Below are 69362 nucleotides of genomic sequence, written 5' to 3' on the forward strand. Positions count from 1 at the left end.
CACAATCAAATTTTTGAAGCTACGTAATGCTTGAATCTCTTTCTCACAACAAACGATCATGGCTTTGAGTTCTCCAATCTCCTTCTCACATCCTTGTGCAACAGCTTTTATGCCTTCTATTTCACTTCCATTGCTATTCATTGCTAGACTCTTCATCTCAGCTTCCACATCATGTAAGCCTTTCTCTAAGCTTCCCACATCTACTTGTATCTTCTCAACAACACTCTCAACCTCTTCAATCTCTTCCACCATAGATAAATCAGTCCATTTGAACAAATGACCACAATTCTCCTTTGAGCCATAAGGACAACAATAGAATAACCTCCCTGGATTCTTCAATGTTTCTGAAGTTTTGATTACAGACACTACACCACATCTACATTTTCTAGGTATCCCTCTTTCTTGTCCACGACGATTGTAGCTCGCTTTCAACCCTTAACCAAATTTCCAAATCAAAATTCGCATATATATTATCGAAATTGAATAATTAAAATCAACCAAAACAATAATTATTACTTACCAGAACTAGATGATGAATACATTGGATAACCTACTTCAGATCGACTCGAAATTGAAAACACCCAAATTCTAGGGTTCCTCCGCCGCGAGAGAGAGTTTCGGGAGAGAAGAAGAAAGATTTTGGATAGAAATAAAAAACGACGTCGTTTTGGACAAAATTTTAGATTCTCTGTTTTGCCAAAACAACGTCGTTTGGATCGTCGCGCACACGTGGAATCCACGTCATTTTGATTAAGCGGAAGCTTAACAGAGTTAGTCGATAAACACGTTTTTGTATGTTATGGCACAACAATTATACTTAGGGTATTGATTTTGAAGTTAGGGTACAAAATTCAAATATCTATCAACATAATGTATGTTTACGCCAGATCAATAGTCAAATGTATAAATTCAATACAAGACTATTGTAGAGGTATGAAAAAGCCGTTTTTCCACGATAACACCTTCGAAGGGAAGGGAATCCAATGAAAGAACTCGTGCGGCTTTTCTCATCATTTTCTCTTTTCTTTTTTCCTCACACTTCCTTTTAAGAGCAAAATTAATAAATTATAAGTTATAAAAAAATGTATGAATCCAAAACTATATCTATAAATAGAGTAGGTAAGAAGACGACACAACATCTGTGCTATTATCTATGCAATTTGGCACCCAAAAAAATATATATTCTACGTAATTTAATTATTCGTTTGGCCATCATTTATTTTTTCGAATTATTGCTATATAATCTTCAGAACTCAATAATGTGGATAAATCATAACATGACGTACGAATCTCATGAGTGAAAATAGAAAACTTATACTTCTCCGTGCATAATCTACTCGTTTCCTACGTCAATGGATATGTCACTTGAGAATGTATGTACAACATCGATGGGAGAATCTTCAGTTGAAAAAGCAATCATAAACACGGTTTGAAAAACGGTTTGCCAATATAATTTAAAACAATTTTGCATTGTACAATATTTATTAAGTTTTATAAAAAGTAAATCTATTTAATACTATATACGATATATGATTTAGTTTATTTTTTCAACCCGTTCTATTAGACTTTTTTTTTTTTTTTTTCATTCATTCCATTAGACTCTCTCTCTAAATATAGTATATTTCTGTTAATTTATATTTCAATTATTCATTATAGTTTACTTTTCTTTGTTTATGAATTAATAATCTTTTACCCAAAATAATACTTTCACAAAATAAAAGTAAAACTTTCAAACATACTATTTTAACTGCGTATTTGGGACTGCGTGTACACTCCCAAGTCCCGAGTGGCTATTATGTAGAGGCTCATATGGCTAAACTACTACTTAACGAAGTTCTTCCATTCGTTACAACTTACAATATTATATTACTTAATGTCATAAAGTAATTAATTAAGGTAAACCTACGTATAGGTTAATTAGTGGGTATAATATAAACTCGCACGTGTGGTGGGCAGGATATCAATATCACACACACTTGCAAACAAAAAACGAATTAGGTAAAGTGGAGGAAAAATTAAACACATTGGAATGAGGATTTGATTTTACGTCCATCAATTTCTTTTGGTTTTCTCTCTTTTTGTCTTTGTATTATTTAATTATACAGTACGTCGTCCCCAAAAAAAGTAAACTTTAACTAAATACGAAAAATAATAATCATTTAAAAACGAAATAATACTTCCTTTGCTTAGATATATCAAATCAACTAATCAAATAAAGTATCTAAAGCTAATCGTACGGTTCATGTCAAAAAAAGCTGAAATAAAAACTTTTCAAGAATCCAAGGTTCCATTCTCACTCACAACCAAACACACATTATGGGTTTTTTTTGAGAAGATACCCATTAAGGCCCAATAAAGATAAGTCTCCCTTAGAAAAATCACAAATACGAAACCGAATGCAAATCCCATCTCCGTGGTTTGTGGCCATGTCTTCTTCGATCGTCGAGCACGTCGTCCTCTTCAAGCTCAAGAACGACGATGACGTTGACTCCAACAAAATCAACTCCATGGTCAACGGAATCAACGAACTCATCAATATCGACCAGGTGTTTCACCTCTCCTGCGGTTCAATCCACCGCCTTAACTCCACCTCCGCTTCCGCCGCCTTCACTCACGTCCTTCATAGCCGTTACAGATCTAAAGATGACCTCGACGCTTACGCAATACATCCCGATCACGTCCGCGTCGTCAAGGAATCGGAATCGATCCGTGAAGACGTCTTGGCCGTTGATTGGATCGCCGAGCAAGTTCCCGGAATCCTAGCTCCGCCTCCCGGTTCAATTGGTAAAATCACGCTTGTGAAGGTGAAAGAGAACGTCACGGGAGAGGCGAAATCGGAGATTATGGAAGTGATTAAGCAGAAATTTAAAGGAGTTGATCAGATGATCACTGTTGGAGAAAACTTCTCTCCCGGTAGAGCTAAAGGTTTCTCAATCGGATCGATTTCGTATTTTAGGGATTTGGGCGAAATCGAGGCTTCCATGAAGTTGGAAAATGAAAAGATTTGTGATTATCTTGATGATACCATTGTTGTTGAGTTCGTAGTGCCTCCAAAACTTGCTTCTGTGTGAATTGTGATTAAGATGATGACGGCTTTAGTCTCCGGTTCTATTACAGTGGTTGGTTCGTCGCCGTATGCATTATATGAATATTGTAAAAAAAAAAACACATTATTGGGCTTTTTCCTGAAAACCATTATTGGCCCATTACTGAGATTGTTACATGTAATTTTACCCTGTTTAATACTTTTGAAGTCTTTAATTTGTTGGTTTTATCAGTTGGACTAGGTCTTTAACATGCTCATGCCCGAATTTCTTTGACGATTGTTTTAACTAGGCCTGCGAATTTGGGTCGGGTCGGATACTTCGGATCGGATAATTAGAATAGTCGGGTAGTTCGGATAATTAGAATAGTCGGGTAGTTCGAAATCTGAGAAGTGTTACCGAAAATAACCGAATTAATTAACGAGTCGGGTCGATTCGAGTATCGGGTTTTTTGGTTACTCAAACTAACTGAAGTTTTTAGTTTTTTGGTTAGTTTGGTTATTTAAGTTAAATCCGGTCAAAAATCTTGGTTATTTTTAGGTAATTTCAGGTAATTTCGGTTATTTTTGGGTACTTTGGGTAATTTGGATAATTCGGATCGATTACTTTCGTGTAATACAGGTAATTCGGTTGAATTTGGGAAACCGATCGGTTAAGGTGAACCGAACCGATAACCGACTACATATTACAACTCCTTCTGATCGGTTTTCTTCTAGTCACCGAACCGAAAACCAAAAATCTCGGTTTCGGAATTTTCTGATCGGGTAATATTCCCAGGCCGAGTTTTAACACATTGGCATAAAGTAACAATGCTTTGTTGTTGATTCTTTTGGACATAACATTTATTTTATTTTTATTTTTGATTTTATTTATGTTATTTAGAATTTGTTTTAATAAGAAAGAAAATAATATTTTGGATAAAATTTTAAATGTATAAAACTTATGATTTTATTTTCCTTACTAATTTGCTATTTGTCAAGCAATTCGTATAATATATATATATATATATATATTGACAATAATTGAGAGATTAAATTAACAAAATACATAACCATTTGGACATATTCATTTTTTTTAAAGCATTTCCATAATTTAACAGATTGCTTATTTGGCAATGTATCGACAAATGATTGTCAAAATTATTAGGATGTATATACTACATTCTTTCGCTTCATCCATGGTTGCACATCATTCACAATTATAATCTAGTAACACTATTAAATCACATGTTAATATGAAATTTAATTCTATTTTAAATGTATTTAGAAAATTTATTTGCTTATTTGCAATTTATAAAAAAAATTCGATAAAATATATATATTAAAATATATTTTTGAAAAACTAATAAATTTATTTAAAATTTAACAAAATACTTACACATTTGGATATTTGTGTTTTTCATAAACCATTTTCATAATTTAAGCAGATAGTTGTCCACTTCAAATTGTATCAACGGTAAGACAAATGGTTTTTGAAGTAGCTAGGGTGTAACCATTTCTATATATTTATTTAAACAATATTGTTAGAGTTAACCCTTCTATCATGTGGCATATTACAAAAAATATCATTACATTTTAATTAATCAAATAACTAACAAAACAAAAAAATTTATTTTACAAAATAATAAAACAGTATTTTCGTAATTATATAATAAAATTATTTTAAAAAAAATATTTATTGTTTTAGAAATCTTAGACAACAATAACAAACAATGTAATTGACGAAAACTTATTTTTTTATACATAATATTCACTATATAAACAATACTAATTGTATAATGTTGACAATATCATATACGTATACATAATCTAATTGTAATTTTCACATATAAAGTTAATATATACTAAAATGTTATACCAATAACCGCAATGGTGTTAATATTAACACCAATCACTATTGTAAATTTGGTATATTAAGATCTCTAAACAGATCACATCAATTTATAATACCAGATCACGTATCAATACATGTTTTGTTGGGGTTTTATTATAGATTTTACCAAATTTATAATTAACGAATTTGATATTGCACCCAAACCAAAATAGTAGTATCAGCTACGGGTCGAAAGCAGAATATGAAGTAAATTAGATATATAATTTTATAAAGTTTATAAGATAAATAAATATTTTATTATTATTTTGTAACAAACAAATCTAAATTTTTATTAATACGCGAAAAACTTCTTTGTTTTGTTTGTAACTTCAATGATTATATATATATATATTTATATATATAAAAATCTTGTTTTTATTCCCTTTTTTTTTATAGAAAAATTATTAAATTTCAAAAGTATTATCAATTAATAACATGATGAATCAAGATTAGTTGCTTAAATTATACGTGAGCCGCGTCAGAAACTTATCACTCTGGCTTTTATTCAAAATTTTAATCATAGTAATAGGCCAATAGCGAGGTGCTTATTTTGGGCGTTAATTATTCTCACATGACCAGCTTAGAAGAGTAATTGTAAATGTAATACTGATTTCGAATTAGTTCATTTGCTTACTTCAACTTTTTAAACCTTTATTAATTAGTCAATCCTTAATTCCAGATTGGTACGTGAGTTACAAACTCTAAACCCGATTATTAAAAAAGGGCCGGTTTAGTTTGATGAATTGAATTGAACCATAAAAATATACAATAACCAAACAACCCCTACCTAAAACCCTTTCTTCTCATTCCAGACACATTTCGTCAGTTCTTCTCCCGACAATTTCGTCTTCAAACTCCAAAACTTGCAACAAGGAAAAAATCTATTTCACTTCTCTTAATTCCAGGAGCAAGAAGAGAGATTTAGGAGTTAAGAATCATGGTGGCAGCGAAAGGAATAGATCGGAAAAGCGAAGGAGCTTTGGATGATGAGAATCTGGTCTTCGAAACGACTAAAGGGATCAAAGCAATCAAGAGTTTCGATGACATGGGGATGAACGATAAAGTTCTCCGAGGGGTTTACGACTACGGTTACAAGAAACCATCTGAGATTCAACAGAGAGCTTTTGTGCCTATTCTCAAAGGAAGAGATGTTATAGCTCAGGCTCAGTCTGGTACTGGCAAAACCTCCATGATTGCTATCTCCGTCTGTCAAATCGTCAACACTTCTTCTAGAAAGTACGATCTCTTCTCTTATTTTCCACCTGAGATTGTTAACAAATTGAAACCCTTTTTTTTTCTTCATATTTCCCAATTTAGGTCACTCTCTCCTCTATATTAGCATGATTAATAATGGTCTTGCCCTGTGATTAGCATTATTAGTAACACTTGCTTATGGCTGCAATATTTGTTCTGTGATTAATGCCCTTGCTCTGTAATTAAGAAGTGGAACTGCGTTAGCTGTTTTGCATTTGGTATTTACATGGTTGATGATGGTTCTACTTTGCAATTTCTGATTTGTTACTACACATAGTTAATGGTTCTGCTTTGTGATTGTTGAGGAACACTTACTTTTTAGGCTGCAAGATTTTTTTTTAAAGCTTTTTACTAATCAACATGGTTGATGGTTTTGCTTTGTAATTAGGATGAGGAAGGCTTACTTTCATATTTACTAATAAATTTGGTGTTTTTTTTCCTTTGGTTTCAAGGGTTCAGGCATTGGTGTTGTCTCCATCAAGAGAGCTGGCTTCACAGACAGAGAAGACTATACAGGCTATTGGGACGCATACTAATATTCAGGCGCATGCCTGCATCGGTGGTAAGAGCATTGGAGAAGACATCAAGAAGCTGGAGCGTGGTGTCCATGCTGTGTCTGGGACACCTGGTCGAGTCTATGATATGATAAAGAGAGGAAGTTTACAGACTAAAGCTGTTAAACTTTTGGTTCTTGATGAATCAGATGAAATGTTGAGTAAAGGTTTGAAAGACCAGATTTACGACGTTTACAGATCTCTTCCACATGATATTCAGGTTTCAATGAATATTAGTTATTTGATTAACTCCTGTTTCTGTTGATAATTTGAATCTAATAAAAGTTGGATTTATAATAGGTTTGCTTGATTTCTGCTACTCTTCCTCAAGAGATTTTGGAGATGCAAGAAAAGTTTATGACAGATCCTGTTAGGATACTTGTGAAACCTGATGAATTGACTCTGGAAGTGAGTTTTTTATCTTCTGACATTTTCATGCTTTTAAGTTTTAGTTTCATCATGCAAAGCATAAATTACAACTTTTTAAGTTTTCAGGGAATCAAACAATACTATGTTGATGTTGATAAAGAAGAGTGGAAGTTCGATACTCTTTGCGATCTTTATGGAAGGCTTGTTATTAATCAGGCTATTATCTTCTGCAACACAAGACAAAAGGTATTTAAAAATCATTTACTCGTAGTCGTAAGCTTTGGTTCCTATAATCTTTTGTTGATAAATGTGAAAGCTTTGATCTGAAATTTATGTATATATAAAAGGTGGATTGGCTTACTGAGAAGATGAGGAGTAGCAATTTCGTAGTTTCATCAATGCATGGAGACAAACGTCAAAAGGAGAGAGATGAAATCATGAACCAGTTTCGGTCATTTAAAAGCCGCGTTTTAATTGCCTCAGATGTATGGGCACGAGGGATCGATGTTCAAACAGTATGATACCTCTCTTTCTCTGTCTTTTAACTATCAGTGTCAAACTTGAAGTTGACATTAGTAATCTTTATTTACTAGGTTTCACATGTCATCAATTATGATATACCCAACAACCCGGAGCTTTACATTCATCGTATTGGACGAGCTGGTCGTTTTGGTCGTGAAGGTGTGGCCATTAACTTTGTGAAATCTTCGGACAAGAAGGATCTCAAGGATATTGAGAAGCATTACGGTACTAAAATCCGCGAGATGCCAGCTGATCTTGTCTAAAAGATTTCGTTTCATTGAAGCTGAGGTTGAAGATTCAGTTTTAAAGAGAAGTTTTGTTCTTTGTTCTGAACTCCATTGTTTTAGATATAGGCATAGAGAAGCTTTATTAAGACAAATGTGCATCTAAAAATGTAATACTTCACTTGGTTCTTGTAGAATTGCAGCAACCAAATTAATATTCATTGTGGCTCAAGGCTTGTCTCAAAGATTTTTGTTCTCGTTCATAAATTATGATTCTTTGGTTTGGTAGAATTTGTAGAAATTATGGTTCGGTTTAATCCGGTTTAAGTAATTGACGTTAACGGTAACGGGCAATTCACGGTAGATATTACACGCCATTTCCCACGTCGTACGAAGCTTCTCTTTCGCCGTCCTCCGTTTTGCGATTTTTTTTTCTCCGGCGAAACCTTAATTTGGTGAAGCTTAGGCAACGAAGAAGAAGAAGATCATGAAAGGGATTACGAGGCTGCTCAATTCTCTTGCGCGGCGTACAGCTTCTGTAACTTGTGCTCCTTCTTGTTCTTCTCTTCTGATATCACATCGTCCTCTGTTTATCTCGGCGGCGGCGACGCACTTGCCGACGAGTTTATTGGATTCCAGAACTACAAATACTTCTCGCAACTCTTTGAGATCTTCTTCCCTTCCCCTGAATTGGATCGGTATGATGTTTTTAGCTTTATCTGAGATTTGAGTTTTATTAGCTTATCAAAAATGTTAAAAAGGAGTAATCTTTGTCTCCTGATTCTTGAAATGACATGACTTTGAAACTCTTATGGGAACAGTGCAAAGGAGGACAATGTTTATACAAACGCAATCAACGCCAAACCCTTCATCTCTCATGTTTAATCCTGGTAAACCAGTTATGGAGGTTGGAAGTGCTGATTTCCCTAATTCTCGTTCTGCTATGGGTTCACCTTTGGCCAAAGACATTTTCGCCATTGATGGTATTCTTAGCCTTCTTTTGCTACAAACAAACATGTACGTTTGTTAGTTCCTTACCTGATCTTTGTTTAGTGACTAAAGACTTCTCTGATGATGCAGGTGTAGTTAGAGTTTTCTTTGGGTCAGATTTTGTTACTGTAACAAAGTCAGATGATGTGACATGGGATGTTCTCAAGCCTGAGATCTTTGCAGTGATAATGGACTTTTACTCATCTGGTCAGCCTTTGTTTCTGGACTCGCAAGCTACAGCTGCCAAGGATACCGCTATTCACGAGGTAGGCTTCCATATGTTCTTCAAATATTTTTGTGGATAACACTTTTGAATGCCAAATGATTAAAATTGTTTTTCTCCCACATTGGCAAAACATGCGATTAGGATGACTCTGAAACTGTGGCAATGATCAAGGAACTCTTGGAGACGCGTATCCGACCATCAGTTCAAGATGATGGAGGGGACATCGAGTATTGTGGATTCGATACGTAAGTTTTTTCTATGATTTTGAGAAATTGTTTAAGATGATCTGATTCTATATCCTTATCAGAGGTTTATGTTTTGATCAGGGAAACTGGTATAGTTAAGCTTAGAATGCAAGGAGCTTGTAGCGGTTGTCCAAGTTCATCTGTTACTTTGAAATCAGGAATTGAGAATATGCTGATGCATTATGTATCTGAGGTAATACTGATAAACAGTGGTCTTACCATTCATCAGATCTGTTATGTTTTCCGTTATTCATTATGATCTTGTTATAGTCTCTTGTTTTGTTTTTAAATCATCAAGTATGACTCACCGAAGCGCTTGTACAAAATACAGGTCAAAGGCGTTGAGCAAGAATTTGATGGTGAAGAGGAGGGAACATCATCTGGCCCAATGGAGTAGAGATAGCAGAATGCAGAAATGCATCAGAAAGAAACTTGAGATTTGTTGTTGCTCTTCAATATACAGAAGAAGATAAATAAACCAGAGGTACGTTAGTGTTGTCTTCTCCTCAACCTGGCAGCCTCAGAAAACTATAGACTACTGGGAAATCACTGGGACTCCTGATATAACCCCAGCAACTGATTTTTTTTAATGGATTATACTGCTTTTATTGTGCGTTCGGTTGTAAAGATTTGTTGCCCAAGCTTAAATATTTTTTGCTGATTTGAAGTTATTTAAGGTTTGTGATCGCATCAGTGGATGATTCAACTACATAAACAAAAGGGTTTCTATAGATTTGATCAATATATCATCATTACAAACCACACTGAGAACAGTTTTCACTGACATATATTCAGAGGCATATGAATTGTTACTGGTTATATAGCGAATTCAGTTACGGCATATCCTGGCCGTAGGCATTGTGACACAGACAGGAGCATACTTCTTCTTTGCAGCCTCTGTTCCTCTCTTTGGCTCATCGTCCGCCATTGCCACCTTGGCTAAGGAACACACAGCCGCAGCTGCAGCTGTGAACACCAGATCCCTTCTCATCTTCATGCTCTGTTCTTGCTTCTTGTTCTCCAAGCTTGTTGTGTTCTCGCTGGTGGAGGCTTTGACGACGGTGAGGCTTCTTCTGCTGTTGCCGGAGATGTTTGCCGGAAGCTTAGAGACGGTAGGGAGAAATGGAGATGTCATGGTCATTGACGCCATTGCAAACTGGTAAGTTAATTTCCCACGTGTGATCTTCTTGATCTCTCTGTTATCTGATGGGTTGGTGACTTGTGTTTAAAAAGTTGGGGAACACAAAACGAATTGATATTTTTGAGAGATTACGATCCATTTCCTTATCCAAAATATGAATTTATTTTAAATGGGTTGTTGCCAGTTTGCCACGTATCTTTGTGCTATCCTCTTTTTGCATACATAACGATGAGCTTTGTGGTCGTTTGATCAAAAGCTTAAGCCCCTTTCTAAAGAGAGTGCTAGAAGCTTTTTTATGTAGTGTCCAGAAGAATTAGGTTCATTCTTGTTTTGTGAAATAAATCTTGATTTTTTTCAACAATACAATCTTTCAAAAAAGAAGCAAAAAAGGTCCAGAGCTCAATTCACTTCTTCGTACACCAACCAATACGGATGAGAGTAGTCTCAGGTGGAATTAAATTCGGAGGTGCTTTTATTCCATTTTTGAAAGTAATTAGATTTAACAGGTGGAAGAAGTTATTTGTGATTAAAAAAATGAAATTTTAAGTTGTATTTGTTTTTGTTTTTTTGCTTAGGTTGAAAATATAACTGATAAAATGAAAAAGACTAATACAATTTACTTCTAGCTTTTTGACAGTATTGAACTCATAGAATTATCCTAAATGTCTTTAACTGCTATATATTTTTACTTGGTACATATCTTAATGCTGTCCTTGTGGCATCTAGACATCAACTACTTGACCATGCACAGATGACGCTGATCTTCACCCACCCAAATGAGTTTCAAGCCATCAATGTTAATGCCATACCTTTTAAGTTGTATTTGTTTGTTACTTTTGTTTAGTGTTTATGATTATATAATTGTATTTTGGTTGTTAATTTTATGATTTAACCTGCAACATATTGCGAGATAATCTCATTTTGTATATCATTAATTTAATTAACTTTATTAGATATGTCTATTACTCTAATATTGAAAATGTTAACAAAATAATTAAATGATGTTTTACCCAACCGAGTTAATGATATTTTAATTTTTTTTTTAATTTAATTCTTTAAAATAAAGAATCGGAATAAATCATATAAAAATTATATATTTGAATACATGATAAATCAAGCTTCCAGCTGATTCGTATTCAAAATCATTTTGGTTTATTTTATAATATGACTTTGAACCATTACTCTATTTCTCCAAGCAATGTGGGACGTTGTATACAAATTTTGTAAATTCATCGATTGAGTAATATATGTCCGTTAAAAAAATTGAATCACATAATATGCAGAAAAATCACAAAATTTTATCAAGTAAATGTATTATATATTAATTCAAAATAATTTAAATATAAATAAAATAAAAGTTGTGAAAAGAGAATCATATATTTATGTTTGAATTAGGTAGAGAAATTTATGGAAACAAGACACAATTTGGAAATACTTTTTTCAAAGACATTTCATGTAATTAAGTATAACTAAAATGGTAGATTAATAAATGCACTTTTAAAAATGTTAATATAGATATAACAATAATATTTTCCTTCTTTTAAATATAGTTAGAATTTGTTATCATTTTAAAAATTTCTAGGAGTCTCCATGACTACATATTGATTTGTTTTGGATTGGATTTATTTTGGAAGTTCAAAATACAAAACTCAAACATATTTTGTACAATAAGAAAAATAAATTTTAGGTAATTGATAATTTGCGTGCCGAACCGATCGCTAGTGTAAAACATTTCTAGAAATAATATATATAAAGAGTGAACACCACGTGAAAACTTGAAAATGAATAAAACAATCGCTTAGAATTTTTTTTTTACGTATAATTACTCAAGCAAAAAGAAGTGCTCAACTAGATTAATCAGGTTCATGTTATTGGAGCGACCTCCAAGGTTATTCTTAGCAAAATATTCATAAGTATCTCAAATATACTTGGGCTCATGAGTATCTATGTTAATTTCTAGAAAAACATATCTCAATTTTGTAAATTCTATGCTATGTCCAATCACTATGTTTCCTACATATAAACTAAAGGGTTAGTTTAGTTTTAGGGATTACATCAAAATGAAAAGAGAGACATAGACAAACCAGTGAGATATTCATATAAATACATTTATTTAAGTTACATTAACAACATATGAATGTTTATAATTACGTATACATATACAAAATTTAATAATTTAAATATATGTAGTTAAAAATCAAAAATAAACATGAAAATAAAATTTATGCAATTTTAGGCAGTTTAGGCGGTTATCAAAGCATATGTTGAGCGCCTAGTACCTAAGCAGCCGCCTAAACCGCTTTCTTGAATAATGCAAATTAATAAACTACATATTTCTAATATATATTTTTTTAATAATTTTGTCTGTTATTTTGTAATTTCTTTTTGTTTGTTGGAATGGTAAATTTTAATAAGTTTTACTCAAATTTTTTGTAGATTCATTTTAAACAAAATTTAAACACTAAAATACATATTTTTTTGTTTATTATATATATTATTGATATATTAAACCATATTTTTTGCCTATCACATTAAAATTCCTTGACTCAACTTTGTTTAGAACACCCCGATAAAGTGAGAGAAAATTAGAATACTTATTATGTTTTTTAATAGAAATAATTTTCAGTTACTATATAACTATGGATTCAACCACTAAGTTCAAAGGTGAAAAATGATATTTAAACAGCAAGTATAATACAACAATACATATTAAAAATACTTATTAATTTTAAAGGAAATTTGAGTTATTTTTTAATCTTGAATAACAAACAAGTATATTTTTTGTTTGAATGATTTCTTTAAACTGTAAATATCAGAATTTGACACTAAAACAAGGGATAGTAATTAATCAAAAACTAGGAAAAAGAAGTTTTTGTTCGCTTCGAAAACCGCCAGTAACCAAAAGAGGTAGTTTTGAGCTACATAAGTATATATTTGAATTTTTTTTTTAAAACATGACTTGGAGTAAAACAACCACTGAGTTTAGAGGTGAAAGATAGTTGATATTCAACATATTAAACAAAAAACTTTTAACTTTGAATTGAATTTGAGTTATTTTTGAACCTTAAATAAACAAATAAGTAATACAGTATATTTGAATAAACTCTATTTAAAAAGTAGAAAACAACCACTGGTAGTCGTTGACAAAAAAAAGAAAAAGAAAAAAAAAACACCCACTAGTCACTATGTATTTAATTAATGAGATATCCAATGAGGTTCTTTGGTAATAAGAAAGAGGAAGCAGCGGTTTCATCACGAACTTTGACACACACACACTTAAAACACTTACACACAAAGAACACAAACACAACAACACAGCTTTTATTTGAAAATGGCTCCACTTCACGAGGCTTCTCTCTCCCTTTCCTCCTTATCTTTCTCGCCGTAGGCTTTACTCGAGAACCAGACCCCCAAAGATCGCATTATATATATACTACACAACACAACACACACACTGGTTTTTAAAAAACAAAAGACACAATTTTTTAAATTACCAATCTTTGATGATTTCTCCAATGTCGTTGTCTCTTCTCTTCTCTGCTTTCGAGTGATTCTATTTTTGCAACGGTAACATAGACTTTATTTTTCAAAATCCGACAGAGAAAGACCAGACCTTTCTTCTTCCTTCTTCTGACAATAACCATCAGACAAGAGACAAAAAGACAGATACTTTCGCTTCTTTTTTTGTTGCTAAAGTCGGCGGTGCATAAAAATGGAGAGACGAAACGAAGCGATGGTGATGAGGAAATCGAAGTGGCAGTATTCTCCGACGCCGAGGGTTCTTCAGTTGCCACGTAGGCATAGTGTTCGACGAAGTGCCGCAAAGGGCTTAAAGACTACACCTTTTTCTTTGTCTCAGAAGGATCGGGGAGTGAAACTGGAGGTTCTGTTTCACCAAGAGAGGACTTTTGATCGAGGGACATCGTTTGCGATGGTGAATTATAATGGTGGTGAGGAGAAGGAGGAAGAAGGAAGGAGAAGAGGGAAAGTTGCAGACGGGAGAGAGATTGGTGGGACTAGGTTGTCTTCTTCTTCTTCTACTGCGGTTGATGAAAAAGTTGAGGAAGCTAAGTGGAGGTTTCAAGCGGAGATGTTGAGATCAGAGTGTAATTTGTTAAGAATAGAGAAAGAGATTGCTTTGAAGAAGATGGAGAGGAGGAAGAAACGGATGGAGAAGACGCTTAGATCTGCTGTTCTTACTCTTCTCTCTGTAAGTCAAATCTGATGTTTTGGGTTGTGTGTGTTGTGTTTTGCGAATGTTTTTGAGACTGAAGCTGTGTTTTATGTTGATTTAGGGGAAACAGAGAATCTCAGAAGGGACGAAAGAGAGCAAACCTTTGGAAGATGAGATTAGTTATTTGGTAGAGAAACTGAATGAGTTAAAGTCTCCAAAAGTTAAGGACGTGGAAGCTAGAAACTGCAGACATAATTTTGACAAGAAAGCTTCTGTTTTAAGGAAAGAGCTAGAGAGGTTCGATGAATCAGTTTCCGAAGAGGTTTGTGTCAAAGGGATTCAGAAAATGGCAGAAGCTAGCTTCTCTGTCCATTCTGATCAAATCTCTCTCAGGAACAATAATGGCAATGTGAGTGAGACATAATTCACTGCAAATGGCCTAATTAGTCTTTTTAGCATGGTTTTGAATTATGATGTTTTTTTTTGGGTGCAGATAGATACATTGAGTAGTAAAATGGAGGCCTTGTCGAAAGGGGTATTGTTAGAAAGAATGGAGAAAGAATATGGATCAAGTCTCTTTGCACCAAGCTCTGTATCCAAATGTATTGATCGTCAAGATGCATCTTTACAAGACATGTATAGTAAGGTAGATTTGTGAAAGCAAACTCTCTACTCTCTACTACATGTATAGTATGTGACGATGAATATTTTGTTCCAGGCAATTAAAGCGCACGAGGAAAAGAAAGACTGCTCTAGACAATGCAAAGCAGTTATGAGGAAGATCGCAGATGAAGTAAGAGCTGAAGCAGAGCAATGGTCACAAATGCAAGAGATGTTGAATCAAGTGAGAAAAGAAATGGAGGAACTTCAATCTTGTCGCGATTTCTGGCAAAACCGCGCTCTCGAATCAGATTCTCAGTTACAAAATCTACATTCCTCGGTAAGATATAGTTCTCACTTCTCATATATAGCATAAGTCGGCCGTGACTTAACAAACGTCCAAATGTTTTTAGGTTGAAGGATGGCGAAGAAAGGCGTTATCATCAGAGACAAAGTTGAAAAACCTACAAGCAGAGGTTTGTGGTTTACAAGAAGAGATCAAGAGACTGAGGAAAGAAGATAAGTTAGAACCGGAGAAGAACAAATTGCCATCAGAGTCAGAGAAGAGGGTATTGATTTGTCGGTTGAAAGAAAACCGGCATAGCAACAACGGAGATTGGTCTAAGCACAGCGAAGGAAGAACAATGAAACCATCGAGCTCGAGACCGCCTTTGAGGGAAGTTAAGAACAACAGTTCAGTCACATCAAGGCATAGAAACTCCAGTGTCATGAAAATGTAGCTTTCTATATCTTACGAAAACTGGAATTTTCCCGGTTTTTCTTCAATACCAATGAAGTATTAGTCTATGAATAAACGTACGGAGGAGATTAAGAGAGTCACACACTTGGTAGAGAAAAATCCCGAGGAAAACTCTAACCAACTCTTTCCTAAAAATGGCGCGCTTTGAAACCCAAAAAAACAAAACAGGAAATTAAAAAGGCAGAAACGCTAAGAATATCTCAGTTTCGAAGAATTCAAAACACAGAAAGAAAAACAAAAAAGAGAAAAATAGTTTGAGAAGAAGATCGGAAAGAAGAAGAATGAGCAGCGAAGAAGAGAAGACAGAGTGTGTGAAAGAAGAGAAGACAGTTTGTGTGACAGGAGCTTCAGGTTACATTGCTTCATGGATTGTTAAGCTTCTCCTTCTCCGCGGCTACACCGTTAAAGCCTCCGTTCGTGATCCAAGTCCGTCTCTTTTCTCTATTCCAATCTCTTCCAAATTTATGTATCGAATATAGTTTCTCTTAGGTTTAGATAGAAGGCTCATTTTCATGATTTGAGTCTNTTTTTTTTTTTTTTTTTTTTTTTTTTTTTTTTTTTTTTTGTAATGAAATTTGAAGAGACGAGAAAGAATTAGAGATCTTGTAATTGTCGGATGATTCAAGATTCATAGATTTGTTTACTATGTATATATGTTTAAATGGAACAGGTGATCCAAGGAAAACAGAGCATTTGCTTGCATTGGAAGGAGCAGAGGAAAGGCTTAAATTGTTCAAAGCAAACTTGTTAGAAGAAGGCTCTTTCGATTCAGCAATCGATGGTTGTGAAGGAGTTTTCCACACCGCATCACCATTCTATCACGATGTCAAGGACCCTCAGGTCTCTCTCCCTCTCTCATTTGGTGCATTCGCTTGTTATTAAATCTTCCATTTTTAATTGATTGTGATTTGGTTTTCACAGGCTGAGTTACTTGATCCAGCAGTGAAAGGAACAATCAATGTTCTAAGCTCATGTTTGAAGACTTCCTCTGTTAAGAGAGTCGTATTAACCTCATCTATAGCAGCTGTTGCTTTCAATGGAATGCCTCGAACACCCGAAACCATAGTTGACGAGTCTTGGTTTGCCGATCCTGAATACTGCAGAGCTTCCAAGGTTAAATCAGTATGAATTCTGGTTGCGTGATGTTGAAGTTATCACTCTGTTTTGGCTAAATCAATGTTTTCTGTTTCTTATCAAAAGCTATGGTATGTACTCTCCAAGACATTAGCTGAAAACGCAGCGTGGAAATTCGCGGAAGAGAACGAGTTACAGCTGGTTTCGATAAATCCAGCTATGGTGATTGGTCCTCTCTTACAGCCAACGCTAAACACTAGTGCTGCTGCAGTACTAAGCTTGATCAAAGGTAAAGAAACTACAGAAGCAATTGGTTTGGTTCACACACTTACTAAGCTTTGAACATTGCTTTTTACATTTTCAGGAGCACAGACGTTTCCTAATGCGACATTCGGGTGGGTTAACGTTAAAGATGTAGCGAACGCTCACATTCAAGCGTTTGAGAATCCAACTGCTAATGGAAGATACTGTTTAGTGGAGAGAGTTGCTCATTACTCTGAAGTTGTTAACATTTTGAATGATCTTTACCCTGAATTCCAACTCCCTGAGAAGTAAGTGTTTCCGTTTTTAATGTCAAATAGAAATTGTTAAATTATAAGAGAAGATCTTTGACAAGAATCAATTGAAACCTGATTGCTGCAGGTGTGCAGATGAAAAGATATATATTCCAACATATAAAGTGTCTAAAGAGAAAGCAGAGTCTCTTGGGGTTGAGTTTGTGCCATTGGAGGTTAGCATTAAAGAAACTGTAGAGAGTTTGAGAGACAAAGGGTTCATCAGACTCTAAGTTTCATCCCCCAAAAAGGATTCAAACCAGAACCAGACTTGGATATGTTTATTTCCGAGTCCCATGTTTCTTTCTTTTTTTTGTTGTTGTTTATGTTTCTTTTTTCCTCGATTCAAATTTGGTGTGTGTTGTTGCCTATGATATTGTGGACATATTTTCATCATTCTTGAGTGATGGAATGGAACTAAACTATTTTTCTCATTGGAAATTGTATTTGCTTGAAGTTTCCTTTTAGAAGTGGCTACAGTCTAAATATAATATAGCCCATAGTCAAATTTATTACCTTTTATCTTTTGCTTTAGTCTTGGCAAATTTATTACTTAAACATTTCTTTTGAAGTAGTAGTTGACATTTCTCACACTAGTACCACTCACCATATTTTTTTACTGTTAACAATTCATTCGCTCAAATGGAAACTGACACATGTTTGCTAAATTATAATCTACGTAATTAGTATAGTTTTTGAGATATATATATATATATATATATATATATATATATATAATATACATATAATAGAAATCCTTTTATAAAATCCGAAATCTCTTATATTATACTCCCTCCGTTTTTTATTAGTTGTCGTGCTAGAGTTAAAATTTTGTATCATCTACATTATTATTTTCACAACATTTTTGAGAATAAGGCTTGAAGTTGGGCAATATTTACATCATATGCCATTGTAATTAAAACATTTAATACAAATTTTTTTTTAAAAAAATAAATAAATTAGGAAAATCGAGTGTGGAAATATATATATTTCCCTAAATATCTAAACAACATCAATTTCTATTTTCCTTTTTAATTACAAGTTTTAAAATGTTTTAACGAAAAAGAAACTATAGTATCTTACCTTATTCAATTTCGATTTTCCATAATTGGTTTGACATTATACATGTTTTCTATGTTAAAATGGATAGAGCAATTGATGTCAAAGTGGGTAGAAAAAATAAAAAAATAAACTAATAATGTATGATTTTATTATATTACATATATATATATATCTATTGTTTTAAAATCCACAAAATGATATATGTCTTTTGACTAAAAAAGATGTGTCATTTATAGAGTTATGATGTCAAATACAAATATATATATCCTGTTGCACAATTTAAATAGTGAATACATCAAATTTAGTCATATGAGTAATATCAATAATATTATCTGTGTAAATATCAATACAATACTAAAAAAGCAACAATAATTTATAGAAAATTTTATTTATCCACGGGTCCAAACCTAAACTAAAAATAATCATAAGAATGTGATGGGAATTAGGTTAATATTAGTACACTTATATATTTTTGCAGGTTGGTTTAAGAACACAAACAAAATATTTTAAAACTTAATTTTATATGAAAGGAGTTAAAAACCAACACTAACCCGCTCCATCATACTCAGATACAAAACTAACTATTTTTTTAATAACTATTTTTTTTATATCCACGGGTCCAAACCTAGACTAAAAATAATCATATGTATGTGATGGGAATTAGGTTAATATTAGTACACTTATATATTTTTGCGGGTTGGTCTAAAAACACAAACAAAATATTTTAAAACTTAATTTTATATGAAACAATTTAAAAACCAACACTAACCCGCTCCATCATACTCATAGACAAAACTAACTAATTTCAAATTGGTGAATAAAATTTAAATAATTTTATACTAACTACAAAGTATTATACATATTAACAGATGTTTACTTTCACAACAACTAATTTTGATTAATTAAATTCCAAAATAAAAGAATTTTGATTAATTAAATTTCAAATGAAAATAATTTTTTTAAAATAGATAAAGAAAATAAAATTACAAATATCTAAATATTATTGTAAAAAAGTTTAAAACAAATATTTGATCCAACATAATGTTTTTTTAGTAAGTTATATAAAATATACAAAAATACATAACCCCGCGGTGTACCGCGGGTTAAAATCTAGTTATACTTATCGTTTTAGATTTAATGCAAATGTTTGGTGAATATTCTAATTTTATTCAACTATTTTAATGTTTTGACCAATAAAAAGATTAGAAAATATATTAAAAATGAATAAAACAAAAAAATTAAATGGTTTTCTTAATTTTTGTGAAACAATCTTATATCAAGAGACACACATTACTTATTTAGATACAAATCATACAATCAACCAACCTTACCAAAAAAAGAAAAAACTTATTTAGATACAATCAATAACATACCTAGTTACATACAATATTTGCTACTCAATGAAGTCAGCGGGAGAAGGGTTTTCAGAAGCTGAATAGAGTTTTTTGATAATAAGATTAATCTTTTCGAATCAAGATTAATCTTTTCGATTCAAGATTTTGATCATATGGATACAAGACTGACATCTCTGAAAGATTATGTGAATTGCATAAAGGACCCTAGAGATTCTAGGGAACTTGAGTTGCAAGATTATGAGGATGTGAGTTTTATTCAACCAAAAATAAGATTTCTTTGTGTGTTGCAATGTTTTAATGGATAATTCCAAAAAAAAAGATTTAGATGATCCAGTTGTTATCATCCTTTATCTCTGTTTCTTCCGACCATATTTGCTGCACATGTTCCCACACAAACCCTTCTCCTTCCTGAAAAATTTAATATCAGTTTCAATCCTCAAGAAACAGAACCTATAACTTCATATACCAGTAGTGTATGATGCCTTCTTAATCATCTCTTACCTTTGAGGTGAACTTGACAGTTGTTGTGCAGCATTTCCTCTCATCCCCTGCAGTATCCATAATTTGAATATTCAACGACTATGGAAGATATAATATGGGATGTATGTGTGTGAGTGTAACATATTAAGATTTTCTTTTTAAGTACCAGTCTGCTCCCACTTATCAAACTTTACTATCCAAGTCCCTGGCATAGTATCTGTTGCTAAGACCTGATCTGTCCAAACCCGAAACTTCTTCCCTTTTTTGTCTCCATAGTACTTGCCAAGCTCATCAATGGTGTCTCTGAGAGATGTTTCAGCGCCAGATGGATGAACAAAGACACCCACAGGATGCTGAAGTGGTTTGACAAAGGATAAATTAATCTCTTCAATGGATGCAGTAAGATTTACAAATAGATAAAGAGAAAAACAAGGTTATGATACTCACACATGAAGCTTTGAGGCTTGCTGTGTATGTCTCACAGTTCTCAACTTCACCTCGTCTACATCTCTCGTAGAACAAGAAAAACTTGACAACCTCATGACCCGGGTTCACATTATCCACCTTACACTCTAAGAAGTCAGAAACATCTCTCGGAGAAAGATTTGGACCGAGCTTAAAATGACCAATGGCTTGTATAATCCCACCCGCACACCTCTCAGACGCATGGATTATATTTGAATTGTCTTTGGCGTTTTCAGCGTACCACTCCAACAACTCTTCTTGAGCATTGCTTACCTATGAAAAAAAAAACAAAAGACAAGATTAGAAAACATGAAAACTCAATTGCGCAATACAGAAGATTAGACCTCACGTAAAACCAACCATGACACCATAAACATTGGGAATAGTAAATAGTTCAGTATCGTTTCCAGAGTCCCCACAAACAAGAGTGTTAACAGGGAGCTTTCCTTCAGTCTTGAGCTTCTTTAGCAGATAAGCAAGAGCTTGTCCTTTTCCTCCACTTTGTGGTAAAACATCGAAAGCGTTTCCTCCACTGAAGATTATTTTGATATCCAACTGAAAATAACACAACAAAGTTGTTAAAGCAACAAAGATAGATCACAAGAGATCAGACAAAGTTCTGTAGCAATCTTACCCCACGTTTCTCCAACCGCTGAGATAGCTCTTTCGTCACTGCCTGAACCTTACTCTTATCAATATGAAAGCTAAGCTTGTGTGGCCTCTGTTCAGTTTCACTCTGCATCCAATGATCACACTCTCTGGTCACTATATGGACAAGTAAGTAACATCAAGTATATGGTGAGATCATATAGAGTAGAGTACCTGAAGAGTTAACTCAGGGAACTTGCTGGTTTCTTCTTCGACGATTCCTCTGTCCCATTTATTGTTCAAGATTTCAATCCAGTCATCATCACGAACCATGGAGTTACCATAAGCAATCTCAGTTCCTACAGATGTAATGATAACATCAGGTGTTAACAAAGGTCTCTGTGTCCTCAGTTTCTTGTACATTGTTGGTGCTCTTCCCGTTGAGAAGACAAGAAGAGAGTCGTGGCGATAAGCGTCTTCCCACAATGAATTGAACCTCAGTAAAGATAGATTCTCAGGATCATTATGATGATCAACCTGCAGAAATGAAAACCAAAAACATGTTCACATCAATCAATCAACCAATCAAAGAATCAAGATTTAGAGAGAAACAGAGTCGTTAAGGGCGTTTTGTACCATTGTTTCATCAAGATCTGAGACTATCATTAGACGAGGAGGAGATGTTAACCGCTCCATGATTACAAGAAGAGTCCTGAAGATTGATAAAGATTAGATGCACGAATCTTTAGAATCTTAACGAAAAGAGTCCATAAACCTAAAGATCACAATACAATTACGATTCTTGAAAGCTAAAACTTTGACGATCAGATCTTTGATTCATCTATTGGTAAAAAGGTTCTGACTTTAGGGTGATCTGAGATCGAGAAAAACCTGAGGAACGTGAAAGCACGATTTGGTGTAACCGTGTAAGAGGAGAAAGCGAAGAAGATTTGGGTTTGAGATGAAGAAAGAGTGAGAGAGTGCAAGCGCAGCGAAGAGCGGGGGAAGAACAAGTCAACCTTACTCCTCAAAAATTGTATATTTAATTCATTTTTTTTTTTTTTTTTACAATCGACAGGTATTTAAATTTGTTTTTATTTCCACGAAATATTATTTTGTTTATGACCTAACTTACGTGTTAACCTACTTATTTTATTGATAAAATAAATATTATATAATATGAGAAAGTTTTCTCCTAACTTTGCATAATACAACGACATTTGGCAGCATATATTTTTGACATATATCCTCATTTCTCAATTATTAAAATTTTTAATTTATTTTTCTTTTTTTTGGTGAGACAAAGGGAGACAATTCCCTTCTTATTAAAACATAAAACAAAATTAAAGACAAACCTATCACGATGTCGCAGATCCTCTAGTATCCTCCATCAAAACAGAAAGAAGACATTCCGGACAAGAATCAAACAGCTGCAAACCCGAAGGATGAGTGAAAGCATAGTTCGATAACTCGTCCGCAAGACGGTTAGCCTCCCTATACACATGTGTAACCCGGACTGGCCAGTCCCTAGAAAGAAAGCCATAGCACAAACGTACTAGGAAGGACAAGGGATGAGTGTCCACTATCCCTGTCGTGAGGAAACCCACTACCAACTCTGAATCAACCTCCAACTCCACATGAGTGAGCCGTCTCTCCCATGCGATGTGCAAACCATAATAGACCCCACAAAGTTCTGCTAATGAAGTCGTACAATGTCCTATGTTTAGCGCAAAACCTTGAATCCACACCCCCATACAATCTCGAATAACACCCCCTGCCGTAGCACAACCAGGGTTCCCATGAGAAGCACCATCATTATTAAGTTTAAACTAACTCTCCCGAGGCGGAACCCACGCAATCTACCTCTGCACTCGACTTGCTGCATTGGACACTCCTCGACAAGTCAAATTTGCATGATGCACCTCCTTTGTCAAGTCTTAACAAACCTGACCCTATCCCTGCATTTACAAAGACCACCAAAAACGTTTGCACACCTCCACTTCCATCCCCACCATACAGTTATACCAAACAAAGTAGCCCAAGGAACATCATGCTTAACTGACGTGTCTCCCAGGTTCCCTGACACCCACTCCAGCAGAGCCTGGCCAAAAAACTGACCTCTTCTATCCGGACCAACAATTCGACTCCATAACTCTGACATCGCTGAACAATCTCTGAGGACATGGATAATTGTCTCCTCACCCCCTTTGCACACCTGACAAACCCCTGACAAACCTGATGCACAACCAACCAAAAGAAAACCCTCACCCTTTCTGGAACCTTCAGACTCCATATCTTGCCAAATAACACACCCATATCAGCTCGCGGTGTCCAGTCAAGGGTTAAGAAATAATGTGCAGATTTCACCGTGAACTTCCCATTCGGACTTGGTCCCCATGATGGTCTATCACTTGCTCCCGTCACCATATCCACCACCATTGTCACAAGGCATGACAGCGTGAAGTGAGAAACAAACAGGGCAATGCGTGACATGTCCTAACCTGAACCTGCAATCCATAGATCACTAACTCGCAGATCAACAAGCTCACCCGGTATGTCCACCAACGCAGCCTCCAACAGGGGTTTGTCAGAAATCCACTTATCCCACCAAAAACGGATTGATCTCCCATCCCCAAGCACCCAGCTCATATCTGGGAACACAACTTCCCGCAACCCGGTCACCACACTACGCCAAGTGGAGGATCAATTACCCTGGACGGCTGACCAGGAAGTATCTTGAACATTGCCCACTTTATATTTGCGACGCAGAACTCGCGCCCAGAGACTCTCCCCATCATGAATCAATCTCCATCCTATCTTAGCTAACAGAAATTTATTCATAGTAACCGCTGATCTAATACTAAGACCACCCTCCCGTTTTGGGGAACAGACTCTGTCCCATGCAATTAAATGTTGTTTCATCTTCTCAGGTGTGCTTCCCCAAATAAAGTTCCTCGAAATCTTATCCAGTTGAGCCAAAGTGGACTTAGGTAATGCAATGACACTCATCGAATGAATTGGAATGGCTGATATAACTGCTTTAGTTAGAGTGATCCGACCTGCCATACTCAACGCACGTCCCTTCCATCCCGACAAACGAGACGCTACTCTCTCCACCATATCACCAAATGTATGCTTATTAATCCGCTTGTGTAGAACTGGCATGCCAAGATACTTCCCCAGATCCCTAGTCGAGCCAATACCACTCTCATGACTGATCATTCGAGCCAACTCTCGACTCACATTATCGGAGAAAAAGATTTTGGACTTCTCCAAGCTCACCTTTTGTCCTGAAGCTACACAAAAGCACTCCAAAACTCGTCTAATGATTCGAACTTGTGCCACAGAGGCCTCCGCGAACAGGATAAGGTCATCTGCAAAGCATATATGCGAGAGCCTTGGACCCCCTCTCGACAAACAGATTGGTTTCCATTCCTCCAGCCCAACAGAGCGTTCAATCAAGTGACACAACCTCTCCAAGCAGAGGACAAACAGATATGACAAAAGCGGGTCTCCTTGTCTAAGACCACGAGCCGGTTGGAAAGCTTCTGACTTCTCCCCATTCCATAATATATTCATTGAAGGACCTGTGACACATGTCATAATCCATCTAATCCAATTATCGGGTAGACGTGCTGCCTTCAAAGTGTCCTCAAGAAAGTCCCATCGGATACGGTCGTACGCTTTTTCAAGGTCCATCTTGAGTAACATCCAACCCTTCCTCCCTTTCTTCCTTCTCATTGAATGAACAACCTCCTGAACAATCACTATGTTATCGGTGCTCAACCTCCCAGGTATGAAACTTGCTTGCGCCGGACCGATCAAACATGGCATAAACGCTTTCAACCGCAAGACCATCACCTTCGTAATTACCTTAAAAAGGACATTACAGAGACTGATAGGTCTGAACTGAGTTACCCTCTCCGTTTTGACTACTTTGGCAATCAAAACAACCAGTGCATCATTCATCTCCGCAGGTAACACCCCAATAGTAAAGAAATTCAAAACAAACTTGATCACAGATTCTCCCACAACAGTCCAACAACCTTGGTAAAACACCTGCTGGAACCCATCAGGTCCCGGAGCTTTGTATTTTCCCATACTCTATAATGAAGACTCCACCTCCGTAGCTACAACCTCCTTCCCCAAATCTCTCAAGTCAGATGCAGAAAGGAGTGGAAACCCTTCAATCGGTAGTTTCTCCACAACCTCTGGCACATCCTCCATTGAATAAAGGCGCTTGTAGTAACCAACCGCCAGCGACTCCAATTCCTGAGGATCAGAGATCCACTCATCATTCTCCCCTCTCAACATCTCAATCTGATTCCGCCTCCGTCGAATTATTGTTGAGGTGTGAAAATATCGTGTATTACGATCTCCAAGCGCAATGAACTTCTCCCTAGATTTCTGAAACCAAACCATCTCCTCCTGCTCCAAAATTACCTCCAACTCCTTATGTAAATCTGCCTCCTTTGTTAACAGAGCATCCATCGGATTTAAATCAATCAAAACTTGAATCTCATGTAACTCCTTCATTAACTTATCCTTACGCCTATTAATGTCCCAAAGAATTCTATGTTCCATTGCTTAAGCTTTACTTGACGATTCTTCAAAGCCAAGGGAGTGGACAACTCTCGGTTCCAAGATGCCTCCAACATATCCTTGAATTCCTCATGCTTTAACCAGGCAGCCTCGAACCAGAATGGTCGTCGGGTTGGATCCCCTCGAACCTCAGGTTGTAACTGCAAATACAACGGGGTGTGATCTGATGATAAGAAAGACAACGGGTGTGTCTGCCTCCGAGATTTAGGCCCAGAAGCCCCACCAGATTTAAAACCACGAGTTCCTTTTGCTATTGGGCCGGCAGGAGAAATCTCTTTTGCTTGGAACACCAGCCCTTTACTCACCCCCGTCTTAACTTGAACACCACTCTTAAAAGTACATACATTTTATATTCACTAAAATTTAATGATATTTCTGCACTAAAAAATATATTGACATTTATACAATGTCTTTTTAGTAATTATATATAGATATCATTTATCAATATTTAATATAACTAACATAACATTATAATTTCACATAGGTATCATTTATCAATATTAATTTTGCATATAAGAAAGAATTAAAAATTAATATCATAAATTTGGAAAAAATGAATTTCCGATTATTAAAGATTTAAATATTAATATCATAATTTTGGAAAAATATAATGTGATGGTTATGAAATTATTTACTAATGTTGACAAAAAAGTATAATATTGTTATTAAATTCTTTACTAATGTTGACAAAAAAGTATAATATTTGTTTCACAGATTTTGTGCCAAAATATTAAATCAATTTATTCTAAAATAATTTCAAAATATAAAACAATATGATATTTTTCATTTCTTTAATAGTAATCTTTAATACAATTTATGGCATATTAATTCTTTAAAATGTAACTCTCATGATGTTTGACAAAAAATTAAAAACAAATCTTTCATCATTTGAAAACACTTTAATGTATTAATTACAATTAGTGTTTTACAAAAAAAGAACAGACAAAACCTATGCTATATTTATTCTTTAAAATGTAATTGTAACTCTCATGATGTTTGACCAAAAAAAATGAAAAACCTCTCATACTACTACAAATTTATCTATAAATAGGTTGACAAAGTCTATCAAACATCATATTCTACCTCTAACATAATTTTCTAAATTTTGTAATGTTTAACTTTATCCTTTATGTGACTTTGTAGGTTTTGAAATAAATAAGTTGAGTCGAAATTTTGGTGTATATATAGAAGTGAACATGTGAAATGTGGTTATTTATTAGAAAGAGTTAGTTGGAGAAGGTCTTAGGCACATAACACAATCACACTTGTAAATGTTGGTAAATGTTGTTTCGAATGCCTATTTTGTATATCAATGTTGTAATTTTTTTTTCTTTTGATCCATTTGATAAATTTTTAATATAAAAAATTTAGTTTTTGATCATAATTCATAAATCCTAATAGATTTAATATCTTAGTCACAAAATTTTTGCTACTTATTACCCATGCTATATTTTATACAAGTGTGTTTGTATGTATTACACATGAAAATGAGTTTAAACAAATATTAACTATTTCGAATAATATTACTTTAAATTTGTTCCTTAATGTTACAATTGTGTTTGTATGTGTTTATCAACTTTGTTTCCGATAACCATTTCCATAGTCTTTTATTTTATTTATAGGTTATGACTTCTTATGAGAAGGTTTTGCAATGGTTTAGGGTTTAGAGTTGAGGAAGATTTGGACGTCTAGGTAATATATAACTCATGATATGGGTTTCCAAAGCCATGTGATTCTTCCAAATTCAGTTTTTATTTCCTTACACAATTTAGTCTTAATTATTTTCTTAAAATATAATTAACATCTAATTTCTTTTCACAACATTATTGTTTGGGTTATACTAAGTATGCACTTTTTTTTCTCTTCTCAAATGTTCCATTATTTTTCCTAGCCATTATCGATTGTTGATGATGTGATGATAGTGCTTACCCGCAAGCAGAGCAAGACAATGGGATTTGACCATGTGTGCAAGTTTCATCAATACGCACTTAACGAGACTCACTTTTACCACGTGTTTATCAAGTCGAAAGATCCAAACTAAACCCTAAGCTAATCCCATTTACATTCTAGAGAGAGAGAGAGACGAAGGGAACAAGAGAGAAAAACAATGTTTTGGAGAAGTAGGAAGATTTTAGTTATCTCTTCTTCCATCCATTACACGATTTTTAGAAATAAGAACATAGAAGAAAAAAAAGAATATCTGGTGAACAATTATTTTATGTTCTCTTAGGTTATGCAGATAACACTAAAAAAAGTTACTCGATAATACAATGGTTTGTTTTTACTCTTTTTTGTTGGTCATTTTGAGTATAATACAACATATATATATATATATATTTAAACAGAAAAGTATAACACAAAACAAAAAACAATTTTTATATGATATAATAATATATCAATATATATTAATAACATTTTTTACTCAATTATAAACTATAATTCAGTTTGCATATAGTATGTTCAATAGATATAAAGTACGTGATAAAAATATAAAAATATTTAACAGAGAACTTTCTTTTCCAAATGCAATGAATAAAAGAACATAATTAATTCTACTTCTAGAACACAAATGCATTTGAATTCATTTGTATAATTCATTAAGATCAAAATATTTTATTGCTAAAACATTCAAATTATAATAATAAAAGTTTTAAGCATGTGTGAAGCATGCTCGTAATATATAAATATCAAAATTATTTATGCTACCTTTAGTTGTCTAATTAATGAAATTAATTATACAGAGAATGAATGAAGAGCATGAGTTTCGGCTCAAGAACAAGTTGTTTGAGAAATTCAAGCTACTGTCTCGCCTTTTTTGGAGGTGTCTGATTTTAAAAGATATTGATGTTTTATAGATTATATTAAAAGCAGACAAACTAACACATAATGTCCATGATCAGCCGCATTTTATTTTATACGTATCAATGTTCTTTTTCCTACGTAAAAAATGTTTGTACGTTTTCATTGTGCATCAAAACCTAAAGAGCTCTATATATTATGGGATACAGACTCAATATTTTGAAATAGCCTTTTATATTAACAAAAAAAATCAGTTTAATGCTTAACTAATCAATAGTCGTCTATTTTAAGTGACTGACAATACTTATTTAAAAACAAAACAAATAACAAACATAAAATAATTTATCGAAACATAAAATATAAAATTTTAAATATTTTAATAAATTTAAGATATATTAATATTGTTATAAATTTATCTCGCGTGATGCGCGAGTCTACTTTTAGTTTTATATATATTTAGAGTGAATTGGTGGAATGGAAAATGACACACTGTATAACTAAAAACAAATAAATATGAAAAGAAATTTAACTTTGTTTTTCTGGTCATGAGAAAAGAAGTATTACGCATACGTTATGATTTAGAATATTTTATACAAGCATCAAAATGGAATAAAAGATATGCGATTTCAAATAAAAATGCGTTATTATTATTGAAAACGATAAAAACAAAGTACTTTAATTTCTTTCTTCTTCTATTTATAATTTAAAGGAAACATATAATTGAGTTTTGGATCTCTTCTACTCGCACGATTAACTCCATATCAGTCACCAAATTAAGTTTGTAGGCTCACACAATGCTCTCTCTGACGTAGATTTCCGGTTGTTACTTCGGTTTTCTAGCTAAAAGTAATGGACTGCGTAAACCAAAAAGAAAAAATTGTCCCAAAAGGATTTTAAAGATAAGTTGCTAAAAAGATTTGCGCATACACAACTTCAGAACCATGTAAAGCTGCACTAAATGAAACTTTCATGATTTTGATGCTTTCAAAACTGTAATACTATAATTTTTGATGTCTAAATCTCTTATTTGTTGCACTTATATATAGTGTTTTGTACTTTTGTTCATTTAGTGGTCAAGATCTATAGGGCTTTGCCAAAAGTAAGATAGTTTATGATGGGCTTGTAATGCTCAAGTTCTCATTTTCATTAAGAATTTCATGTTATATTGGTTATATGAATCAATGGAACCCACTTGTAAACCTTTACATTAGGCTACTATTGAAAGAGTAAACTAAATTTCACGGCGCTCTCAGAGTGTGTGAGTCTGAGGTCAAAGTCAAACTATAGTAACTAAAATATGTTATTTCAGAAGCAAAAAAATAACTTTGTTTGGCTGTTAGAAAAAGTATCAACAAAAGAAAACAACAATATCAACCATTGATAATTTGACTATCATTGCATAGAAAGTTAGCACTATTGTTCTAATTATTCCCTTCCACGATCCCTAAATAAATTTTTGTACCTTGAGCAAAGAAATATCATTACATTCTCCAACTCATCATCATTATGATGTACCACTAGCTAATTAATTTAAAGCTTCAAATCCCAACCATAAGAGTATTTTTTCCCTTTTAGACTCTACAATCACTTGAAATGAACCAAGAAACGAAAAAAAAAATCACTTGAAATGGAAGTATCTCCAATCTCAAAACAAAGTGGATGACTTCTTTGTTTCTTGAGTGGATCTATTTACATATTTAATAGACATATACATACACGTGTTACACGATGTGTGGCCATTTTGTACAAGACTGAAAGAAACCTCCATTAGTTGCACGTCTCTCTCTTCTTCACCGACCCCATTAAAATACACAACAATAAGGAGAGACACTCATACCAAATTCATCATCAATCTTTTGTAACCCAACCAAATCATGATCATCCACCAAAAAAAACCAAAACCAAATTTAATTAATTGAAACGATCATATACATATTTATACTCTCACTTGCGCTCTCTAGTAGTTGTAACTCTCAAGCCACAAAATCTAAATGGCTTCTCCATCATCACCAATAACTGTCAAGAACCCAAGATTCTTCGTTTCTTCTCCTAACAACATCTTCAAAACCCAAGCTCAAACCCTAATATTGACAACAAAGTTTAAGACTTCTTCCATCATTTGCTCGTCTTCATGTACAAGCACAAGCTCTTCAACGACTCAAGAGAATCTGCCAAAGAAACAAACTCATGTGTTAGACGAGAAACGAGATGAAAAGGAAGAAGAAGAAGAAGAAGAAGAGGAAGAAGTTGGTCTTCGAGATATTTGGAGAGAAGTTCAAGGTTGCAATAATTGGGAAGGACTACTAGATCCTATGAACAATCATCTTCGAAGAGAAATCATACGTTATGGCGAATTTGCTCAAGGTTGCTATGACTCATTCGACTTCGATCCTCACTCTAAATATTGCGGCTCTTGCAAATACCATCCTTCTGATTTCTTTTCAAACCTTGACTTACATCTCCACAAAGGCTACACCATAACATGTTACCTCTACGCAACATCCAACATCAACCTCCCAAACTTCTTTCAGAAATCCAAACTCAGCTCCATTTGGAGCCAACATGCGAACTGGATGGGTTATGTAGCTGTAGCTACGGACGAAGAAGAGGTAAGTCGACTTGGAAGACGTGACATAGTCATCGCTTGGAGAGGCACAGTCACTTATCTCGAATGGATTTATGACTTAAAAGATATTCTTTGTTCAGCTAACTTCGGTGACGACCCATTGATCAAGATTGAACTAGGTTTTTATGACTTGTACACCAAGAAAGAAGTTTCTTGCAAATTCTCTTCGTTTTCGGCTCGGGAACAGGTTCTGGCCGAAGTCAAACGGCTTCTCGAGTACTACGGCACCGGAGAAGAAGGTCATGAGATAAGCATCACCGTGACAGGGCACAGCCTCGGTGCATCTCTTGCCTTGGTCAGTGCTTATGATATCGCGGAGCTTAACCTGAATTATTTACCCGAAAACAATAATAAAGTCCCAATTACTGTATTCTCCTTCTCAGGACCTCGAGTTGGTAACTTGAGGTTCAAGGAACGATGCGACGAACTAGGGCTTAAGGTTCTGAGAGTGGTTAATATACACGACAAGGTACCTTCTGTTCCAGGGATATTCGCAAACGAGAAGTTTCACTTTCAGAAGTATGTAGAAGAAAAAACATCATTCCCATGGAGCTACGCGCATGTGGGTGTCGAGCTTGCCTTGGACCACAAGAAAAGCCCATTTCTTAAACAGACTAGGGATTTGGGTTGTGCACATAACCTAGAAGCTTTGCTTCATTTGGTGGATGGATATCATGGAAAAGAAGAAGCAGAGACTATGTTTTGTTCAGCGACAAATAGAGACATAGCTTTAGTGAATAAGAGTTGTGATTTCTTGAGAAGTGAGTACCACGTGCCGCCTTGTTGGAGACAAGACGAGAACAAAGGGATGGTCAAGAGCAGCGACGGACGGTGGGTTCTACCGGAACGACCACAGCTCGAACCTCACTGGCCGGAGGATATCGCTCATCATCTTCAACAAGTACTTGGGAATGTTAATGATTATGATTTCAAACCCACAGTGACTTAATAAGTATAAAATGATTATTAGTCTAAATTAATAAGTATAAAAAGATTTAATAATGTGTGGGTCAAGTGTAGTAAATTCTGTGTGTTAGTGTTTTATTACGCGGCTTTAATTACACTTCCATAGTTGTAGTTGCCATCACCATGCCTAATTCAAGAATTTAATTCTGTCATTTAAAAGCTATGATTAGCTAGAATATACCAATGAATTTACAAGTAACGGGGACATCATTTCCCGGATCCGCGATGTTATTTCTCATTATTAAAGAGCTATGTATGATATGTAGAAAATATCCGAATTTCAACTTTCATCGGTTAGGAGTTAACCCGTAAATTCGTACAAATAATGTGGAAGAAAAGTGGACCACAACAACAAAATGCATGCTTATTAGAGGGTATTATTGAGTGGCTGGATCACTCAACAAAAATAATAATGATGATGAAATCTCTGTTTTCCCCACAGAGAACATAACAAAGACAAAACAATAACGAGGTGCGCACGATATAAATTAAAGGATTCAGAGTTGTCATCATGCGTACACAAACCAGAGAGCCCCCCCCTAATTTTTTTAGCTACCTAGATTTGATTTTAAGCCTTCTTCTTTCTGTTGAAAAATTGAGAACGCATTAGAAATATATAACAAAGATATTTTTCGAGCCATAAAGCTTTCATGTTACGATCATATATATAAGCCACTAAAGCCTCAGTGGATCTGAGCACATAACAACTCATGGCACTACAAGTGACATAAATTTTGCTTCCCTTTAGTAGATGGATCATGTATGAAGAATAATTTACATGTGTGTGTGGGCGCGTGCGCATCAATTGAAAATCTCTATGTTATAGGGTTAAAAATAAAATAAAATAAAAAATAAACGAACAAAGTTACGAATCGTAAAGGCAATAACAGTTCATGAAAAAGAAAAAGAAAAAATGAGGTAAAAAATAAGAAACGGAAAAAAACAACTCGGACAACAACAAGAAATATGTATGTGAACAAAAATTATGTAATTTGTTTTTGTTTGGGTAATAATATCAGGTTTCTATTAATAGAAAGAAATTACAGACTTCAGATTTAAAGAGAGGGGTAAGTAAACTAAACTCCAGGCCAATACATTCTTTGTCCAAGAAATCACTACAAGGAAATGACTAGAGGACGTCACTTCCGCTTGTAGATCGACCGGTCCAAATGGGAACGATCGCTCTTCTGATTTTATGCACTCGGGTTTCAGCTTTACGCAGGTGAGACCGACCATTCGTCCGCGGAGATCGATCGGTCCTCAGTTTTTGGAAAATCTTTGACATGTACTTAGTTAGTATATTCGGTATATATCATCTTAGATTCGTAGATATCCTTTCTAGATTCTCTATACAGTATCTTATTAGATGCAACAAATATAAGATTTTTTTTTATTGTTAGTTGCTTTTCATGAAACTACATATATTTCTTGTTCGGCTTTGGTTGCCGATTTGATTTTGTAATGATCACATCTTCTGCCTTGTCTTCCTTTCTCTTGCTCATCTTAGCCCCTTCTTCCTTTCTCTTGCTCATCTTAGTCTTGCTCATCAAATACTACTCCTAACTGATCATAGCTTCTATGATGAAGGGCTTTGTTGAAATTTTTGGCATAGATGTCAGCCCAAACTTGGTTCAACTCACATCTACACCTTGTCCATTATTCATGCTTCTGTTCCAAACGTTTCAAGACAAACAACAAAGCAAGAGATGGATTGTTCTTGATCATGTTAATCACTTCTAGTCCACTATCTCCATACAGCCTCTCTATGCACCTTATGTCTTGAACTACAAAGTTATAACAAATAACTTCATTAGACCATCTCCAACAAAAGTTTCTTACATTAAAAAGGTAAAAAAATAAATGAAAATGTGAATTAAGCTAAGAAATAATCCTTAGACCTTCTCCATCGGGGGACGTTAGTGGGGTTGTTAGTAGGGTTTTTAGTGTTTAGTAGAAAAAAATTAAATCAGAAGAAAATAAAAAATTGAAGGGAGCCTCTTATTTAACAGCCTCAACTCAGTTTTAAGGGATGCTACGTGTCCTAATTTGGTTGGTTGGGATGAAAAATACAAAAGGCTAAAAAAAAAATTAAGACGCAGAACAACAATTTTCCGTCTTTCACTTTCTATCTTTCTCCCTTTCTCTCCTTCACTTGCGATCAAAGTCTTGAACCGACAAAGATGTCTGCTTTAATCAGAGGTTATAGAATCAGTCTCGTGTTTGGTCGCAGGCGATTTGACACGGCTGAGATCTTGGTGGAGGCGACTGTAGCGGAGATGTCTGCTTTAAGGTTTCTGACTCTGTTCCTGCTCCATCTGAAGATGCTGAGCAATTGAGAACTGCTTTCGAAGGTATAGTTTTATGCTTCTTCGTGTTCTCTGTTTTTGTTGCTCTTTTTTCTCTTCTTATGTACCTTATCATCAATATATGTTGTTTTTGGTTTGGTCGATGATTGTATTATAATTTGTTTAGATGGTTTTTGATGTGAATCGAACTTGGTTTTGGTCCGACCTTATCATCAATATATATTACAGAAAATAACACAACTACTCTAAACCCAAAAACCCAACTCATACTAGAACCATAAGTTTAAGGATTACTTAAAGTAGCTTCTACGGATCGATGAAGATGGAGATTGAGGTTGAAGTTCTACGGATTGATGGAGATGATAGAAGTTCTATGGATCGATGCGTACATGGATCGATGGAGATGAGATGGAAGTTTGAAGTTCTATGGATCGGTGGGAAGATGAGAGAAGAGAGATGAGGTGAGATGAGAAGAGAAAAAGATTAGGGTTTTTTTTTGTTATTTTTTTAAAAAGACGAGGACATTTTAGTAATTGTAGGTTTCAGTCGCCGTGTTTTTAAAATCAATCGCTGAAAAAAGTAGCGATCGAAAATTGAGTCGCTGGTCGCTAAATCCTGTCATTGCGACTGATCGCTAAACCAGCGACAGGAAAACGAACGATATTTGGTCGCTGTCGTTGGTTATTGTCGCCAGCGACAGGGAAACGAACAGGGCCTACACCTCACCATGCTTGGTCCTTAAAAAGTATGAAACCATTATTGAATCCCTTAAAATATCAAAATGCTATTACCATTTCAGATTTACACATGAAGATCTGAGCCAAATTTCACAACTATATGTAAAATTTATAGATCAAAAGGCAGAAACGAAGAAGAATTTGATAAAGTAACAACGAGAGAACATAAATTGCACACCAAAAAGAGAAGCATTTCAAATTTCATGAAATATATTTTTTTTGAAAAAAAGAAAAGAAGATAAAATACGTAACAAAAAATGAATTCAGTTAATAATTAATTAGAATATTTTTCCAATTCTAAATTAGTAGTCTTAATAGAAAGAAATATTTTGAAATTTAGAATGAAAGGTAGACAAAAAAAAACTTTTATGACTAATAATAAAAATTGACCCTATTTGATGCTAAGACGATCGAGTAATAAAATTAGTGTCGAATATAACTATATGAGCATCCAAACTTGTAATTTCTCTTCTTGATGAATCAACCAAGCATCAACATCAGAACTACAGTGGAAATCCTCACCAATAACCAATGCGTCATTGTTAAATCGAACGCTTGGTTCCAATAAAGAAACTGGTACCTGTGGAATTGGCAAAATCGCGTTTGTAACTGCGTTTACATCGAAAACAATGTCCAACAATTATGATTTGACTTGTGGTTGCGACTAATAATAAAAATTGACCCTATTTGATGCTAAGACGATCGAGTAATAAAATTAGTGTCGAATATTATATGAGCATCCAAGCTCTCAAACTCATAATTTATTTTTGTTACAATAAAACAGTCAATCCAATATCAGCATCAAGAGAGCAAACAAAAGAACAAAAATTATTCAAAATAATGATTAAAAAAACAAATCAAATTGACTTAATATTGGAATTACAAACATTTCTTATTACTAAGTATTTGGATTACAAAAAAAAAAAAAAAAAGAATAGAAATGCACTCTCATATAAAACTTATCGATGCTTTTATGTTTGCTAAGTTGCCCTTTCTATAATAATATCTTTCTCTGCCGGTACCATCAGTTGCATATACTTGGCCCGAATAACTATTCTATTCTAAGACAGACACCAGAATAGACACCACCTAAGAGGCTAAGATTAGTTTAAAACCAATTTTTTTGGATAGGCAAATTTCTAATGCTTAATAGATCAGTTGAAATAGATGTCTAAACCGCTTTTAAATGAGGTAAAAAAACGATCCAATAAAAAACCGTTTTAAAATTAAAATGGACACCCCTAGCCAAACCCTAGTTTCTTATTGGACCTCAGAAAGCCCATTAAGTCTCCAAGTTTTTAAAAACAAAAAAAAAAACTTCACTGTTCTTTATGCCAAATCTGCCGAGTCCCTAAAATTACTGTCAAATCTTTGCTGCGGAGTCCCAAAAATCTCTGCGGTGGTGGCACCAGAAGAAAGCTTTTCGTTCCAATGGAGGAGTCTCTTCAATCAAATCCCAAAGGCGACGAAGAAGTAGAAGTTTCAATTTCTCTTCCCGACGAACCTACCGGAACCGCTCTTCTTCCTCCATCTGAACTCAATGATTCAGCACCACCGGAATCATCCGCTCCAGTCGAAGAATCAACCTATTCTGATCTAAAAGCGCAAGTCTCAATTTCGCTTCCCGAAGAACCTACCGGAACAGCTCTTCTTCCTCCCTCTGAACTGAATGATTCAGCGCCATTGGAATCATCCGTTGTAGTAATCGATACTGAATTAGAGAAAGCAGATGTAGCAGCTATGGATGTTGATGATGCACCCGGATCCGATGCGAAAATTGAATCCGATTCCTTCTCTGAAGAAGCCCCGACTCCTTCTTCCGATGATAACCCTAAATCTCCGAAACCGGAATCTGTGGCTAATCAGAACGGTAGTGCGATGGAGGAAGAGGAAGGAGATGAAGAGGAAGATGATCCACCGCATAAGAAGCTGAAGCAGTTAGATTCTATTACTTCGGTTGCTGTTAAGGAAGAGGTCGAGCCAGAGCAAGTGCAGCAATCGGAAGCAATGGTTGTGGAGGAAGCGGCGGCAACTCTGGTTGTGGCTAAGAAGTCGAAATCGAAGAAGAAGAACAACAATGTTTGGGTGACGAAGAGTACACGTAAAGGAAAGAAGAAGAGCAAAGCCAACACGCCTAGTTCAGCAGCTGTAGAAGATAAAGTATTGATCACTCCGGTTCCGAGGTTTCCCGATAAGAGTGACGATACGCCTGACTTGGAAATTTGCCTTTCTAAAGTTTACAAAGCTGAGAAAGTTGAGATTAGCGAAGATAGACTTACTGCAGGAAGTAGTAAAGGTTATAGGATGGTGAGAGCTACAAGAGGAGTTGTTGAAGGAGCTTGGTACTTTGAGATTAAAGTTTTGAATTTGGGTGAGACTGGTCATACACGACTCGGGTGGTCGACTGATAAAGGGGATTTGCAGGCTCCCGTAGGGTACGATGGGAATAGTTTTGGGTTTCGGGACATTGATGGGTGTAAGATACACAAGGCTTTAAGGGAGAAGTATGCTGAAGAAGGGTATAAGGAAGGTGATGTTATTGGATTCTACATTAATCTGCCCGATGGCGAATCGTTCGCTCCAAAGCCTCCTCATTATGTGTGGTATAAAGGGCAGAGATATATTTGTGCACCTGATGCTAAAGAGGAGCCTCCTAAAGTTGTACCAGGTATGCTCAATCTATGTTACCTGTTCTTTCATGTTAGTGTTCCTGTGGTGACTTTTCTGCTTTTAGTTAGTCACATATGTTTAAGTGGACCAACAAATGTGTATGAATGCTGTTGCTTGTGATGGTAGAGGGTTTATCTTGATTTTGTAGAGAGAATGGATATTTGGTTAACATTCTTATAGATTCTTCATCAATATTTACATAGCCAAATGCCTTAATTTCGTATTTGCTACCCTCTAAATCTATTATGTAGATGGGTTCTGTGCAATTCTGGATGATTTATAATCAAACTATTGTCAACGAATGCCTTCTTTCTAATGCAGGCAGTGAAATATCGTTCTTCAAAAATGGTGTATGTCAGGGAGTAGCCTTCAAAGATTTTTTTGGCGGTCGTTACTACCCTGCTGCTTCGATGTACACTCTCCCTGACCAGTCAAATTGTCTTGTGAAGTTCAATTTTGGCCCTGATTTTGAATTCTTCCCCGAGGATTTTGGTGGGCGTGCAATCCCGAGGCCAATGTTGGAGGTTCCATATCATGGATTTAATGGTAGACTTGAAAACAATGGTTCTGATGATATGAAGAGTTAGACCAAACCGGCAGGCGTATTCTTGACAATTTAACACAGTTTTCCAAAACTAGTTACTGGTTCAGATTCGATTGAGTTTAGTTGTTACAGTGATAGGGTAGCAAATGAACAAATGAGTTATGTACATGTCTACTCTGAAAAAAACAGGATGGTTTTTCTAATTTCAGAACTGGATTTTCTTCTTACTGGATTAGCCATATTTGTTAAAGTTATTGATTGTTGTTTTTTCCTTACTATGTAACTGTTCTGGTAGCCTATATTTGATTTTTCTAAGGTTGAACCTAAACCATTTTTGCATGGTATTACACTTTTAAAAGTTTGAAGCATCTTGTCGATTGTTCTCTATCTGTTCAATCTTTCTTCAACAGACGCTTTTGGGAGGTACTTTTGTTATCTTTGATTCTCTATTTCCTGTCAAGTACTTTACGCCACAAGAGGAGGTAACATGGGCATTCAAATAAATTAGACATTCATAGCTCAAGGCTCTAGCATATCTGAATCTGAAAGTTGAATATGCCTGGTAGAAAGTTTTCCTCCTGTTCTTGGGCTGCATAGATTATAGGATTTGTTTCTGCTAGCTGGTGCTATCAAGAAAGGACCACTGTTCTACTGTCAGGTAACAAATTTCCATACCATCTCCTGTTTATCTTCTGCTAGCTGATATACTCTCTCTAAAAGTTTCATACATGCCATGGTCGCTTGTAATCTGAGAATGTTGCCATTTTTATCTCTAGCCATTCTTAGCTCTTTTAGGCAATTTATTTATTTCTGATGGATTCCATCCGCATGCTAAACAAATCTCATCACTCAGAATTTATAGTATCTCTTGTTTCCTTACACAACTGGCTACAAACAGGTTACCAAGTTTGAAGAGAGTAACATCTGACATATTGAAATATATGGGCATCTGGCATAAGGATAGCGAGCACTATATCTATCTTCCACTTATGGATATTGCATCTTGCTGTATATGCTTCTAATGCAGTGGAGAGCTAAGTCCTTCTTGAGAAGAGAGTGCGTGGTTAACGTGGTATCGCTTGGAGGGGAATGGTGCCATTCTCCTGAAAGAAGGCCTTTTCCGGATATGGCTCAGAGTTCTCTTTGTGTATAACATGTGAATGATTGGGAAAACCTTTTCCCTAAACTTGAGGATGGCGAAGAAGAGAATCCTATACCCAATGAGAATCATCACCACAACAGCTAGATCCAACCACTTTGAAATTGCTGGATTTACGCCTAGAACAGTTTGAAGAATGAGCTCCCCTTTCATTTTTGGTACCAATGGTAATGGAGAATCATACTCAACCTCGATCATCTCATTCTTGAATGCTCCCTGCAATTTATCAGGTGTGCACATTTAGGATATCCATTTGCCAATATTGTCTGCATGACTGCATCTAATGTTGAGTTAACCTGGTTACCTGTAGTGCCCATGCACCATAGTTTATGTAGGACACCGGATATCGCCAGAACACCACAGGTAAGTCGGGGAAGAATCGGAAAAACCCCGCACTTAACACCATAATTCCCTATGAGGTGAAGAATATAGTGGTTTTCAGTTTAGAATAGTCTTTGGAGATATATAGGAAAGCTGTTCGGTAAGAGAGTGAGAGACAGAGGCCGTTCTTACAATGTAACCAGCTCCTAACATGACTCCCATCAAGAAGTTAGGAACTACTGAAGCTATCATCATCATGCAACTCTCCACAGTTACAATTGCACAGATGAGGTCGAGACAGTTGTAGAAGAAATGAGAACCTCCGGATTGGAACTTCACCATATAGATAGTGATTGAGCTGGTGGAGAGGCACATAAGGATTATGAAAGGTAATGAGGAGAGTAAATTAGACACTGTATATACTGCAACCCCATAGTATCCATTGAGCCTTTCCCGAGTAAACACCTGGTTTTAGGAAAAAGATGCAAAAGACATAAGATAAGTTGTAAGGTTAAGAAAGAGAATTTTTATTTGCTTAACTCTCTTCACCTTCATTTCTTCAATGAAGGATTGGAAACCTCCTATTGACATAAATGTCATAAAGCCTGCCATAAATCCGCCGCAAGCTGCAGTATTCATGACATTTGAGTGGTTTCTCCCGACGTTGAAAAAGATTGAACCGACACAAATGGATAACACTATGTATACTGCAATCCTCATCCAGTAGTATCCCAAGTCTCTACACATGTTGATGAAAGATCGCTGAGTAAGTATTCTGAGTTGTTTTAACCAGTTTGTTTGACTCCCATTGTTCCTTTCAGTGAGAATCCCCTCCTGTTGCATGAGGTTTAAATTTGCTTAAGAGGCTCTCATTGTATGATACATTGCAGTTTGAAGCGAAGTAATAATCATATCTTACTATTGATGCTATTTCTTGAATCCTTGCTCTTGAAGCTGCTGCGTATTCTGAACACTTGAATTTTCTGACAAGTGTTGTTTTGATTTCTGCTGATGGTATATCATTTAGGGGATCTAATGTGTTTGCAGTTTCATGTAGTTGGTAAAGAGAGAAAGAAGAATCCTGCCGATAATCAAACGGTCTAGTTCAAGAGTTTTGAGTGTACTGTAAGCTCATGGAAACAAAAAAGGGCAGAAGATGACAAACTTGGATTCGGCGAGATTCAACCAAAGTCGCTGTGACATCGTCGAAATCTGAATTGACACAGCGAAGGAAGTGGTCAGATGGATTCCGTCTGCTAGGACAAGGAAACCCCGCTTCACCAAAGAACTGCAAAAGTCGAAGCAGGAACGACACAAATGAGCATTGATGGTTTTTTCTTTCTATGAGCATTGATGGTTAGACACTACAATATATAGTGCTGTGCTGCCAATGCTCTGTCTTATTACCTTCGTTGCTGATTCTGCTTCTCCAAAGTAAACGGTTTCTCCTCCAGAAAGCAGTAGCAGGTCATCAAAGAGAGCAAAAACCTCACCACTCGGCTGATGGATTGAAGAAATCACGGTTTTGCCACTGCTTGCTATGTTTCTGAGAATCTGAACCACGAAGAAAGCTGAAGCACTGTCCAGTCCACTGGTGGGCTCGTCTAGGAAGAGGAGACTTGGTTTGGTTAAGACCTCGAGCGCAATACTGAGCCGTTTCTTCTCTCCTCCGCTTATTCCACGCAAATGCCAGTTTCCAATGGTCCTGTCTGAACATTCTTGCAGACCCATTTCAGTGATTGTAGCTTCCACAATGTCACTGATCTCTCCTCTGGTAAGCTTTGATGGGAGTCTGAGATGAGCTGAGTAAGATATTGATTCTCTCACTGTCAAAGTTCCTAGCAACACATCTTCCTGTGTCACATAAGCCTGAGAGTTTCTCGACAGTTTCAAAAGAAAAACATACATGATTCAGGGTTTATAACATTCATGAATAAGAGTTTGATTGCGTAAAGCTAAAGCTAAAGGATAGGTTTGCTTACGACAGCACCAAAGTCAAGTCTTCTCTTCTTGCCATTAACTAGAACTTTCCCACTCATTACAACGTTCCCTGCTAATCTTCCTGTACCATCATTACCAAATTAGTTAATTTTCCAATATCAGTCTAGTAAGCAGGGCTTTATTAAATTAAATGACAAGACCAAATTGTGTGCTATTTCTTTAAACTATGTGTTACGCGCGACCCATGACATGATTAATGTAGTAACTTTACGATCATAAGATGTTTAACCTTTGACAAGAAAATCGATTAGGACTACTTTTTTGGATTGAACATCCCTCAGTGAGATGATAGTGGTAGATTTGGAGTTCTGGCCAGTAACCAAACCGGGTTTAACTTCAAGTCGGTACGAAGATCCGATCGTGCAGTTCTAAATTTTTGTGTCAGGATGTTTGGTGTTTGGTAGTTGGTTAACATTTAAAATCGTAATTTAATTAGAAAAGTTACTGCGAAACTTCTGAATATAGTATAGGTTAGAAAAATGTAGCTATCAATTTATTCAATACTAGTCTAAATGTACGACGATGTAAATTTAATAAGGACGAACAAGAAAATTGCAACAATTTTTCACTTTTATTTAGTACTCCGATGATAAACAGCTACAATGAAAAGAACAAAAATTGGTAGCTAGAATCCATAAATATAAAGTTAGAAATATCTATTTATGTATCTTAGTGTATATGGAACTTAGATATAAATATAGCATTGTTTTTCTATATATCTATATACGTATATATGGATATGTAAATCTCTCATAAAGAACCAAATTAAATGGGTTTGTTGCAAAGTTACACAAGAGTTCATAACTTCACTTAATGTTTTAAATTCACCAAAATGGGATTATAGTGTGTACATAGTTTGTAGCTTACAAATTTAGAAGTTACATATTTATTTTTGAATAATGTATATTTTCTTCCGTTAGTCGAGAAACAAATCTAGTATTGCTTCTGATTGCATATGGAGTCTACCGACTGGTTAATAATCAAATATTTTAGGTCGAGTAGGACACACACCCCACCCACACAAACACACACCTTTATATATCTAACAAATTAATACTTATTTACAGTATTTTCAAGTTTAACTACCGAATGATAGAAATCGTTATCTATCAAATAAAAGCTAAAAGGTTAGTGGACATTTTTAAAATGTAAAATTCAGTTTATGCTTTACTAAAAGTAACAACATTTTCACATAAACATGAGAAAATTACCTAGGACAAATGGTGTTATTATCTTTATAAAAAAAATACCGTCATGTATAATTCAGTATTGTTATAGTAAACTATAGACTATCACTATCNTAACTAGAACTTTCCCACTCATTACAACGTTCCCTGCTAATCTTCCTGTACCATCATTACCAAATTAGTTAATTTTCCAATATCAGTCTAGTAAGCAGGGCTTTATTAAATTAAATGACAAGACCAAATTGTGTGCTATTTCTTTAAACTATGTGTTACGCGCGACCCATGACATGATTAATGTAGTAACTTTACGATCATAAGATGTTTAACCTTTGACAAGAAAATCGATTAGGACTACTTTTTTGGATTGAACATCCCTCAGTGAGATNGTTCTAATTTATTTACCATTTAACAGATTCAAACCCTTTTAACGAAAAACAAGATTTTTTGAGAAAAGGAATTAAGAAACAACGAGCTAATCTTCTCACGTGAGGGTATGTGTGTGTGAGAGAGAGAGATAGAGAAAGAAGTGACCTGCTAAGGCATCAAGAAGCGTAGATTTGCCAGAACCAGAAGGACCCATAACAGCCAAGATCCTATTTGGCTCACCACAACCATTCACTCCATTCAGTAATCTCTTTGTCGCTCCTTCACCGAAGTTTGGTATAACCACCGTAAGATCCTCCCACGCCACATACATCGCCTCCTCCGGCGTAGTCATATATATATGCTTTTGTTAGATAGATCGGACTCAAAATCAAGGGTTATTTTTTCAAAGGAAAAAAAGAAACTCAAGGGTTTTAATCGTAGCTTAGAGTTTTCTTTTTCTTTGGGGGGTGAAGAGTGTAGTAATGAGTGTAGGTAGGTAGTCTGTGGTCTTATTTATATAGTTAACAAAAGTTGTGCGAGTAATTAGGGTGGTCCAATTGGTTTAAACCAAATTGAGTCAAACCGAAACTGTACCAAGGAAAGTGATTTGAAAAAATAAAAAAAAAGTAGATTGAATAGATTCGGTTTTGTATTTTTTTTTTAACAATATACCTTTTTAGGTGAATAAGAAAACTACCGTATAAATTGATCATTGCTTTTTCCTATTGAAATTTAAATAAGTAAAATGCCCAAAACAACCAAAATTCAAACCGAACTAAATTATATTGGTTTCTATTTATATTGTATGAAAACGAATCCATGTAAAACAGGAAACTGGATTAAGCAAAGTGTATGTACATTAGCATGCATGCATAGACTAAGGCATGTGACAGAATAATTGACGTTTGATGTCATATTCATGTACTCGTTGGACCCATGAGGGGTACTATATAAGTCGAGAGCTAAAGACATGCGAATGATATGAAACTTATGGGTTTCGTTTCACGGTTTTAGGAAACATACTCTTTATTGTAAATCACGTAAATTGATGTACATTTTTTTTCTGGCAACTATGTCCAATAATATTGTTATAAGATTCCGATTGGTTCGAGTGTATCAACTAGTATACCACTCCAAAACATATGATTCAAACGAAGCAGAGAGAAAATATGATCTCCATATTGAGAGTCTATACGTACTCTACTAATCAACTCAACCTATACTTTTGGAAAGATTGATTTTTATATATATTGTAAATCTGTAATATAGATATCATATAACCAACATAGGCTTATAAGACCGTATCTAAAGAACGTTTAGATTAAAAAAAAAAAGTAATCTGGTTGTTGAATTGTAATGTAAAAATCTATATCTTTTTTTTTTGGTCAACCAAATTGGTATTTTTATTCTCTTCGTCAATCAAATATTTTTTCATCCCCCTGATTCACATGAGGTGTCATTTTAATAGATTATGTTATGAAACTTATGTATAATCTTAAATTCACATGCACTGTTTTATCTTAAAAAGTGCTTTAATTGCACCGTACAAAATTTTGATTAGCAGCCAACATCAATGTACAACCAAAAAATTCTAACCTAATAGTACTGAACCTCTCCCTATAAAAAACATGTGATGTTAGTAGCATTTATTTTTGGTTTCAACACTTATATTGCATTTTTCCCAACACCAAATTTAAATTCATTTTTCTCAATAAACCCTACTGTTCATTCATACTCTATACACTGGTAATTACTAGTAATATATTACTGTTTGAAGTAATTCTTTAACAAAGATAGCATCGCTTATTTTGATACAAAGGGAGTTTTAAATTCACTATATTCTGAACACTTGAACACAAAAGAGGCTACCAAATAATAAATGGGGCAATATTCCAACTAACCAAAACAAAAAAGTAGTGAAGAAAATAGCATATTATTTGAAAAAATTAGAAAAATAGGATAAATGGGTAAGTAAAGTTACTATTTTGGTGTTTTGATGGTCTGATGATAATGGTGGATGGTGTCCAGGGGTTGGCCGGAAGGGGTGGTGGCCGGCGGCCGGAGGTTATGGCGGTGGTGGCTGGAGTTGATGATGGCCGGTGGCCGGAATTTGTGGTGACCGGTGGCCAGAGTTGGAAGGTGGCCTGTGGCCGAAAGTGGTGATCACCGGAATTGGTGGCTGCCGGTCGCCGAAAGTGGTGGCCATCGAAGTTGATGATAGCTGATCGAGTTGATGACAGTCGGTGGCTGGAGGTGGTGACAGTGGCCGGCGATAGTGGCCGTTGCTGGTGGCCGGCGATGGGGTGATTGTGGTGGTAGGAACACTAAACCCTACATGATAGTAAATTATCAATCCCAATCCTAGCTAAAATAACACCTAAATTATTTATCATATCATTGGGTCAAACATGTTAATAATACATATATTAAACTATATCACTTTTTAATGGTTAGAGTAGTCACTCAGTGAAATATAGTTTTTATGAGTGTTATATCTGCTAAATTCCCATAATAAATAACCAACTGATACTAATAAAAATGCATTACTATATTCTAAGAAAATAATAACCAACTGGTACTAATAAAAAACTGCAGAATACTAAATACAAATAGTCATAGTATACTATAAAAAATATATTAAATTTTGAAAACTCTTATAAAATAGAACAAAAATAAAAAGCTAAAAGATCTTATAATTTGGAACAGATGGATTATATGTTTCTAACCATATACTATGTGTTGTTATGTGTCATATGTGTTTAGTTCCAATCAAAGACATAACTACGAAATATCAAATACAACATTTTAACATTTATGTCTTTTCTTAAAAAGTAAGAATTAAAGCTACAGTTAGTGTGACTTTTTTTTCATCGAATAATAATTTATTTAATGCTACAGCTCGTGTGACTATTTTATCTCTGCTGCGAAAGAAAAACCATTACTACGGTAACTTAATCACAGATTGTTAGATAAACTTATTAAATGACTTATCTCCCTTCTTTTCCATATACAGTATATCATAACTATACTCAGTTTTTGTTTAAGAAAAAAAAAAGACAAACTATATAGTCAGTTCTTTGTGTGGTCCATATATAAATACTATAAATATCCTTATAAAAAATCTGTGGCAAAATATTTAATTAATCCAAAGGATTCACATATAAAGAGCTTTTAATTTGGGTTTGATCATATATACATTTTTGCGGTCTATCTGTATTTTTGTATTTAAATAAAGTGAATTAAGGGGTTCTCGATCTAATTAATGACTTAAATCCATTAATAATTTTTCCAAAAACCCTAGTTATGTGAAATCAAGTTCTTTTTTTCTTTTCGAAGCAGTGTTTATATAAATTATGGAAATTTCAATAGTTAATAGACCGTTTTGAGTTTGATAATTAATAGAGTGTCAATAAATGAAAACACAAAGGACAAATAATGCAAAAACAAAAGAAACGCTGTGTAAGTAAAGCTACTTTTGGTTGAGATCTGGAATAAATACAAGAGAGATATGAAAGTAAACATTCTTTCCTATACATTTATATAATTTAGTAAATTTGTATTGAAACATTTGCTATATTTACTACATCTCAACTGTGAACTGCGTATCGCTGACACCTTAATTTAATTCAATCTACTTGTATAAGTCGTTGGCATTTTATTACCATGACTTCTTAATTGTTATTGTGGCTAAAATTGCGATGCGACCACTCCCTTTTTACAATTATTAAAATTATATGGGCTTACCGCTTACGGTCTAGTTATAAATAAGAATGTTGAAAGAACAACTTAATTAGGGAAAAAAAGAGAAATAAGCTAGCGACATGAGATTGAGAGCTCTCACTATAAACTACATATATCAGGTTATCCCCAATGGAGGTTTTAAGCACAGGTTTTAAAAAAAAAATTGATCAAAAAAATAAATCAGAAATAGGTAAAATACATAAAAGACTCTCTTGTATAGTAAGCTGAATAGTGTAAAAACTATCTTTTAAAAAATAAGAGACTTAAAATTATATCCCACCATTGGAGAGAATAATTTTAATTAGGAGATCAATGGTTCTTATTTTTAAAAGTAAATAATTTATTCATTAAAAATTCAAATAGAAAATAAGAGACTCAAAATTAAAACCCCTCAATCGGGATGCCCTCATGGCCTCAAAATCTGGTTTGATCCGGCGTTACCTACCTTCCAAGTTTCATAAATAAGCTATAAGAGAATTATTTTTCTTGAAATTAAATAACCTTGATACGGAGGGAAAATTAACTGGTGAACTTATCCAAGTAATGATGTCGGAGAAGGAAATTGCGCGAGAATACCATCTTTTTGAAGGGAGAAGTGCCAAATCTTGAGGCTAGAACGAGACCGGAAGAAGAGGTGATCCCTCAACTCATCGGCCAGACAACATAGAAGACATGCACGAAGCTGGTACATGCAGACCTTAACTCGATAACCGATCCTAGGGGGAAAGACAATTACAAGCAAGTTCTCAAGTGACGAAAGTATTCTTAAGGATTAATAAATAAATAAACGGATTGAGTGGTGGAATGGGACATAACCAAGGGAGGATGGAGTCCGCACCAGATTTTTGCAGGCAGGAGGATTGAGCCATCGATGCGGCATATGTGGTTAGAATATCTCATGTGCATCCGAAAGAGAAACACAGCCAGAAAAAAGGGAAGTCGATTAGAGGGCGAAGCTTTGAAGGAAGAAACGGTGAACCTTTTCCACAGTCACCAAGCAAACATGATCATCCGAAGCATACCAAACACTTGGACCAAGAGGATCCACCACATCAACACTACAAAAAAATGGTTTTATTGAGACGAACGTTTGTGACGAAAATTTCACGTCACAAATTTGTGACACTTTAGATACGTTATTGCGACTAACTATTTTTGTCAAAAATTCGTAGATATTTTGTCACAATTTTGTGACGTTTGAAGTCAAAACCAAATTATGTCACAATTAATGTCGAAAGTGTGACGATATTATTAATTGTAACAAATGTGATGATTCGGTGACTAATATATAGTCGTAAATTAGTTACAATTTTATAACAGATAGATGAGTTACAATTTGTGACATTAAAGTGACGAAACTGTAGTTACAAATTGGTACGAATGACTAACATAATATTTTGTGATAAATAGTTACATAATTTTGTAACAAGATTGTCATAATAGTGGTTGATTTTAACAATTATTTGTTTTGACTTAATTTATAATGAAATATTTGCAAAAATATGTTATACTTGAGTGTCATATTGTTTGACTATTTTTTTTATGGTAAACAGAAATTAGTAACATATTTTTGAAATAGGATAATCATCTAATTTACATGTTAAAAGATTTTCTAACAGGTTTTTAGTTTATCTTTATTATTATTGTTTTTAGATAAACTTAAAAGATACTTAATTTTTTTTTTCTTATTAGATAAAGTCAACAAAATACTTAACTATCTGTTTCTATAATTCTATTGAGAATAGGAATATCATCACTTGCGACTATTTAGTGACAACAGTGTTGTCGTAATGTGTGACATAATTGAGACGTTATGATAGTCAATAAATATAACGATTTTGAGACAATTTTTTTAGTCATCACTTGCGACTATTTAGTGACAACAGTGTTGTCGTAATGTGACATAATTGAGACATTATGATAGTCAATAATTATAACGTTGTTGTTACTCTTATTTTTTTGTCACTTATTGTTACAATATAGTTACTAGAGATATTCGTCACAATATTGTGATGTATCTATTACAAAAAAAAATTTGTGACGACTTTATTGCAATCGTTTAAAATTTGTCACAAATTCGTCACAATTTTTTTATTGTTACGAATTTATTATTATTGAGACGAAATATTTGGTATCAAGAAAGACCATTTTTTTGTAGTGCAACAAGAGAACCCGTTTCACACCCGTGTAACATCCCAAAAACGAGTTCAAAGACTATTATCAACCTTGCTTATTAATTGTTTATCGATAAGTTGGATAAAATGATTTTTTTTATAACATTTCTTAAAATTTTATTTCTATTTTCTCCCAATTATTGATACAAGGACTCATGTATACTGTTACTAATTTGTATATCATTAGTAATAAGATTTTGAACTGCTATGATTATAGATTAGTATTGTTCCTTAAAATAGGGTTAGCTTTATATTTGATACTTATCGTCGACATTCGTCATTTGTCATTGAGAGAAGTCATAGTTTACTTATGGTTTTGAAAATATAATGGTTGGAAGGAAAGCAACCAGCTAAGGAACAATACTATATTCTAACGCAGATATGTACAAACGTACATGTATATATCGTGTGAAGCTATATAAGCTTTTGACCTTGATTGAATTAATAAACTGAATATTAATTTATGTTTAAGGAACATATATCCTCACGCAGCCTTTGTACAGGTATATTATATATAGATTAATATGAGAACATGGTGCCGTAAAAGTCAAATTAAGTGTACGTACGTATAATTGTTTAATTAATTATGAATAATGTTCAATTTTTGATCAGATTTAGTAGTATTTTAAATTAGAAAATTAACAAGACAGCGGGGTGGAGAACATGCATAGAGGATCAAATTCAATGCAAAATATACGTAAACGAGATTACTTGGAAGTCCATGCAAGTCCCATGCACTCAAACCCTTCTATATAAACCCCTCCGAGTTCATCGTTTAATCATCATCAAAATAACCCTAATCAAGCCCATATCAACACACACATATATATAAATATATAGCTCAACCATGGCAGTTCCAAAAGCTCACTACTCTTTAGCCATTCTTGTCGTTCTCTTTGTCGTTTCCAGTAGCCAAAAAGTATGCAATCCAGAATGCAAGGCCAAAGAACCCTTCAACTGTGACAATACTCTTGCATTCAACCGAACTGGCTTTGCGAAAAATTTCACTTTTGGTGCAGCTACTTCTGCGTATCAGGTATATTTTGTTCTTAGGGGGTCGAGTTTTGGCTATAGCATTTTCCGTATACTTTTTTTTTTTTTCCTAACACGTACAATATCCAACATTTTCAATTTGACGCTCAACTAGATTGAAGGTGCTGCACATAGAGCACTTAATGGATGGGACTATTTCACTCATAGATATCCAGGTGATCATTTGTTAACATGAGCACCTAATTGAATTGTGAGAAAAGGTATAAATATTGTAAAGAGATATTTGTGCTCATATTAAATTTCGGTTTGTAATAATATACAGAAAAAGTTCCAGATCGCAGTTCAGGAGATCTTGCTTGTGATTCATATGATCTTTATAAGGTGAGAGTCTATATTAATGACTTATATTTTCCAATTTTATAATTTAGTTTTAGTTTTACGACTTTTCAAAATACTATTGAACAGGATGATGTGAAACTGCTGAAAAGAATGAATGCTCAAGCATACCGACTCTCAATAGCATGGTCTAGGGTCTTACCAAGTAAATATAGACACACATCAATCCTTCTTCATGCATGTTTTCATCCAATTATTTAGATGATAATAAAATCATATAAATTCGATGACTGAGCTTTAATTGTGATTATATACAAATCTTAGAGGGAAGACTTACTGGGGGAGTGGACGAGAATGGGATCACATACTACAACAATCTCATCAACGAGTTGAAAGCAAATGGTAAATTCGAAATTCAAGTACTTAGCTTAATCAATCATGCAAAATTTTAGTCATTTCATTATATATGTGGTCATGTAATAAACATAAATTTTACTTACGTGAATACAGGCATCGAACCATATGTGACTATATTTCATTGGGATGTTCCCCAGACTTTAGAAGACGAATACGGTGGCTTCTTAAGCCCACGTATAGTGTAAGTGCATTATCGGCCGGGTTTTTATAATTATAAATATATATATGCTTTTCTTTGGTTTAGCGTTATGTAACATGGCTATCACACATCTCTACTATGTACGATACATAAAAATAGGGAGGATTACACAAACTACGCTGAGCTTCTATTCCAAAGATTCGGAGACCGAGTCAAATTCTGGATCACTTTAAATCAGCCTTTCTCTCTTGCAACCAAAGGTTACGGCGATGGGTCGTATCCACCAGGACGGTGCACTAACTGTGAATTTGGAGGAGATTCTGGAACTGAACCTTATACAGTTGCACATAACCAACTTCTAGCTCATGCGAAAACTGTATCTTTGTACCGAAAAAGATATCAGGCACATACACTGTCAATCTCTCATATATAATATATCGTTTTTTTTTCCTTTTATGTGGTGTATATGTTAATTCTAAAAAAATATGTATGCAGAAGTTTCAAGGTGGTAAGATAGGAACAACCTTGATTGGGAGATGGTTCGCCCCGCTAAACGAAAGCAGCAATCTCGACAAGGCTGCTGCTAAACGAGCATTCGAGTTTTTCGTTGGATGGTATATATATTTTTGGTCAACTAAATGATTCTTAAAATGCACACCTGGCACGTATATATATAGAAAAGTTTAGTTAGATATTGCTTTTTTGTACGTATCAGATATGATATTTTTGTATCTTACATGTATATGAAGGTTCATGGATCCATTGGTGTACGGAGAATATCCAAAGATAATGAGGGAGATGGTAGGAGATAGATTGCCGGAATTCACACCTGAGGAATCAGCTTTGGTTAAAGGATCACTTGATTTTCTAGGGTTGAACTATTACGTTACACAATATGCAACCGACGCACCTCCTCCAACAGAACCTAGCGCCATAACCGATCCACGAGTTACTCTTGGATGTATGTAAAACTAATTTTCTCGTATTAAATTTTTATATAATTCGATTATCTAAACTCATTATTTTTCCTTTATAATTGGCTTCAGTTTATCGCAATGGAGTTCCTATCGGTGTTGTGGCAAGTATCTGACTTTAAATTTGAAAATTCATTTGCATATTCAAAAGATTACAACATTGAAATGACACTTTCGTTTTACAGGCTCCTAGCTTCGTCTACTATCCTCCAGGATTCCGTCAGATTCTAAACTACATCAAAGACAACTACAAAAATCCACTTACCTACATCACCGAAAACGGTATATATATCATTTTATGTTGCATTCAAATATGTTTAACAAATACGAAATGCCTACATATGTGTTTATTATATATAAATCTTATGCAAAAAAAATTCAGGAGTTGCTGATCTCGATCTTGGTAACGTAACGCTTGCAACTGCTCTTGCCGATAATGGACGGATTCAAAACCATTGCAGCCATCTTTCTTGTCTCAAATGCGCCATTGAGTGAGTTATAATTCATCTCTAATCTGATATATATACTTCTTTCAGAGTATTATATATGTTAATCTTTTTAAATATATATCATAGGGATGGATGCAACGTAGCAGGATATTTTGCTTGGTCATTGATGGACAACTACGAATTCGGAAATGGTTACACTCTTCGTTTTGGTATGAATTGGGTCAACTTCACTAATCCTCCTGATCGCAAAGAAAAAGCTTCTGGCAAATGGTTCTCAAGATTCATCGCAAAATCCCATGTGTCCACCAAACCTGGAATGTAATAATAAAAAGCTATTGTACTCTATGAATTATTGTTTTTAAAATCTTTACCTAAAACCTTACTACACGTTGTAATAATCGGATCTTAATTCCGGCCTTGTTGGTCATTTCATAAATAAATAAAAAATGTTATATTAATGAAGTTTGTATTCTATAAGTATTCTATATGTATAACATGTCAACTATTAAATTATGAGTTTTCAACTATTAAATTATGGGCTTCAACCTTAAAACCAATTAGTAAAAAGTGTAGAGACTCATATCTTATATATACTACGTTACATAAGATTTTACTACACTCATCTTAGTGTCGATCGGCACCCATCCCAAAATTTCATAAATTTGTTCGCGGATGTTACAAAGATATAAGAGAAGGCAAGGGAAGAACATTGTGTATTTATAAAAAAAAATGATTGTTTCTTTTTAAATCAAGAAAGGAGCCTTATCAAAGAAAAATCTTAATATTAAAAGGTGACAAAATCACACCTTTAAAAAAAGTTTACAAAATCACACCTTTTATAAAAGTTGGATGGACGGCAAAAATCTTATACTAAATCGGGTGGAACACAATTTATTTCATAACAAAGTTTCACCGGAGGCATACTATATTTAAAGTAGTTAATAATATTTTGTTCACTTAGTATTTGTTTCAGGTTGACCAAAAAAAAAGTATTTGCTTGATTGGTCTATAATATCAAATTAAAGCATAAAAAAACAAAACAACATATTTGGGTGGAACACAATCCAATAATCTATAGAACATCATCTGAATAAAATAAAAGAAAACCTATTTTAGGTAGAACGACATCTCATCAAAGTTGCATTTCAAGGTAATTATATAACTTAGATCTTATAAAGTAATTAGTTTTCTTTAAATGTAGTTAATATAATATAATATTCATATATATTATTGATTTTGAACAACAAATGAAAATTTTTAAAATGAATGTATTATATTGTATGATAGTTTTGTTCTCCAATTCCTTTCTCTACGCAGTGGTGAGAATTATTGACCTTAGAGTTGGATATTTGTTGTGATCCATGCGCGAACATCATCGATTACTTCGGGAAGGATTGAATAATGATCCCTGCACAAGGCATAACCCCAAAATTAGATTCAGAAAAATAAGGCCAAGTAGTAAATTAAATCAAATAAAAAGTGAAGTTAATTTCATGTTTAGAGACCCTTCTTTTTGTATAAACATATTTGGAAATCCAGCCATGCGAAGAATCTCAGAACATGTGAATCCAAATTGGAAGGGAACTACATTATCAGCTGTGACACACACAAGAACAAAAAAAGAATAATTAAGAAGAATCAGCATCCTCTCGCGAGTGATATCTAGATTGTAATGTAGATCTATAGATGACAATATACACATACCATTTCCATGTGTAAGTAAGATTAGTAACCATGGAGCAAGACTTAGAGCCCCATAATCATATGTGATATGGTGCTGAAAATTTCTGCAAGATTTATTTAGGTTTAAAACGAGCCTACCTCCAAGCGGGAAGCCAGCCGTTGATTCCAACAATAAATCGTAGGTTTAAGTTTAGCATTCCTGTGATATAAGGAGTCGCATAGTAGAGAGCTGTCGCTGCACCCACGCCGAAACCTCCTAGTCCTATCATGACAATCAAAACCAATTGGATTAATAGATCTGATATAAAAATTTGATACATACTATAAAACTAAGCATGCTATGTGTTGAATGTTGATGATTATGGGTTACCATTGTTTGGTTCATCTTGTAGAAGGTTAATAATAAACACAGAAACTAAATTGAAAGAAACCATATCATCTTCCATGTTCTCAGAAATTTCGCTGACATCGGCCCCTAAAATTTTATATACGATGTTGTTAGTTTTAAATTAGAATTTTAGAAAACATCATAAATTCTAATTAGAAACTTCAAATGAGTTTTTGTTTGACTAAAGTAAAAAACAGATATATGGCAAAATTTAACATCTGCATGGATCCGTACATTTGGAAGATTCAGTTGACGTACAAATCTAGCTGAGCTGCATGCAGAAAGAATAGACATATATAGAGTGATCAGAGATACACTTCAAGTACATAGAAAAATACGATTTTACGTATATATAACTTTAGTGAAGTGAGAACATAAGAAATAAAATTTATGTGAAATTGTATGACAGAGAAAAGTTATTAATTATTCTTTGTCAGGTCACCAATATTTTAATACTAAAAAGGAAAAAAAGTTATATACAAATAACACTTCAAATCAAATCATAATATTTGTAGAACATGTCAAAGTCAACTTTTAAAAATACCTTTTATAAATGTTTATAAATTACTCTATTAGTAGAAGATGTCACTAGTTTTAAACTTTTGTTATAACGAAATAGGTGACTTAGATACTTGAAAAAACGAATCATATATATATATATGAATAAAATAAAAATTAAAGCATGTGATTGTGTTACTCTTTGCCATTCTGCCCGATATCGTGAAGTCAGACTATAGTGGCCATGTGATCTTCTGTTGGCCATACAATTTTAGTGTCTCCATAATCTGTACATATTGTAAAAGTTTAATATATCAATTCCAAACAGAGATGTAACTACAGAAAAATTATGATTAATTAATGAAGAAGGAAAAACATACTAAAATTCATATTTTTGATCAAATAATCACTTTCTTTCAAAAATTTTTAGATTGCACTAGTTAGAGATGTAGATTTTAAGAGGAAGGTAATGTGTATTTATAATCAAAGGAGTGTTAAGATATAAAATCTTATCATTAAAAGTTGGGTGAATGAAAAATATTATTTATTAAAAGTTAAGATCATCTTATATATTATAAATATATTTATTTTTATATTTTAAGACAAAATATAATTTCATATTATACATTATAAGATGTTCAACTTATTTTTTAATTTGTGTAGCATATTGTCCAAAATAATGATTTTCTCTTTTATTTATTTTGTCTTTTATTTCCTTATTATAGTAGATATATAATTTGTTTTGCTTGAAATTCCTATCAGATATTATTAGTTACATTAACAATTTCTATTTGAAAAATAACAAATGTAAGTATTTATGAACCTTCTCACATATTTAATTAAATTTCATAGTCTATCACAAATTTTGTAACTCTCATATTAATTTGATTACGGTGAGATTCCTATCATATGCTTATAGTTATATTAACTAAATAATTATACTAACAAATAAATGTATTTTTGGTGAACATTATCACGTTTTTTACTATATTTCAAATTCTGTCACATATATTGTAACTCTTATATTAATAATCATATACATCTTTAAGGTACTAAATTCCATTTTATTGAAATTATTTACTTATGTTATATGTTGACACTTTTGTAACTTCCATAGTATTATTAATATTGTAATAAAGGACTAATAACAATTAGAAACATAATAAATATTAAAATAGATTAATATGTGTTTATTACATTTTGTAACTCTCATGTAGCTTATGTAACTCCTTATAAATATAAATTGATATAAGGATTACTGCATTAACTACCCAATTAAATAATAAATTTATAATAGGATTCTAATTCCAATTTTCCACATAAAAAAAAAGACACACATCTCAATAACCATCATATCTCAAACTTCACATAAATTTGTGAATTCTATAATTTTTTTATTTTAACTAACATTATCTTAGTGTATTTCTTTATTTTTATATAATAAAGTAAAGTTTTTTTAATTTCATACTAAAAAAACTGACAAGAGCAGTCATTCCTCTCAAAATTTATATACATAAAAAATAATCCATGATAAAATATTTTGACATTGTAGTAATGTCCTTTTTGAAATATCTTAACATTTTAGTAATGTCTTTTTTTGACATATCTTGACATTTTTTTAAGTTTCTCTTTTGACAAGCTCTAAAAAGTTGCCATTTAGGAAGTCCTTCTTGCAACATGTGTCATTTTCTCTTTAATATTTTTAATGTATTTTTTTCAATTAACTTTATATGACATAAATGATCTTATTTATGTTTATATTTAAAACAAACTATAATTTGATATTATCTTATATAATAAAGTAAGGTTCTCTTTTAACAAATTCTAAGAAGTTTTCATTTGACATTCTCTTCTTCCAACATTTGTTATTTTCTCTTTAATATTTTTAATATAGTTTTTTTCAATTAAATTTATATGACATACATTATCTTGTCTTGCCGATAATGGACGAATTCAAAACCATTGCAGCCATCTTTCTTATCTCAAATGCGCCATCGAGTGAGTTATAATAAATTCATCTCTAATCTGATATATATACTTCTTTTAGAGTATTATATATGTTAATCTTTTTAAATATATATTATAGGGATGGATGCAACGTAGCATGATATTTTGCTTGGTCATTGATGGACAACTACGAATTCGGAAATGGTTACACTCTCCGTTTTGGTATGAATTGGGTCAACTTCACTAATCCTGCTGATCGCAAAAAAAAAGCTTCTGGCAAATGGTTCTCTAGGTTCATCCCAAAATCCCATGTCCCCACCAAACCTAGAATGTAATAATAAAAATTGTACTCTATGAAATATTGTTTTTAAAATCTTCACCTAAAGCCTTACTACACGTTGTAATAATCAGATCTTAATTCCGGTCTTTGTTGGTCAGTTCATAAATAAATAAAAAATGTTATATTTACGAAGTTTGTATACTATACTCTTTCTATATGTATAACATATCAATTATTAGATTACGAGCTTCCAACTTAAAACCAATGGACAATAAGTGGAAAGACTCATATTTTATATATACCACTTAATATGTTACTTAACTTCTAATGTGGGATATTGTATTTCTAATACGTCCCTCAAGATGATGGTTTTTTTATGCATCAATCTCGGTATGTTTGGGCATGAATCGGCGCACCAACTATTGGGCCATGTCGATTGTGGATTGAGTTGAGTATGTACGGACCGAATTCTGATACTATATTAAATTGTGCGCTTCTAACTTAAAACTAATTGGTAATAAGTAAAAAAGCCTATATTTTATATATATATCAATCGTATTCAACTTTGAATGTGTAATATTGTATTCCTAATATCAACAAATGTTTTAAGGTGTTATAGTTTGACATCATTGACGTGTTACTTGGTTATAATTTAAACGTAAGAGATGCCTTATAACAATAATTACGGCTTGACGTCATTGACAATCTGTCGTTAATATTATAGTAATTTGCTAAGTTGTTATTTTTAGTTTTCTATAATTTCAATAATTATGACTTATTGATGTTTGTCCCTTAAAATCTGGTTTTAATTTGACTACGTTGTTTAATATTTGATACTTATCAATGAGACAAGTCATATTTTTTTTGCTTATGGAACGAAGATTGCTTCATTCACATAGTAATATTAATATAAATGACCATATATTATGGACACGGAACTTAAACGTCTCCAACAAATTTCAAATAAATTTGAAACTCTTTTCAAATGAACTGTAACTTTGATTGAATTAACTAATTGAATAATAATAATGTTAAGGAACATATATTCTCACGCAGACATGTACACGCACAGGTATATTATAAACAACTACGATAGTAGCCGCGCTAGACCGCGGATTGTTTTTTGTATTTTTTTTGTTATATATATTTTTCTGTTTATTTTTTGTATGTTATTTGCAATTTTAGGTCTAGTAGATTTCTCATGACAGCTCATATAACTTATGGACTATCATTATAATTATAATCCTCAGCTAATATAACCTATGGACTATCATTATAATCCTAAAAAATTCCAAATAGACCAACGTGTATTTAGGCAGACATTTAAGCAACACCTCCTCGTAAAGTTAAAGGAGAAACGTGAATAACTTCTTGAATATGATCCCAATTGAATCTGTGTCAGCGGCTGTAGGTTCTTGGCAGCAAGACCTTTCCAAAGACACTTTAATTGCGATATGAGTCTTTCTGGTTTGACGAGAATTTATCTCACAAACATGAACTCGGATCTGTCTCCTTTTGCTTATTTCTCTTCCTTGTTCTTTCTTTTGCTTCTCTCCTCCACTTATGATATGTTCTAACGTTTCTTCAGTTTAGCTCAGTTTTTCTAAAGACGCGGCAACTCTGCAAAGGAACAAAAACTTCATAGAGGCAAAAGATTCACTTTGATTGGCATCATCGTCCGAGCTCAACAACTACATTTTGTTTAGTTTACTAAAACATGAACAATGTTATGTAGAGATTATAAACGACTTTATATAATCTACATACCTTAATTTGAAGCTGCAAGAACTTCACGTAATGGACCGCTTCTTCAAGCATCGTGCTTATGTCTACTTTTGTCCCGTTCGGCACAAGGTTCTGCAGTGTCTTAAGCCTTTCGTTAATCTTCTCTCTTCGTTTCTGCAACAATTAATGATACTATTAAAAAACTCGTCTAGGATCAATGTTGTTCATTATCATTTGGTTTTGATATAAAAGTTGTACTATAAGGTTTAAAGTTTTCTTACCCGAGCATAAAGGCTTTGAGGATCAGTGGCTGTTCCTTTGGTGGCTCTTGTTTTGCCTTTAACACTTGTGACCGAAGCTTTCTCATCATCGGAACTGTTGCTTAAGCTCTGACCATCTATACAATTAGTGTTGCTTTCGTCAACTGTATTGCTTTCTGAGCTTACCCTCTGATTTTTCTTGGATTTTGGAATCTCCTATATATCGAGTAATTGATACTGTATTTATTTTATTGTATAGTAATAATAAATGAAAGTAAACATTATATATATTGATCTTTCACTTACTTGTCGTGTGAGGCCGCAATCAGAGTTATTTTTGCATAGATAACAGATTCTCCACGGTAAGTAGTTTCCTCTTAAGAGATGACGTTTCTTGGATATGATGATTTTGATCCGAAGAATCAAGCATGGCCGGAAGATTTCCTCCAGGCATTGCACCAAATGGGAAAATATCAAGAAGCAAGAGAGCATGATGATCAAAAGACAAGACATTGTTTTGGTGATGATGTTGATGAATATGACCATTGTAAAGGCTAGCGAGGCCAAGCATCTCGTCTCACGGTCTGTCTTCTTTAGATGATGAACATTGATCAGTTGAACATCCCCAAGAGAGACTCCAATGCACCATCAACAAAAACGTCCATGGCTCTAACGAATAGTCCGATATATCCACTCCTAGAGTTGTCATCTTTACCTACAACAAACTCACAGAGAGTAGATATAGAAATCAATTATGGAACTCTTAAACAATGATAACACAGAAGGAAGAAAAATAAGAGAGTAAGAATTGAAGTATATTACCTGGAATCGAAAAGTAGAAGAAGAAGCCCATCATCGCCGGATCTGATGAATAGATTCTGGTGGATCGAAGAAGAAGAAATCCACTACAACCGATCTACCATCGATGGGCTAACATCATCGTATCTGCTCAGATTGGTAGAGAGAGTCATGGATAGGATCAGCAGCACAGTCAGTCGATGGTATGAAGGCGCCGAAGAAAACGATTGGTATTACAGCGAGATAGGTTTAACGACGACAAAGTAAAGAAATCGAACAATTGATTAAACCCTCTAGTTTTTGTTTTGCTTTGTCCATGTAGTAAAAAAAAAAAGCTGAACTGTATTAATTGTCTTAATTTGATAGGTTGTTGATTTTTACTGAGGTGTCAACACCTGCTTCAATACAGAAGCTGAAGTATCAAGCTCTGCACAGAAACACTACTTCTTTTATTGTATTGATTGATAAATCTGGTGGTTTGTTCAAAGAAAAAACAAAACAATAAATCTGGTGTATGTGGTAAGACAAAGTGTCTTGCTTTTTTTTCTTTTTTCTTATTAATTAGAAAACAAGACAAAGTGTCTTGCTTTTTTTTCTTTTTTCTTATTAAATATAAATGCAAATGTACGTAACGAGTTAACTAATCTCCATGCAAGTCCCATGGACCCAAACCTTTTGCAGCATTATCATTTATCATGCAAAAACAAACTACTGATTACCCTAATCTACCATACCTAAGGTTCTAAAGAGAACTCCTAATTAATTAATCTCAATTAAATCACAAAAATCCTGAAGATTCCTTTGCATGACCATGTATACGATTAGAAGAAGAAAACAAGTTCACAATTCACATTACATATATATAACTACCAAAATTCATACAAAAACTTGAAGGGGAATTGCCCAAAAAAAAAACTTAAGGGAAAAAGAGTACTTAAGTTTCAAAACATCTATAATTATGGTGAATAAAATCAAGTTTTTGTTAACTATAGTGGATTCACCATCCTGCTGAGACGGCTGGTTCTCACAGCTGCGTAACCATCCCTCTGCCTCCTATGATATTTGGTTTGGATTTTTTTATTTTTTGATCATCAGTTAGATATTGTTTTTCAGTCTTTGAGATTCTGCTGCTTTCGCTCTGAAATAAGTTCCAAACTCAAAACTTTCAAGGTTTACTCAGAGACATGCCGATGCAAATGAAAATGCACTAACTAAAACGAGAAATGAGGTTCCAGTTGAAACCTTTTAAATATGTGGTATCAATTTTGGCATGAATCAGAGAACATTTACTTACCAACAGATTCGGGGCAGAATCTTTCTTAGAAGGGTGGACTTAATTAATTGATCCCCCATAGCATCAAGATTCGGGGTAGAATCTTTCTAAAAACATTAATTAAGATTTATCTTTAACGTTGGTGTTTGTGTTGTCCTTATAAGTTTCTCTATAAATAGAGACTTTTCTTTGTTGTAATTAATTAATCGTATCTTCTTTTGATAAATCGATGAACCAAAAAGGAGAGATAATCTCAATTACCCATAAATCCGGTCATTCTATAAGAATTTAATGGCTTTGTGAAAGTTTAGCCAATGGGTATTCTTAGAATTTAACGTTAGCTTTGTGTTATGGAAAATTTAGCTACGTCAAAAACCTTTCTATATAAGCCCCTCCAAGTTCATCATTTTAATTCATCGTCTAATTAATCCTAAAAAGCCAAACAAATGCAAAGACAAAGACTCTAGAACCCATATATAGAAAAAAAAATTTACAAAATTCTCAAACATGGAAATTCAAAAAACTCAGTACACTATACCCATCTTTCTCTTTCTCTTTGCGGTATCGAGCTGCGAAAAATATTGCACTACAGAATGCAAGGCCAAAGAACCCTTCCACTGCAACAATACTCTTACGTTCAACCGAACTTCATTTGCAAAAAATTTCACATTTGGTGTAGCTACTTCTGCATATCAGGTTTACAGATATTTCGGCTTTGGGGATCGATCGATTTCTTAGCTATTTAGCATTTTTTCTCATAACCAACATGATTTAATTTCTTTTACCAGATTGAAGGTTCTGCACATAGAGGACTTAATGGATGGGACTATTTCACTCATAGATACCCAGGTCATAAACATCATTCACCGTACTATTTATTTAATATGAATTATATATTAATATGAACCTCAATGTACGAGAAAACGTTTAAACGTTTAAAAAAAAAAAAGCTATTGAAGCTCATAAATATTTTGTTATCTTTATACAGAAAAAGTTCCAGATCACAGTACAGGAGATCGTGCTTGTAATTCGTATGAGCTTTACAAGGTGAGGGGCTATCAATGATGAATGTCTACTTGTTTTTNTTTTTTTTTTTTTTTTTTTTTTTTTTTTTTTTTTTTTTTTTTTTTGTAAGCTATGAATTTTCATTAAACATAATGTTTACTGAAGCTACAACAACCGTATATCTTAGTCATTCCTTGCTCCAAAAAAATAAAAACAAGGAAGGAGAGCAGCAGTGACAATATAAGAAAGCTAAGCATACTTAAGCCAAACAAGAAGAAGATTTTTGAAGTTCGTCCTCTTTTGCTTAGCTAGGATGGCGTCCCTGATTTGTCTATCCAGCCCCTTGAAGATGGATTGAGCATCTGCGGAGATGTTGTTGTGGTACCTGTTGTTTCGCTCCAACCAGATAGCATAGAGAGTTGCTTGAGCTGCAAGTCTTCGGAGGTGTCTTGGTGCGATTTTATCTTTGAGGTCAAGCCAAGCCGAGAATGCATCCCATTTGTGGAACGAGAAAGGCTTGTACCCGAGCCGTCTTGTTACTTCCCTCCAGATGTTTTCACTGAGCCCACAGTGTAGAAAGATATGATCACGGGTTTCCTGCATCAAACCACATAAACAGCACTTGGGGTCTACTTGCAGTCCCCAGGATATCAACCTTGATCTTGTGGGTAGTCTGTCAAGGTGGATTAGCCAGGAGATGAAAGCATGCCTTGGGATTGCGCCTATAAACCACACATGATCGGTCCAAAGCTGACTATCTGCTCGTGGCCGCATCACATCCCACGTTTTGGGAGTTGAGAAAATCTGACAGATCCTCCGTGCCTGTCCGCCATGAGTAGGAGTTCGGTTGTGTGGTGTGAGATGGTGGCGTAATTGTGATCAGGAAGATTTGAAGAGCCTCCGCTTGATGTGATCTTGCAGGTCGGAGAGACCAACCCATAGGGGAGGCGGCCTGAGCTACTCTTGCAGTCAGTGGGACTCCAGTTTGTGATGGCCCTGTCCTACCAAAGAAATCAATAAGCGGACCAAAGGGGGTCCAGTTATCGTACCAGAAGCTAAGTTGGGAGCCATTTCCCAAGTGAGGAATAAGAAAAGTTCTAGCAGTGTGACGGAGGTTGAGCATGCATGTCCATGTTCCTGAGCGATGATGCTTGCTCTCAAGTCCCCAGAAGCTCCCATCTTTTATTTTATTGTTGCGCAGCCAGAGAGCCCACAGTGAGTCGCTAGAAGATAACAGACGCCAAATAAGCTTGAGGCATAGCGTTTTGTTCCAGAGTGATAGACAGCGTAGCCCTAGGCCCCCTTCAGCTTTAGGGAGACAGAGCTGCCTCCATGCGACCTTAGCAGAGCCTTTCTTGTTGATATCACCAGACCAAAGGAAATTGATGCATAGGCTTTCGATTTTCTTGATGCAGCCTTTTGGTAAGATGAAAGCGGACATCCAAAAGTTGATGGATCCATATATCACAGATGATATTAGTTGGAGTCGACCTGCGTATGAGAGAGCACGGGAGGACCAGGAGGTGAACCACTTGGAAAGACTGTCGAGGAGGGGTCTGTATTCTGCCAGGCGAAGCTTCCGGTGCATTAAAGGTAGGCCGAGATATCTTACTGGAAGTGAACCTACGTTGAAACCAAAGGAAGCCATCCTGTCAGTTTCAACTTGGTTCACTCCTGCCAAGAAAAGGTCCGTCTTACTCGTGTTCATTGTTAGGCCAGAGATACGAGAAAATTCCTGAAGAACCTCTGCTATCTTGAGAAGAGAGTTGACCTGACCATCGAAAAACACCATGATGTCGTCTGCGAAGGCCAGGTGAGTGACTTGTGGGGTTTGAGCATGTGGATGGAAGCCAATAGAGTTAGAGTTGTAGCTCTTCTTCAGCAGCTGCGAGAGTCCTTCCATAGCCAAAACAAATAAGTATGGCGAGAGGGGCTCCTCGAAATAAACCACACAGTTCGCCATTTACACAAGCAGAGAAACTTGTTGTGGTTATACACTGCTCGATCAAAGAGATGAAATGACTAGGAAAATCCATTACTCTAAGGATACCAAGGATGTATTCCCAATGAACTGAGTCGAAAGCCTTAGTGAGGTCAATCTTGAGCATGCCCCTCGATGAGATGTTCTTAAGGTTGTATCCTTGGACAAGCTCGGTTGCCAATAGCACATTCTCTACCAGAAGACGTCCCGGTACGAATGCGGATTGGGCATTGGAGATCATATCCGGTAGGATTTGCTTCAGTCTATTGGCCAAGATTTTCGACACAATCTTGTAGAGGGTGTTACAACATGAGATATGACGAAACTCTATAACCCGTTGAGCATTTGGGACTTTGGGAATCAGAGAAATGATTGTGGCGTTCCACTGCTTAAGCATTTTCCCATGACTGAAGAACTCCAATACCGCATCGACTACAGACCGGCCAACTGTGTCCCAGTGTGCAGTGAAAAACTCCACACAGTATCCATCAGGTCCAGGGGCTTTGTTTTTTGGCAGCGAGAACACCACTTGTTTAATCTCCAACGGGGTGACAGGGGAGTTGAGGATGTGCACCGCAGATTGAGAGCATCGTTGTGGTATCAACTCCGCAAGTTCATCCAAAGGTGCATTGAAAGACTGGCTCTGTTCACCCAGAAGCTGCTTGTAGAAATCCACCACCATTGTCTGTATACCCTGAGTAGAATCCACCACCTGATCATTATTATCCAGGAGAAAGATAATTTCATTGAAACCTTGTCTAGTGATGATAGCACGGTGGAAGAATCTTGAGTTTTTATCCCCATCCTCAAGCCAACAGATGCGTGATTTTTGTCTTAGATAAGACTCCTCTGCTTTCGCAAGCAAACACCATTCATTGTGAGCCTCTTTCTCCTCCATGATCGCATGAGGGGATGGATTACTGAGAAGAGCTTGTTGACAGTTTAGCAGATTATCATAGGCCACCTGAACCCGCTTCTCAATACCTGAGTAGTTCTCTTTGCTGAATTCCCTTATCACCGGTTTGAGTTCCTTTAGGCGTTTGGATACTATGAACATTTTGGTCCCAGCAAATGAGAGGGCATTCCACCATAATTTGATGAGAGGTCCGAACTCTGGATGCTGATTGAGCAGAGCCAGGAATTTGAAAGGTGTCTTTCTTTTGGGCTTCTGGATGTTTAGAAATAAGCAACATGGACTATGGTCCGAGAAGGCAGGTTCTCCAAAGACTGCAAGAGATGAAGGAAAGACCGAAGTCCACTCGTCATTTACCACGATGCGATCCAACTTTTTAGCTACAAGTCCGCTGGTTTGCTTATTAGTCCACGTGAAGGTATTACCGCAGTAGGGAAGATCAGCTAGTGATGAGTTGGTAAGACACTGGCTTAGATCTCGCATGCCACTGGGGGATGAGTTCACATCCTGTGCAGAGTGCTCATGAGGCAAGAGGATTTGGTTGAAGTCCCCAAGAACCGCCCAAGGGAGGTTTGAGAGAGATGAATTAGCTGCCTTATCTGCGATCTCATCCCATAACTCTTTTCTGGCATAGCTACAGGTCGAGGAGGCATAGACCATGGATACCAGGATTTGCTGAGAGACAAAAGGAAGCTTTACGAGGCAAGTGATCATCTACAAGGATTTGCTGACAATGGATACCTGCACCGAAGGATGCCAAACAATCCAGATTTTACCAAGATCCGAGAAATCATAGTTATTAGCAAAATGCCATCCAGGAAAAACACGAGATACTATAGCGTGTGATTTCACCGGATTGACGCGGGTCTCTATGAGACCACCACAAAGTGGTTGGTTCTTCCTCAACCATTTCCGAAAGCTACGCCGCTTTACTGGGTCATTAAACCCTCTTACATTCCAACAAAAAATATCCATAAAGGATATGGGGTTTTAGAGGTTTACGGGACCTCCAGCCCGAGCTTTACGCAACTGTTGCTTCTGCAACCTCTTGGAGACCACCTTCAAGAAACGGTCTGACTCGGCCTCTGGATTATCCTCCTCGCATGAGATGCTATCTGAACTGGTGTCTGAATGGACCATTGTATCTTCGGCGGAAGGGGGAGGTGAGTGGGAGAAGAGGTTGTCCATAAGATCAAGACAGAGCTTACCATCATCAAAACCCAATGTACGAACGTGATGGGAGGTGGTAGGTAGAGGAGGCCTCGCACTGTTGACTTGTGCGCCTGATTGGCCCGTTTCTGCTCCATTAGACTGCGGGGTTGGAACTGCCTCTACCTGAGGAGCTAAGGTTTGGGTGGGAACCACTGGTTTGATAATTGGCTTCCAAACCGGGGTAGATGACAGTGGCTTGGTTGGACCGATGATAGGCAATTGGCTAGCTATCGGCTGTTTTCCTTGAGCTTTGTCCTTTTTGGCTCGAGGACACTCGGTAGTGGGGTGCTTAGCGGATCCATAGGCAGTACACGTGACTGGAGCTTTGGAACACCGCGAAACCGTGTGTCCCACTTGCTTGCAGTGGCTACAAAGTGAAGGCAACCAGGGGCTGGATACGTGGATGCGCTTGATTTGGCCAGATTCAAGTCTTGCGTTGACCGCCTCTGGGAGAGGTTTCCGCGGGTCTATAACTGTGTACACCTTTGCAACCTCTACATTGATTAGCTTCTCAGTGTGCGGATGGAGACAGACTGGGTGACCAACCAGTCCGGCAATATATTCCAGACCTTCACGGTTGAAAAACTGAAGAGGAACACCAATAAATTCCAGCCATACTGGGACCATAGAGAGTTCAGGTTTCGAAGGTTGGACCTCGGGGGACCATTTGGCTACAAACATGGACTGTCCATCGATTTGCCAGAGACATTGGCTCAGGATTCGTCTCCTAGCATTCGGGCAAGGAACTCTGAAAAGGAAGGAGTTACCTTCCATCTTTGACACAGTGATGTCTTTCTTTTGCCTACTCCAGATTCCATTTGCTATTGCCTGTACGGCACCCCGTGAAGGCAGGTCCTCATAGAACTGTCCTAAGATGAAGCTGTCCCACGCCTTTTTGTTCTTTTCAATCACAAAGTTGGGTATGGTCACACAAGCCTCACCGGAGTCTAGAGTGAACGGGGTTCCCTTCCTTTCTAGTTTTGTTGTAGAGCCAGCAACCAGCTTCCTCCAGGGGGCGTCCGGTGTCTTGGGTCTATCATCTGTATTTTGGGGAGCAGTAGTGTTCGCCATTTCGGGGGGGGGGGAGAGGGGACGAAACATCCTCGATAGTATCTTCCGCTGGTTTACCAGGTAATTTTGCTTGGGAGTTGGCAACATTAGCTGGATCTGTTGAATTATGGTTTCCGGTTTCGGCCGCCGCCACCACAGGGGGAGCAAGGCTGCTTACATCGGAGGACTTGATTTGGTTAGCCAAGGTCTGAGTAGCCTCAGGTAACATCCCGGAGCCATTTGGGAGCAATGAAGTACCAGCTGAAAACTGAGTAACAGGCGGCGAGGATGGGATTTCTTTAGAGGAGGACGAAGAAGCGACACCAGTGGGGTGACCGCGAGGAGGTGTTTGATTGGGCTTCTTTTTCTTTTTGGCCATGGCGGCCGGAGGGAGCCTACGCCGAGATCGGCGAAAGTGAAGGGAGAAAGAAAGGGATCGCGTTATCGCCTTTGGAGATCTAGAGAGAAGCGCGTGAGGCGCGTGTTCGACTTCTTGACTTTATTTATGAAAGTATTGTTTCTTAATTTTAATTTTAGTTTAATTTTAGAATTTTCTTATAACCTTGAACAGGATGATGTCAAATTATTGAAAAGAATGAATGTTCAAGCATACCGATTCTCAATAGCATGGTCAAGGGTCTTACCAAGTTAAAAAAAAGTCTCCTAGCTAGCTTTTTCTTCATGTTTTCGTTTAATTAACAAAAAAAAAAAAATGACTGAATTGTTTTGTTTATATACTAATCTTAGAGGGGAGGCTTATTGGGGGAGTGGACGAGAATGGGATAGCATACTACAACAATCTCATTAACGAGTTGAAAGCAAATGGTATAAAATCGAAATGCAATTACTTAGTCATACATTTTTAATCATTGTATTATATTTTGTGACTTAAATAATTTAACTTACGTGAATACAGGCATAGAACCATTTGTGACTATATTTCATTGGGATACTCCCCAGACTCTAGAAGACGAATATGGAGGCTTCTTAAGCCCACGTATAGTGTAAGCGGTTTTATAACTAAACTTGTTTTCTTTGATTTTTTTTTTTATCTATATATCTAATATTTAATATGTGTTGTGATACATGAATAGGGAGGACTTCAAGAACTACTCTGAGCTTCTATTTCAAAGATTCGGAGACCGAGTCAAATTCTGGATCACTTTAAATCAACCCTACTCGTACGCAGTCAAAGGATATGGGGATGGATCATATCCTCCAGGACGGTGCACTGACTGTGAAATTGGAGGAGATTCTGGAACCGAACCTTATATAGTTGCACATCACCG

At 35.1% G+C, this 69362-nt stretch overlaps 13 protein-coding genes and 1 pseudogene across 13 annotated transcripts in view; 9 read left to right on the forward strand and 5 right to left on the reverse strand.

Moving 5' to 3' along the window:
• LOC104779296 (uncharacterized protein At4g04775-like) overlaps positions 1 to 542 on the reverse strand; it is a 584-nt gene extending 42 nt beyond the window's left edge. Inside the window, exons 1-2 of the mRNA XM_010503654.1 lie at positions 521 to 542; positions 1 to 434 (exon numbers count right to left, since the gene is read on the reverse strand). The exon at positions 1 to 434 is cut by the window's left edge and continues 42 nt beyond it. Coding sequence (XP_010501956.1) covers positions 1 to 434; positions 521 to 542 — 456 coding nt within the window. The remainder of the gene's footprint in view (positions 435 to 520) is intronic.
• LOC104778045 (stress-response A/B barrel domain-containing protein DABB1-like) lies at positions 2239 to 3266 on the forward strand. The gene has a single exon (XM_010502410.2). The coding sequence runs from the start codon at positions 2397 to 2399 to the stop codon at positions 3069 to 3071; it is 675 nt and encodes a 224-aa protein (XP_010500712.1). The 5' UTR covers positions 2239 to 2396; the 3' UTR covers positions 3072 to 3266.
• LOC104778046 (DEAD-box ATP-dependent RNA helicase 34) lies at positions 5724 to 8071 on the forward strand. Its single transcript, XM_010502411.2, has 6 exons — positions 5724 to 6152; positions 6623 to 6944; positions 7025 to 7132; positions 7220 to 7339; positions 7441 to 7608; positions 7687 to 8071. The coding sequence occupies exons 1-6, from the start codon at positions 5854 to 5856 to the stop codon at positions 7876 to 7878; spliced, it is 1209 nt and encodes a 402-aa protein (XP_010500713.1). The 5' UTR covers positions 5724 to 5853; the 3' UTR covers positions 7879 to 8071.
• LOC104778048 (nifU-like protein 5, mitochondrial) lies at positions 8187 to 10031 on the forward strand. Its single transcript, XM_010502413.2, has 6 exons — positions 8187 to 8537; positions 8661 to 8822; positions 8920 to 9095; positions 9197 to 9300; positions 9382 to 9493; positions 9632 to 10031. The coding sequence occupies exons 1-6, from the start codon at positions 8327 to 8329 to the stop codon at positions 9695 to 9697; spliced, it is 831 nt and encodes a 276-aa protein (XP_010500715.1). The 5' UTR covers positions 8187 to 8326; the 3' UTR covers positions 9698 to 10031.
• LOC104778047 (photosystem II 5 kDa protein, chloroplastic-like) lies at positions 10008 to 10557 on the reverse strand. Its single transcript, XM_010502412.2, has one exon. The coding sequence runs from the start codon at positions 10448 to 10450 to the stop codon at positions 10130 to 10132; it is 321 nt and encodes a 106-aa protein (XP_010500714.1). The 5' UTR covers positions 10451 to 10557; the 3' UTR covers positions 10008 to 10129.
• On the forward strand, positions 13732 to 15977 carry LOC104778049 (nucleoprotein TPR-like). The gene is made up of 5 exons (XM_010502414.2): positions 13732 to 14651; positions 14737 to 15024; positions 15109 to 15261; positions 15334 to 15555; positions 15629 to 15977. Exons 1-5 carry the CDS (start codon positions 14154 to 14156, stop codon positions 15953 to 15955), a joined length of 1488 nt encoding a protein of 495 aa, XP_010500716.1. The 5' UTR covers positions 13732 to 14153; the 3' UTR covers positions 15956 to 15977.
• Positions 16228 to 18048, forward strand: LOC104778050 (cinnamoyl-CoA reductase 1-like). The gene is made up of 6 exons (XM_010502415.2): positions 16228 to 16401; positions 16646 to 16815; positions 16897 to 17088; positions 17176 to 17338; positions 17414 to 17600; positions 17692 to 18048. The coding sequence occupies exons 1-6, from the start codon at positions 16257 to 16259 to the stop codon at positions 17834 to 17836; spliced, it is 1002 nt and encodes a 333-aa protein (XP_010500717.1). The 5' UTR covers positions 16228 to 16256; the 3' UTR covers positions 17837 to 18048.
• Positions 20193 to 22571, reverse strand: LOC104778051 (probable sucrose-phosphatase 1). Its single transcript, XM_010502416.2, has 9 exons — positions 22445 to 22571; positions 22190 to 22265; positions 21788 to 22090; positions 21600 to 21701; positions 21326 to 21520; positions 20948 to 21238; positions 20667 to 20853; positions 20522 to 20568; positions 20193 to 20428 (listed from the first exon to the last, which is right to left on the reverse strand). The coding sequence occupies exons 2-9, from the start codon at positions 22247 to 22249 to the stop codon at positions 20342 to 20344; spliced, it is 1272 nt and encodes a 423-aa protein (XP_010500718.1). The 5' UTR covers positions 22250 to 22265; positions 22445 to 22571; the 3' UTR covers positions 20193 to 20341.
• On the forward strand, positions 30807 to 32698 carry LOC104778053 (phospholipase A1-Igamma3, chloroplastic-like). Its single transcript, XM_010502417.1, has one exon. It carries the CDS (start codon positions 30946 to 30948, stop codon positions 32527 to 32529), a length of 1584 nt encoding a protein of 527 aa, XP_010500719.1. The 5' UTR covers positions 30807 to 30945; the 3' UTR covers positions 32530 to 32698.
• Positions 36936 to 39188, forward strand: LOC104778054 (protein TRAUCO-like). Its single transcript, XM_010502418.2, has 2 exons — positions 36936 to 38257; positions 38581 to 39188. Exons 1-2 carry the CDS (start codon positions 37021 to 37023, stop codon positions 38844 to 38846), a joined length of 1503 nt encoding a protein of 500 aa, XP_010500720.1. The 5' UTR covers positions 36936 to 37020; the 3' UTR covers positions 38847 to 39188.
• LOC104778055 (ABC transporter G family member 13-like) lies at positions 39659 to 44189 on the reverse strand. Its single transcript, XM_010502419.2, has 9 exons — positions 44003 to 44189; positions 42266 to 42345; positions 41691 to 42152; positions 41449 to 41571; positions 41203 to 41364; positions 40833 to 41117; positions 40476 to 40748; positions 40267 to 40374; positions 39659 to 40178 (listed from the first exon to the last, which is right to left on the reverse strand). The coding sequence occupies exons 1-9, from the start codon at positions 44187 to 44189 to the stop codon at positions 39822 to 39824; spliced, it is 2037 nt and encodes a 678-aa protein (XP_010500721.1). The 3' UTR covers positions 39659 to 39821.
• LOC104778056 (myrosinase 4) lies at positions 50524 to 53522 on the forward strand. Its single transcript, XM_010502421.2, has 13 exons — positions 50524 to 50788; positions 50900 to 50960; positions 51068 to 51126; positions 51211 to 51286; positions 51406 to 51483; positions 51592 to 51679; positions 51797 to 52040; positions 52133 to 52251; positions 52387 to 52598; positions 52684 to 52715; positions 52797 to 52893; positions 52994 to 53102; positions 53187 to 53522. Exons 1-13 carry the CDS (start codon positions 50600 to 50602, stop codon positions 53380 to 53382), a joined length of 1560 nt encoding a protein of 519 aa, XP_010500723.1. The 5' UTR covers positions 50524 to 50599; the 3' UTR covers positions 53383 to 53522.
• LOC104779298 lies at positions 54396 to 60506 on the reverse strand (annotated as a pseudogene).
• Positions 62362 to 69362, forward strand: part of LOC104779299 (myrosinase 4-like) — an 8433-nt gene continuing 1432 nt past the window's right edge. Inside the window, exons 1-7 of the mRNA XM_010503656.1 lie at positions 62362 to 62608; positions 62701 to 62761; positions 62901 to 62959; positions 68645 to 68720; positions 68821 to 68898; positions 68990 to 69077; positions 69168 to 69362. The exon at positions 69168 to 69362 is cut by the window's right edge and continues 49 nt beyond it. Of these exons, the coding sequence (XP_010501958.1) occupies positions 62420 to 62608; positions 62701 to 62761; positions 62901 to 62959; positions 68645 to 68720; positions 68821 to 68898; positions 68990 to 69077; positions 69168 to 69362 (746 nt within the window). The 5' untranslated portion in view covers positions 62362 to 62419. The remainder of the gene's footprint in view (positions 62609 to 62700; positions 62762 to 62900; positions 62960 to 68644; positions 68721 to 68820; positions 68899 to 68989; positions 69078 to 69167) is intronic.

Source organism: Camelina sativa, chromosome 3, assembly GCF_000633955.1.
Source record: "Camelina sativa cultivar DH55 chromosome 3, Cs, whole genome shotgun sequence".
In the NCBI taxonomy this organism is placed as follows: domain Eukaryota; kingdom Viridiplantae; phylum Streptophyta; class Magnoliopsida; order Brassicales; family Brassicaceae; genus Camelina; species Camelina sativa.

Coding starts and splice junctions, on each gene's coding strand:
- LOC104778047 (XM_010502412.2), bottom strand. CDS start 10,450: ATGGCGTCAATGACCATGACATCTCCATTTCTCCCTACCGTCTCTAAG.
- LOC104778055 (XM_010502419.2), bottom strand. CDS start 44,189: ATGACTACGCCGGAGGAGGCGATGTATGTGGCGTGGGAGGATCTTACG. Junction 41,118..41,202: donor TTCAAGAAATAGCATCAATA/GTAAGATATGAT, acceptor CTCATGCAACAG/GAGGGGATTCTCACTGAAAG. Junction 40,179..40,266: donor ATGGTGCATGGGCACTACAG/GTAACCAGGTTA, acceptor GATAAATTGCAG/GGAGCATTCAAGAATGAGAT.
- LOC104778054 (XM_010502418.2), top strand. CDS start 37,021: ATGGAGGAGTCTCTTCAATCAAATCCCAAAGGCGACGAAGAAGTAGAA. Junction 38,258..38,580: donor GCCTCCTAAAGTTGTACCAG/GTATGCTCAATC, acceptor TTTCTAATGCAG/GCAGTGAAATATCGTTCTTC.
- LOC104778046 (XM_010502411.2), top strand. CDS start 5,854: ATGGTGGCAGCGAAAGGAATAGATCGGAAAAGCGAAGGAGCTTTGGAT. Junction 7,340..7,440: donor TCTGCAACACAAGACAAAAG/GTATTTAAAAAT, acceptor TATATATAAAAG/GTGGATTGGCTTACTGAGAA. Junction 7,609..7,686: donor GAGGGATCGATGTTCAAACA/GTATGATACCTC, acceptor TTTATTTACTAG/GTTTCACATGTCATCAATTA.
- LOC104778051 (XM_010502416.2), bottom strand. CDS start 22,249: ATGGAGCGGTTAACATCTCCTCCTCGTCTAATGATAGTCTCAGATCTT. Junction 21,702..21,787: donor TCCCTGAGTTAACTCTTCAG/GTACTCTACTCT, acceptor CATTGGATGCAG/AGTGAAACTGAACAGAGGCC. Junction 21,239..21,325: donor CCAATGTTTATGGTGTCATG/GTTGGTTTTACG, acceptor TTTTTTTCATAG/GTAAGCAATGCTCAAGAAGA.
- LOC104778048 (XM_010502413.2), top strand. CDS start 8,327: ATGAAAGGGATTACGAGGCTGCTCAATTCTCTTGCGCGGCGTACAGCT. Junction 8,538..8,660: donor CCTTCCCCTGAATTGGATCG/GTATGATGTTTT, acceptor TTATGGGAACAG/TGCAAAGGAGGACAATGTTT. Junction 8,823..8,919: donor AGACATTTTCGCCATTGATG/GTATTCTTAGCC, acceptor CTGATGATGCAG/GTGTAGTTAGAGTTTTCTTT.
- LOC104778049 (XM_010502414.2), top strand. CDS start 14,154: ATGGAGAGACGAAACGAAGCGATGGTGATGAGGAAATCGAAGTGGCAG. Junction 15,262..15,333: donor TACAAGACATGTATAGTAAG/GTAGATTTGTGA, acceptor ATTTTGTTCCAG/GCAATTAAAGCGCACGAGGA. Junction 15,556..15,628: donor TACAAAATCTACATTCCTCG/GTAAGATATAGT, acceptor AAATGTTTTTAG/GTTGAAGGATGGCGAAGAAA.
- LOC104778056 (XM_010502421.2), top strand. CDS start 50,600: ATGGCAGTTCCAAAAGCTCACTACTCTTTAGCCATTCTTGTCGTTCTC. Junction 51,484..51,591: donor CAACGAGTTGAAAGCAAATG/GTAAATTCGAAA, acceptor ACGTGAATACAG/GCATCGAACCATATGTGACT. Junction 52,252..52,386: donor TTCGAGTTTTTCGTTGGATG/GTATATATATTT, acceptor ATGTATATGAAG/GTTCATGGATCCATTGGTGT.
- LOC104778053 (XM_010502417.1), top strand. CDS start 30,946: ATGGCTTCTCCATCATCACCAATAACTGTCAAGAACCCAAGATTCTTC.
- LOC104778050 (XM_010502415.2), top strand. CDS start 16,257: ATGAGCAGCGAAGAAGAGAAGACAGAGTGTGTGAAAGAAGAGAAGACA. Junction 17,339..17,413: donor AGTACTAAGCTTGATCAAAG/GTAAAGAAACTA, acceptor TTACATTTTCAG/GAGCACAGACGTTTCCTAAT. Junction 17,601..17,691: donor GAATTCCAACTCCCTGAGAA/GTAAGTGTTTCC, acceptor TGATTGCTGCAG/GTGTGCAGATGAAAAGATAT.
- LOC104778045 (XM_010502410.2), top strand. CDS start 2,397: ATGCAAATCCCATCTCCGTGGTTTGTGGCCATGTCTTCTTCGATCGTC.